Source organism: Camellia sinensis, chromosome 4 (genome assembly GCF_055761805.1).
Source record: "Camellia sinensis isolate YWXY chromosome 4, ASM5576180v1, whole genome shotgun sequence".
Lineage (NCBI taxonomy): Eukaryota > Viridiplantae > Streptophyta > Magnoliopsida > Ericales > Theaceae > Camellia > Camellia sinensis.
The window spans coordinates 200,698,426-200,770,514 of record NC_138964.1 but is presented as its reverse complement, the minus strand read 5'-3'; the positions used below and the strand labels follow the sequence as shown (position 1 = coordinate 200,770,514).

General features: G+C 36.9%; 5 protein-coding genes across 6 annotated transcripts; 3 read left to right on the top strand and 2 right to left on the bottom strand.

Annotated features, from left to right (window-relative positions):
• Positions 1-15,793: 15,793 nt before the first annotated feature.
• Positions 15,794-29,478, bottom strand: LOC114306668 (Phototropic-responsive NPH3 family protein). 2 transcript variants are annotated; one of them, XM_028251947.2, is made up of 4 exons: positions 29,224-29,478; positions 28,980-29,037; positions 25,494-26,021; positions 15,794-16,712 (listed from the first exon to the last, which is right to left on the bottom strand). In XM_028251947.2, the coding sequence occupies exons 1-4, from the start codon at positions 29,364-29,366 to the stop codon at positions 15,963-15,965; spliced, it is 1,479 nt and encodes a 492-aa protein (XP_028107748.2). In that variant the 5' UTR covers positions 29,367-29,478; the 3' UTR covers positions 15,794-15,962. The 2 variants fall into 2 exon arrangements, with proteins under 2 accessions (XP_028107748.2, XP_028107747.2); XM_028251946.2 differs by having other exon boundaries at positions 28,980-29,049; positions 29,224-29,473.
• A 1,623-nt stretch (positions 29,479-31,101) lies between these two features.
• LOC145789821 (uncharacterized) lies at positions 31,102-44,218 on the top strand. Its single transcript, XM_082867308.1, has 3 exons — positions 31,102-31,471; positions 36,274-36,352; positions 42,828-44,218. Exon 3 carries the CDS (start codon positions 42,913-42,915, stop codon positions 43,954-43,956), a length of 1,044 nt encoding a protein of 347 aa, XP_082723434.1. The 5' UTR covers positions 31,102-31,471; positions 36,274-36,352; positions 42,828-42,912; the 3' UTR covers positions 43,957-44,218.
• On the top strand, positions 37,365-39,770 carry LOC145824374 (protein FAR1-RELATED SEQUENCE 5-like). The gene is made up of 2 exons (XM_082924016.1): positions 37,365-39,526; positions 39,614-39,770. Exons 1-2 carry the CDS (start codon positions 37,365-37,367, stop codon positions 39,768-39,770), a joined length of 2,319 nt encoding a protein of 772 aa, XP_082780142.1.
• A 3,477-nt stretch (positions 44,219-47,695) lies between the features above and the next one.
• LOC145823534 (serine/threonine-protein phosphatase 7 long form homolog) lies at positions 47,696-49,489 on the bottom strand. The gene is made up of 4 exons (XM_082923030.1): positions 49,320-49,489; positions 48,937-49,221; positions 48,160-48,765; positions 47,696-48,056 (listed from the first exon to the last, which is right to left on the bottom strand). Exons 2-4 carry the CDS (start codon positions 49,069-49,071, stop codon positions 47,853-47,855), a joined length of 945 nt encoding a protein of 314 aa, XP_082779156.1. The 5' UTR covers positions 49,072-49,221; positions 49,320-49,489; the 3' UTR covers positions 47,696-47,852.
• A 14,862-nt stretch (positions 49,490-64,351) lies between these two features.
• On the top strand, positions 64,352-65,157 carry LOC114306669 (large ribosomal subunit protein uL24z). The gene has a single exon (XM_028251949.2). It carries the CDS (start codon positions 64,491-64,493, stop codon positions 64,929-64,931), a length of 441 nt encoding a protein of 146 aa, XP_028107750.1. The 5' UTR covers positions 64,352-64,490; the 3' UTR covers positions 64,932-65,157.
• Positions 65,158-72,089: the final 6,932 nt, after the last annotated feature.

Genomic DNA, 72,089 nt, shown 5'->3' with positions numbered 1-72,089 from the left:
TTTTAATAAAGCGACTAAGCGCTCGCGCTCCTCTGAAGACAACGTGGACCCGATCTGGACCAGCCGCGGGTCCTTCTCAGTACCAACATTCACAGTAGTGATTTCATCCATTAAAGATTTAACAAATTTTTCCTGCTCTTGATCAATTAATCGTTGCAAAACTGGGGGAATTTCTTCCTCGCTGTTTTCATCAAAATTTTGAAAATCCTGATTTAAGCAATAAATCAAAGGCACAGAAAAATACTCGGAAACCACATCCACATCATTCTCATTAAATATTTCCAAGCCGTCAGATTCCTCTGTTACAACAGACTCAAAAGAAAATGAAAATGACGACCTAGACAGGACTGTGGCATCCGGGTTATCACCCCCAGGAATACCGGACTCAGACTCAGTCGAGCTGGAATCTGATTCCGACGTACAAGATTCGGTAGAATCAGATTCCGGCTCACTACCTGACCCGGAACTGCTAGATAAAAAGCCTTCTTCATATTGCCAGATGAGAGAAGGTGCGATAGATGCATCCAAGATCGGCGCTGGAAAGCCCGCAGCTATTTCATCTCCAATCACAAAAACCGAAGAGTTATCCCCCAAGCACTCTTGGCCGATCGGAGGATCTGATAGTAGACTCGCCAGTGCTACCCCCATTTCAAGCTCTGTGCTCTCAGGATCCACTGCTTCACATTGCTCAACCTCAGTTGGTGGGTCTGTCTGCGCTTCGGCAACGTCATCCCCAGATAATTGTATGTCGAAGAAGATTTCAAAGCCAGGCACGCGTTTCCCCTCCGCGTTTCGCCATGGCTCCGGGAAGCCGCAGAAAGGAAAATCTTCCCCCTCCCGGACGAAGCGTCCGTTTAGGGTACCCCAGATGGGCCTGTGCATTAACTCAAATGGCTTCCCGGCCTTCTTTGCTCTGGCCCTTCCGACCATTTCTTTTCCTTTCCTCACCCAATCTTCCTTAGTGGGCAGATAACCCAGTCCAAAAGCGTGAGGGTTGTGTGGCACTTCGGCCAACACTGAGACGCCCTTCCGGCCGCTTCTCCCTAATCCCATCCCGGGGGTATGTTTTAGCTTGTTCATGAGGTAGATAGATTGTGCACTAACATACATGCCCTCATTCACAACCATGACATTCTGAACCACTTGAGCCTCGGCCAAAGTGAACCCCGACAAAAACACATCCTCCGTGCCGTGCTCAATCTCCAAGACAGGTGTAGACACCTCCGGCGGCGGATGGATTGATGAATTCCCGAAAACTATCGCTACCCCTTTCCCGTGGGGGTACTTTAGCATCTGATGTAGAGTGGAAGAGACTGCTTTGACCTGGTGCAACCATGGTCGCCCCAAAAGTAAGTTAAATGTTGCGGGAACGTCCAAGATATGAAATTCGATGTTGTGTTGTCCTGGACCAACCTTGGTTTGAATTTTAACAGTCCCCATCACTTCTCTGCTGGTATTGTCGTATGCTCTGATCACTTGGGTGGTTGGGACGAAGTCCGCGGGTTTTAACCCGATTGCATATGCCGTTCTGGTCGGGCAGACATTAATCGCAGACCCGGTATCAACAAGTACCACCGGTATCCACTTATCTCTACATTCCACAGAAATATAGAGAGGTTTGTTATGACTTGTGCCCTCAGGCGGTAGCTCCTTGTCCGAAAAGGTTAATGCCGGGGAACCTCCTCCCGGAAAAACCAGCCCAACCAGCTGTTCAGGCGTGGTGTCTATGGAGAGTTTGTACTTGTCCATAGCAGATAGGACAGCTTCTCTGTGTACTCGTGATGCCATTAGCAGTCCCCAGATGGAGATGTCCGCTTGTATTTTCTTTAACTGTTTCAGCACAGCTTCATCTTCAATCTGCTTCTCCTTCTGTCTCTCCGCTTCTCTATCTTTCCCGGATGCCTCGGGTTGGTCCAGGTGTGGGGGTTTGAAGTACCGCCCACTTCTTGTCATATGGTCAACCTCATCGAGGTACCAAGTATCATCCGGCTGGTTATTCCCCCAGTCTTCATCGGTGTGGGCAAGACACAAATCGTCATCTTCCCACCACATTCCGCTGGCAGCCAACAGACACCTGTCTGGCTCCGGTCCACTCGCACTCTCAGTGCTCTCTGTCCATATGCTCGCAGCATTGTCTGTCTTCGTGCACACAGCACTTTCGGTCCCCTCAGGGCCTTTTGCCTTCCTGGCTCTCTCAGTAGCCTCAAACTTTTCTTGTTCCAGCTGCGTCAGTACAACTGTTTGTTCAACAGTTTCCATCTCCATAATGCCCATGTCCCGAGCGGAATTCTTAACACCGGCGCTCTCCGGCGATACAACTTGATTTTCGGCCGTTTCGGCCACAACTGATATTTCCGCCCCTGCCGGGCTCTGTTCTGGTTGGGCTTCCCCCACTGCATCCGGTTGATCTTCGAGCCATCCCGTGGCCTCCTCTGATCCCTCATAATCATACCAGTTAATCGACGCATCCCCCAGTTCCTGGTCCTCGAGAAATTGCAAGTTAGCAAAGTCCTCCTCTACGGCTGTCAGCTCATCTGCCCATAGCCCAGATCCATCCCCCCGGATCATGCATAGTTCTCCTGTCTCTGGCAATTCTGCACTTAGCCCAATTCGGCTCGTTGATAGGATGTACTTGCTTGGATCATAGGCTCCCCCAACAAAATTCTGCCCAGTTTCAGATTCAACAATCTCATTTCCTCCCAAAACCTGCCCTGCTCCGTCTTCGACGGTCACCACCACCGGTTCTGGTTGGGTTTTGGAGATGTCCACCATGCACAAGAAATCAGTGCAATCGGGGAGGAACACCTCCGGCTTGGGTAGGTGGGTGGGCGTAATATAGATGCTAGGATCGTAAGATGCGACCCTAGTCTGGATAAAGTTAATTCTTTTGGGAGGAGGAGCTTGGTTATGTGGTGGGAGAGGGTTGGTTGTGACATTGGGTTTATCAGGAGGTGCGATCACTTGTTTGTCAATAAGATCTTGGATCTCATGACGCAATCTGTAACAACGGTCGGTGTCATGACCGTGTTGTTGGTGATATGCGCAGTACTTTGACGGGTCATATGAGGGGGGGAGTGGATTCGGTAATGGCTTTGGCTCCAGGGGTTTTAAATGATTTTTTCTGATCAATATTCCCAGAACCTTGGTCAGAGGCATATATAGTGGGGTAAAGGTTCTTTGGCCTCGCGGTTGGAATCTGTTGGCTTGTGTGTTGCTTCCGGACGCACCGGAGAAGGGTGTGGCAGTCATGGGCCTTGAAGGGGGAGGGGGAGTGATGGTGACCACACTAACTTCCGAGGCTCTCGTATTTGCAGCGCCACTCGAGCCCGCATTGTTGTTACGGTTGAACGTCCTCCTCGGTTGTTCTCTGTCGTGGTCAAACAGACCTTGTCTCATTGCGTCTTCGATTTGCACCCCCATATCATGTAAATCTGCGAAAGTAGGGAAGGGGACTACAATCATTCTCTGCATCAACTTCGGGTGGAGATTGCGCACAATCATTCGGATTTGATCTTTGTCAGTGGGCCTTAAAGTCATCATTGACGCCTTTGCCCTCCATCGGATCACAAAGTCTGAGAAAGATTCCTTGGGCTCTTGCCTTGTCGTTTCAAGATCACGGGTTGTGATCTCGATCTGAGTGTTGTACGAATATTGCGCGACAAAGGCCTCAGCCATTTCATCCCAATTCTTTTTCACTTCATCTTGTAATCTTGCGTACCAATGGGAGGCCACACCCGACAGGGTCCGGCCGAATAATGAGAGCTTCTGTGGTCGTGTTAGGCCCATTGGCCGCAGGACGTCTGCGAACAGTCGGATATGGACCATGGGGTCGCCGGACCCATCAAAACGGTCGATTTGTGGCATTTTGAACCTATCGGGGAGTGTTACGGCCTCCTCGGTATATCCATCTTCGATATCCGGCATAGCCTTGACCCCTTGGGATTTCTTGAAGAGCTTCTCCAGTTTGCTCAATTTCAGAGCTGTATGATCAACCTCGACCTCGAATGGAGAGTCCGGGTGATTGGGTGTATGGACCTTGGACAGTTGTGGTGGAAGCGGGGGCGGAGCTGGCCCCGTTGGAAGATTTGTGTCTTCTTGCAGATTTTGGATAGTCGGTACAGTATTCTGGGTGTTCGGAGGAGCGTTCTGAACAGCAGGTGCCTGCTCAGGTAATGGGGCTCCTGCCGGAGGAGGAATTTGGTGTGAAGCAGATGCTGTACTCTGTTGTTGCAGTCTGGTAATCAGCTCAGCCTGCTAGGTCATAATCTCAGCTTGTTGCTTAGCGAGTTCATCCCGGTGAACGGCATCCTGTTGCATGGCCCGCATGGTTTCTTGCATTTGGCGCATCATTTCCTCAACTCCTGTTGGTGCCGTCATACTGTTTTGATTTGTCTGAACTACTGGCAGATCTGTCTCAATGGGGATCTCAATCCAATTATCCACTGATGGGGGATACCACTGTTCTGGTGCTCTTTGTTCAGATACACTGCGCTTTTTCTGCTTCCTTCTTGTAACAGGGGGTAGAGAATGGAACACTGGCTGTCCGTCGATTAGATCCTCAGATCGATGGAGTCGACGACCTCGTGTCCAAAGTGCTTGGGGAATGCCTGCTGGGTTGGAAGCAATCGTGCTAAAACTGACCTAGCAAAAGATAAATAAAGCGAAAAGGAAATAAATAAACAGATAAACGGACAACATAACAGCTTAAAATAAAATGCATGACACACAGTCGGGCATAATCAACACACAGTCAATAAGCTGAATAACACACTGTCCTCAAACACTGATTATTATCCCTGTATCACTGTCCCCTAAAACAGAATCTGATACCCGCAGATAGCTGATTCTCAAATACTGGCTGATGCCCGCAGGCCTGATACCCATAATACTGAACGGATGCCCGCAGGCCTGATGCTGACAATACCGAACTGATGCCCGCAGGCTTGATACTGACGATCCTGAACTGATGCCCGCAGGCCTGATACTGACAATACTGAACTGAAGCCCGCAGGCTTGATGCCCAAACTCATATACTGGTACATGCATTCCTGTAGAGACGCACTCTAAAGCACATAACAGATAAGTGAGAGCCAAAACACCCCTATGTTGGGGTAGGGTTTCCCTGTCCTATTGTGTCAGGAGCTAGGGTTTCACTACGCACGCAGCGGTTTCAAACAACCAATAAACGGGTAAGCAACCTGTCCTAATTTGGAATAGTCACTATGGATCCGAATATGCACTAGGTCGAATGGTCAAAAAGGGTGCCCCGGTAAAACCGGGGTTTGTGTTCCCATACTGGCAGAGCCCACAACCGGTCAGCCTTATGGTCATGCCTTGACAAGACAAGCCTCCGGCAAACCGTTCAGGAATAGCAGATGGCAAACACGGTGTCCTAGGCGCACCAATGCAAATGCAATGCAAAGAAACACACAAGTGTAGTCAAAAACAGATATCACGAGTTCAAGTCAAGTTCTCTAAATCCCCAGCAGAGTCGCCAGAAACTGTAGACGTCCCCGAACGCCCCGGGAGGGTTAAGTCCCGTTCTGTTCATTTTGGGGTCACTACAGCTCGGACTCTTGAATGTCACGGTTCCTAATCTGAACCAAAGAGTCGAAATCCGGCAAAACGTTTTGAGAAACTGATTTTTTGAAAAAGTAGTGCCAAACATGGACTGCTTTGCCAGATACAGAGTCGCCACCTAAATATTTTATTTTGGGAAATTTAGGAAACCCTGACTCGGTGCCCAGAGGCCACGTGTCCGTCATCACCAAAGTTGCCTCGGCTCGGGAACTTGGGTACGATTGGGGAAAGTCACTTCGTGAGCACCCCTGCTCGCCCGGTCATAGACCGGCCTCTACTAACCATGATATCAATTTTTGAAAGACATTGTGAGTTCTTATTCCGGTTTATTAGCCTAGGTTACTATGTGATGCGCACAACATACAAATATAGAACGAAACATTTCATGCTTGTTTTTTAAAGTGGTTTGCTACTCGCAGGTAGGCTTTAAAACATTTGATGATTTATTCCAATTCAGATAACCCAACCTTCACCCACAGGCATCCAGGCAGATATATCAGATAAGCACATAGCCTCATGGTAAGCATGCTATCATGGCATTCACTCACACGCATGCAAGGATGCTAAAGCATAAAGCTTACCGAGTACTCCAAGCCAAAATAGAAACTTCATTAGAAATCATGCATGATCCTAACTATACAGAAATGCCTAATGTAACACATGCAAAATGCAATTATAGCAGGCTCGGCTATTCTAAGATGGTATATGAAATGCTACAACTATCATGTATTCAATTTGGAATTGAAGGTACAATGCAGTTAGTATGATGCGCCGAGCCCGGTGCATGCAATACAGATGAATGATGCAAACATGCTGTCATACTGTATGCTAATTTAAACATGCTCTAATCTAACCATCAAAAGCGGATAAATAAAAGGGAGAAAGACGTGGGGTTGGAAGACATACAACACACTCACGCACACTTATTACAGTTGTGCCCTCGCTCGGAGGGTCCGAATAAATAATACAGTCCAAATATTACAATCCCGAATAAAAGAATATTACAGTCCAAAATATTACAAAATCCTAATTAATTAATGAATTAACTAAGAAAGCAAATAAAACTGGCGTGCAAGCCAGGGGCTGCCTTGCTTCTGATGGATGATGCATGTCCGGGTTGTCTTGCGCGGAAATCCACCGGAATGCCCCAATTAGCCTCTGTTTACACCTGTTCTTGAAATGCGTGCCAAGCCCCAAAAGGTTGCCGATTCCTGGTTTTACTGCAACAGAGAGCAGGAAAGGGGCATAGCAATGTATTTGCACAGATATATGCATGTCTCGATCCTCGTGCCACCAATCACGCATACCGAGGCATGATGGTCGAGGAGTCGAAATGCACAACTCAATATAGGATGAATGCACATGAAACTACAGCTAAAACCTAACTCCATCATGGATAATCCGGAGTGTCGGTGACTGGGGAATTGAGACACATTCCGTCACTCGGAGTACGAAATGTACCTCGTTTCCCGTGCCCGAGCTAACTCCTATTCCGGACATGGTGCAATATGCATGATATGCGTGAAATGCAACTAAGATACAATCCTAACATATACAATGCTATGGAAATGAAATGCCTCGAAATGCGTGCACACGGGCACGCAAACCGAGAAAATACATGAATGCAATGAAAATGAGATGCCTCGAAATGCGTGCACACGGGCACGTGAACTGAGGCAATGGTAAATGCAATGAAAATGAGATGCCTCGAAATGCGTGCACATGGGCACGCAAACCGAGACAATGGTAAATGCAATGAAAATGAGATGCCTCGAAATGCGTGCACACGGGCATGCAAACCGAGGCAATGGTAAATGCAATGAAAATGAGATGTCTCGAAATGCGTGCACACGGGCACGCAAACCGAGGCAATGGTAAATGCAATGAAAATGAGATGCCTCGAAATGCGTGCACACGGGCACGCAAACCGAGGCAATGGTAAATGCAATGAAAATGACTAAAATGGCATGGAAAACATAACATGGACTTATACTAACATGAGGGAACCTCAGCCACACTCACATAAGAGGCCGGTTGATGAAAATGAAGTGCCTCGAAATGCGTGCACATGGGCACGCAAACCGAGGCAATGGCATACGCAATGCAAATGACATGGAAACATGATATGGGCTTATACCAACATGAGTGAGCCTCAGCCACACTCACATAGGATGCCGGTGGATGAAAATGAAGTGCCTCGAAATGCGTGCACACGGGCACGCAAACCGAGGCAATGGCATACGCAATGCAAATGACATGGAAACATGATATGGGCTTATACCAACATGGGTGAGCCTCAGCCACACTCACATAGGATGCCGGTGGATGAAAATGAAGTGCCTCGAAATGCGTGCACACGGGCACGCAAACCGAGGCAATGGCATACGCAATGCAAATGACATGGAAACATGATATGGGCTTATACCAACATGGGTGAGCCTCAGCCACACTCACATAGGATGCCGGCGGATGAAAATGAAGTGCCTCGAAATGCGTGCACACGGGCACGCAAACCGAGGCAATGCAAAAATGCGAACTATGGCATGGGAAATGATATGCAAACATGGTAATGGGATTTCAGCACTAAAAAGTGGGGGAAAACAGTCCCGAAATGAGGCGAAATGACATGAAATGCATGGAATTGTCCCGAAATGTGAATTTAGGTACCCGAAGTGACCTATAGCTATGCCAAACATGCACAATATGGATATGCAATGCAAAGACAGAAGCTAGATAGTCCCAAAAAATGCACTTTCACAGTTATAAACATGGCCAAACAGCAAGCATAGGTATGGCAAAAATAGCATGCAAGAATAGGGGCCAAAAGAGGGGTAATGAAGCAAGTGATACAAGAAAAACCCAAACTGAAAAATTTCCTTCTACAACATTGAAGAGGGACCAAAAATATGAATATTTACAGTATATGGCAGACCTCAAATCAGTATAAAAACATGATAGAAATGTGATGCAAAATTAGGCTCAAAAGTGGCTACAACATGAAGTATACAAAATAATCACCAAACAGTCAAAGACCCTTAATAAAACATGTATAATGGACCAAAATAAGCACTTTTCCAGAACTGTAAAATGGCCAAAAACAAAAGCATGGTAGGCTAACTAAACATGCAAGAATGGGGAATAAAAGAGGGATATAACATGAAGTGACCTATGGAAGCCCCAAACCATGAAAGGACCTAAATGAAACATGAAGTATGGACTAAAATAAGAACTTTTTCAGAACTGTAAAATGGCCAAAAACAAAAGCATGGTAGGCTGCCATTGCATGCAAGAATGGAGAAGAAAAGGGGAGTATAAAGGTAGGTACAACATGGAAGTCCCAAATGGTGTTGAGACCTTCTTCAATGTTGAAGAGGGGCTCAAAATAAGCCTAATATCAGTTTACAACATGCTCGAAAATAAATTTCTCATGGGTCAAAAATAGCATGCAAAACTATGACATACAAGAGGATCAATGAAGCAAGTGTATCATGGAGGGCTCAAACAGGGTTGAGCCCTTAATGAAAAGTGAAGATGAGCTCAAAAGAGGGCCCTTTTCAGTTAGGGCCGGAGCTTGAAACAAAAAGCAAGTGGGGCTTAGAAATAGATCAAGAAAAAGGGTCAAAAGGGTAAAAGTATTACTTACCCTTGAAGACTCAAACTTTTGTTGCTTCTTGGATGAATTTGCAGCTTCTTTGGCCTTTGAGAAACCTTCCTTGTTGCTGGAAATGAGGTGGTGGTGGTAGAGCTTGGTGGTGTAGAAGGAATGATGGTTAGGGACTTAGGGTTTTTCAAAGAATTGAGAAGGATGAAGATGGAGTTGTGTATGGAGGGTTGAAGGAGAATTTTTCTAACCCCAAAATACTACAAGGCTTGCTTGCTATATAGGCCAAAGAAGGGGTGTAAAGGTGGGGGAAAAGGAGAGCAAAATTCCCCCACGAAATATCCCCCAGATAAAGATCTTGTCTGGGGGAAACAGCTCCACAGCTGTAAAGTGTACAGTGTAAGGAAGCAGGCCGGCCTGGTACTTTTGTTGCAGGTGGCTGGCCGGCCACACCCCCTAGCCGGCCGGCTAGGGGTCAAAAGGTTCAATCATATTTTCTGGCCGGCCACCAACTGGTGAGGTACTCCTATGTGTGTACAACACAACCATGTGGTTAAAAGTCCAAGAAAGTGGGTCTAAGGGGTTCAACATTAGCTCGGAAGGAGGGGGTCAAAAGGGTCAAGTTGAATTAATGGCCGGCCATGAACTTTTAGGGCCCTCTCATGTGTGTACATCACAAATATGTGGTTCAAAGTTCAAGAAAATGGCCCCAAGGTATTCAACATTAGCCCGGAAGTACGAAAAACGGGCGTCGGAGGGCGTCGGAGGATGTATAACTGGTTGCTGCAACAATTGCTGGCCTCCCACCCTTCAGTGACCTCCCCAGTGATAAAACAGAGGTACCTGCCAAAAATGAACGAAAACCGTTGCAAAACGAATGCTCGGGGACCAAAACACGCAGTTCGGGGTCCCGAAAATGGGCTGTTAAACACCGAAAGTGGTGTTCGGCCACGAAGTGGGTTTCTCAGACCCCAGTGTCCCTCAAAAGGGATTAAATCAGATGTATGCCAAAAACCGGAGCAAAAGGAGATGGTTAAGCGGTCCCGAACCGAGGCACACGGCCAACGGTCCCGAAAACCGGGAACTGGACTCCGAAATGGGCAAAATGGCCTACGGCCACCAAATGTAGCCTACGGACATTGAGAGATGGTCTACGGGACCTCTCCCTCCCCTCAGGAAAAGAAACAGAGAAAACCGAGTCTGATTCGCAAACCGAGACAAGGCACAGAAGAAGGTTCGGAAGTCCGGAGGCAGGGCTCACGGCCGCGACTCTGAAACTTCTGAACGAGCACATTATGCAACATCACCAAGCACTCAATCGGTGACGTCTGAGTCTTAAGGTCGGTCAAAAATGGGGTGTCTACACTTATATCCTTTGAGCTAATACTGTTATTACTTTGATATGAAAAAGATTGATTATGCTTCATATGATTTGTAATGTATACTCTTTGATGATGCTCTTGCCTAAAAATCATGCCTATGCTTAAATGTGTACTATATATTGACATTCATGATTTTTCTTGACATCTGGATTGCTATACCTTGAACATGCTTCATTTTTTTAGAATTACATTAGCTCCATGAGATTATATTGAGTTTAACCTATTATGAGCAATATTTGGTATTTTACATAATGCTTGAGCTATGATTGTTAAATCTTCTAAATTACATATTGGTATCCTTGGTAGATTGCATGTTTGTATCATTTTAGCATCTTTATTGGTAACATTTGGCATCTTATTTGATATTATTGAGGAGAACATTTCAGCTATAAGCTTTCATTTATCATATCTCCTATTAATTTTGCCAAATGCAATAAGAGGAAGAATTTAAACTTGATTATTTTTTTAAAAAAAATAAATCCCCTCAATTTTTATTCTGTTTTTGATATCAAACTTATGAGCTTGCACCTTTACATGTTACTATCTTTTTTTTTTTTTGCCCATTATTGTCAAATGGTATGAGCTTCAATTGTATGATCATTATGTGCTATCATTTTTTTTTTTTGTATCATAGAGCTACCTTGATATGGATGATTATTTGTACTATAATGAGACTTACATTCTTTCATCTTATATGTTGTACCATACTCCCTACTTGTGCTTGATTTGTTAAAAATGTCACTGGGGGAGAAAAAGGAGTTGATTGTTTTGGTATCATGCTCAAATGCTTCACATATACTTATTAACAATTTGGTATCTCCTTGGCTCTTGCTTGAAAATATAATGAAATATCATGAATTCTTCATTGACTCATTGTTGCCATATTTTCTTGCAAAACAAAACAGAATGTGTGCCTCATTCTTGACCTTTTGAACTTCTCCTTATTGCACTCATGACATTTATGTTTTGTGATATCTTTTATGTGTTTTTGATAATGTTACAAGGGGAGAAATTGTGATGTTTTGAGCTTAAATGTTTTGGATTGAGATTATGTTATCAATCATGCTATGATTATACTGTTATATATTGCTAATGTGCTAAACATGTTTATATCTATAAGAAGCAAACGTTCAGGGGGAGCATGACTTGAGGGGGAGTTTTTCTTACTTCCAAACAAATCAAAACATCATGGTGTGCCATCATTAAAATGGGGAGATTGTTAGTCATATTGTGTTTTGATGATTATTTTGATTATGTTTTGATTTTGTTCTTAATAAATTAAATTGATCAATATATTATGTTTTATCCATGTCAATTTAATCTATCTCTTTAGAGGTTCAAATGATCTTAAACATGTGTTAATTTCAGCCTAAAATAGAGTCTAAAATAGTAGAAAATCAGCACAAAAATAACAGCAAAACCTGTAGCAAAAAAAATCTAAAAATAGCCCCAAAACCATCAGCAAAAACAGCTGCAAAACAGCCCAAAAATAGCAGCAAATCAACCCAAAAACATCAGCAAAACAGCAACAAAAACAACAACAAAACAGACCAAAAATTGTAGCAACACAACACAAGCAGCAGCAGCAGAAGAAGAAAAGAGGCTAAAAATACACTAGGTGGACGTTCGGGTGAACGTCTGGCAGACGGGGGGACGATCGGCTAGGCCAAAATCATCTTGTTTCACTCCAGTTCAGTCTAGCTTCGCTCCGGCTGTCAGACCAGCAATATGCTCGATGACCGCGACAGTCATCCTTGTCGGCCGGGACTTCACCGGACATCCAGGTAGGCATCCGGGTGGACGTCCGGGCAGACGTCCCATAAGAACAAAGCTTGGCTTTGGACATCTAGGTGGACGACCACTCTATACTACAACAGCTCTTTTTTTTCAAATTTACTTGTCTTCAATCAGACCCATCTTCAACTCTTTCAAGATCTAATCATGCATGGGGAATGCAAATTGGAGTAAAGTAGAGTTAACCAAAATCTTACTCAATCTTCTCAACACACGCAACAGGCAACGATCAATGTTTTTCTTCTTAATAAATAAAAGTACTCCTGCTGAAGATAGGGATATAGAGACAACAAGCAAAACATTTCTATATCATTCATCACTCACTTATTTCATCTTCTCGGAGTTCCTGGAGTGTTCTTCATTTGAGTTAATCACTCATCCTTCATAAAATCAAACACTGAGCCATAACCTTAAGCCCATCTACCTATGAAAGGTCATCAGAAATTCAAGAGATTTGAGCCAAGAAAAGCTATGTGATTTTATCATCAATTTCATCTCTCTATTTTCTGAAGATCAAATCTTTTGTATTTTCTTTTCCTTTCCTTTAGAAAACACACACAACTTAGCCTTAAGCATATTTACTTTTGAGAGGTTTTTTACACAAAATAAGTGAGCTTCATTTTGTATATCCATCTAGGAGAGATATTTATTGTAAACTTTCTTTGAAAGCAAAAATACCATTTCATCTTGTAAAAATGTTGCAAATACTGTGTTCTTGAAATCTTAAGAGTGATTGTGAATCACCTAAGATTTGCAAGGGTTTGGGCTTGTGAAGTCTGTGTAAAATCTGTGGAGGATTGCTCCATGTTTATGAGGTTGCTAGCACCCTTGTAAAGGTAGAAGGTAGTGGAAAATCTCAAATGAAGCTTAAGAAGTGGATGTAGGCTTAGTTGAAGTCGAACCACTATAAATCTGTTTGCCTCCTGTTCCCTAATCTCTTTATTTTCCTACTACTGCTATAACTATTTGATATTCATGTGTTAATCATTTGATTTACCTTGTATGTTAGCTATACTTCATTGTTATTTTGCTTGATCATATATTGCTAAGTTCATCATTGTGCTTGTTAATAATTTGTTGTACTAATAGTTAATTTTATTAGGGTATTATTAATTTTAATTTATAGAAACCTAATTCACCTCCCTCTTAGGTTGCTTTTTGGATAACAAGTTTCTTGTATGTTTTTGTTTCCATTATTGTTGGGTTTCTTATAGATGAAATATGGGTGGGCAATTTGAGGATATAGGTAAAAATGTATATATATTTTAATTTTATTTGTATATATATCATGCTTCAAATTGGTGTTGTTGATGATGATGAAACATAAAATAGATTTTTTTTTTTTGTTCTTGTGTTGAACAAAATTCAAAAAAGAGAAGAAAAAAAAAAGTCGGGGATATTTCGGGGTCAAGCAAACCCGATACCTGTTAGGGGGCGGAGGCGAGGGGTAATGGTTTCCCCGCCGGGGATTGGGCTGGAGACGGAGATTTTTTGCCTTCAGGGATCAGGGACGGGGAGTGTAATCCCCAGCCCCGGCCCCGGTCCTGGCCTAGCCCGGCCCACTCATTGGGACAATTGGCCCACGCATCCCAATATAGCCCCTATTTAGATAACTCACATAATTACTATACTACTGCGAGAGAGAAAAAATAAATAAATAAACAAAATTTTTCAAAATTAACGGGTGAAAAGTGTATTTCTTGAGTCATATATCATTTAATTAAAATTTTAGATAGCGTTTGGTAGAGTTTTTTAAATATGATTTGAGAATAGAATTGTATTTTGAGTTTGTGAGTTTTAGAATTATGATTTGAATGTGAAAAATTTGTTTAGTTATGAGTTTTGAAAAGAGTTTTAAATTGAGTTTGAAATAAATGATGTGACATAGGATATTTAATTCAAAAACTTACAACTAATAACCAAACACATAATCCAAAATCCTAATCAAAACTCATAAATTTTTTTTAAAAATTCTGAAAATATTTTTTTATTTAAAATATAAAAATAGCAGGTGCTAAAAAAAAAATTGAATACTGTTCCAGTCAACTGGCCGGACGTCCGGGCGGATGTCCAGGAAGACGACCAGGTTAGCTAAATTTTTCCGCCTGGAAATGAGTTTTCAAAAGTGGATATGGAATTATAATTTGAAAACTCAAAACAAATACCACACTGAAATCAATGAGTGGAAATGTGTTTGGAGAGCTTCTCTAAACACAAAATTTTCTTAGTGATAAAAACATTCGTTGAAAAAGCATCAGAAAAGTTATTAATGCCAAAAATTCGAAAAAGTCGCTAGTATATTCAACAGCAACAACCGTACGTGACAATGAGTTAGACATATAAATGATATTAAATAGATAAATGAATAGATATAAAATACGTGTATACATTTAAATAGATAATTAGACATCTGAACAAATAGGTCATATAAGAGTACGTCTAGAGTACTATGGGATAAACAAGTACCCATTACACTAAAAGGAAAATTCTATAAAATGGCTATTAGACCAGCGATATTGTATGGATTGAGCAACTAAGAAACAACATGTGGAGAATATGAGTGTTGTTGAGATGATGATACTAAGGTGAATGTGTGACAAGACTAAAAAAGACAGAGTTAGGAATGAGTATATTCGAGAATAGGTAAGAATAACACCGATACAAGATAAGTTGAGAGAGAATAGATTAAGATGATTTGGTCATTTACAACGGAGACCAACAAAGACGGTAGTAAAGAGATGCGATACAGTGTCGCTAGATGGTAATGTTAAGGGAAGGGGTAGACCTAAATTGACGTGAACTAGTGTGGTAAATATAGATATGAATCTTTTAATTTGACTAAAGAAATGACCTTGAATAGAATCGAGTGGAGAAGAATGATTCATGTAACCAGCCTTATTTGATGAGACTTAATGCTTAATTTGGTTTGGTTTGGTTTAGTTTAGGTCATAACAAATAGATACGTTTGAACAAATAGATATAAAATTAAACTTTTAAACAGATAATTAAGCTTTCGGCCCAAAAAAATTTAACAGTTTTAGAAATGAATTTCCAATTTAAAAACTAAGTTATGATTTTGAAACGTAATTCCACACCTTAATTTGAATGTTGTGTTTGGTTAGAATTTTCAAAAATCGATTCCACACCCACTTTTGAAAATATGTTTACCCGGTCATCCTCTCGAATGTCTCCCCGCACGTCCGGCCGGTTGACCAAAACAGTTTTTTTTTTTTTTTTGACACATGTTATTTTTATATTTTAAATAAAAAATAGTTTCAGAATTTTTTAAAAAATTATTTATGAATTTTGAATAGAATTTTGAGTTATGTGTTTGATTATGAATTGTAAGTTTTTAAATCAAATATCATATGTTACATCAAAAATTTCAAACTCAATTCAAAACTTATAATCAAATAAAATTTTCACACTTAAATCATAATTTCAAAACTCACAAATTCAAAATATAACTCTATTCTCAAATCATAATTCTAAAATTATATCAAACACTAGCTAACTGTATCAACCACATATTGCCAGGAAAATGGAGAGCAAATAAAAAAAATTAAAAAAAATAAAATAAATAAGAATAAGAAGAAAAAAAAGCATCAACCTAAAGAGCGAGAACGCTGGTGAAAAGGTGCATCTTTTTTAATCACAGTAACATCCCCATTCCCAAACTCTTCTCCTCCATCTCCAACCACTTTAACCACTTTGCTCGGAGCTCCGCTTTCCGAATTCTTTTTCGACGAACGAAACGCATTCTTCAATCTACTAATCAATTTTCGCCCAAATTTCTTCTCAACCCTCTCACTAATTCCATCACCCGACCCGCCCGACGAAGACGATGCTCCTCCGATTCTCTCTCTCCTCGGAAAAGTGCGAAACCCGCCAAAAGAAACAGACCCTTTGTCATCTCTCTCGATCTTATTCTCGGAGCTGAATCGAAAGCTCGCAGATCGGTCGGATTGCAAATCGATTCCCGCATTCGCAGACTCGTGGAGGAGCTTCTTCATTCCGTCCAGCTCTTTCTCTAAAGTTTGGATGCGGGAGGTGGTGGCGTCCATCGACGCCTTGAGTTGCGCCGCCTCGCGGAGCGCGGCGTCGCGTTGGAGAATTGCGCCTAAAGTGGTGGTGGTGGTGGTGCGGTGGCGGTGGCGAGGGCGGTGGTGGTCGGAGGCGGGGATGAGGGAGTGACGAGTGTTGAGCTGATCGATGAACATGGCTTGGACGACGAATCGGAGAGGCATGGTAGGGTTTTGGACAGCGTGCATGAGGAGATGAGAGGAGAGCTTGGTGCAGTCTATGGAATTGCATATTCGGGTTTTCTGTTCGTTTGTCAGCTCCCCACCATGTTCCTGTACAATCATTACAAGAAAAATATTTTACTAACAAAACTCGCTAATTTTTTGTTTAATTCTTTGACATGAATTTTTCTTTTTAAAATTGTCAATACCACATAAAAGGGGATGAATTTTATAATTAAAGAAAAAAATTGTACAATTTTATATTTTTTAAGTTGTAATTTAAAAAATTAGGATAAATTATATATACATCTCCTGAGTTTGTTTAAAATACAAATTGTTTTTGTGATTTGAAAAGTTATAAATATTCATTTGTTAAAATTTTTTATTTAATAAAATTAACTAAAAAAAATTCATAATTACTTTTCTATACAATAATAAAATTATTTAAATTATTAATTAAAATATATTTCCAATATAATTAAAAAAATGTTAATAAAATGGACGATATGTTATGAAATTATAAATCTTAGGGGATGAAATGTAATTTTCAAAATTATAGGGGGCAATTAGGGTGTAAATTTGGGCCGGCTCAACCCACCTGGGCACGAGCTTTGGCCAGCCCATGTCGGGCCTTGCGAGTTCCCGCCAAAATTTGGGGTCGTGCCGACTGGGCCCATTGGCCAGAAAATTAGGACTAGGCCCAGGGTTATTCGGGTCTTGGGCGGGCCAACCCGATGGGCCTGGGCTCAGGCTTGGATAGGGTTTGAACATTTTTTTCAAAAAAAATTTTTTTTTTCACCAAAATTTTATGTTTTTTCAACAAAAAATGATACTGGATCTCAGTAGGGGTGTAAATTTGGCCTAACCCAGCCAATGTCAAGTAAGAATGTAAAAATGGCCTACGGCCTGTGGGTGGTCCGAGATAGGCCAGGCTCGTTTAGGCCCGCTTGGGCCCAGGCTTGAGCCATCATTTTGAAGCTCGGCCCTACCCATGGGCCCAACCCGTTTAGCCCGGCTCGTGTCCCAGCCCATCGGCCCGCTTAAGGCCTACTTACGGCCCAGCCCGCCCGCCCGAGACCTAGTGTATTTTTTAATGAAAACTAATAAAATTTTGGTATAAAAAATTTAAAAAAACAAAAAAAAATGGTCAGGCCCGTCCAAACTCAGCCTAAGTCCTAGGCCAGGCCCAAGCCCATTGAGCCGGCCTGAGGCCCGGCCCACCAGTTTGTCCAAGGTCAGAATACCTCTAAGCTTGGGCTTGGGCTTGGGCTTGAGCCTGGGTTTAATTTTTTGGCCCGTGGGTCGGCCTGGACTGACTCGAATTTTGGTGGGAGCTCGGAGGCCCGACATAGGCCAAGCTGAGCCAGATTTACACCCCTAAGGGTAGGCATTGCGGGCTCCTGCCAAAATTCGGGTTGGTCCAGGCTGGCCTGCAAGCCAGAAAACTAGGTCCAAACCAGAGGATATTCGGGCCTTGGGCAAGCTAGTGGGCCTAGGCTCGGGCTTTGGCAAGCTTGAACAAATTTTTTGTTTTTCCTTATTTTTTCAACCAAATGTTTATTAATTTTCACTAAAAAAGATACTGGGCGTCAGGCAGGCCAAGACTCGGGTCGGACCTTGAGTGGGCCTTAAGCGGACCGATGGGCCGGGTCAAGAGTCGGGGCTTCAAAATAATAGTCCAGGCCTAGGGTCTCGGGTTGAACTCAAGCCAAAGCCCAAACGGGTCACGAGCCATCTTTACACTCCTAGGCCTCGGGCCAGGCCTTAAGTGAATCTTAAGTGAGCCGATGGGCCAAACGAATCAAAACTAAGATGTTGAGTTTAAGAAAAAAATTTCTTACTACTTAAATAATAAATGTATTATGATATTAATTTATTTATTATTTATTTTTACATATTAAAATTGTATCCCTATTATTTTGCCGATAGAACCTTAAAAGATAGGTAAGCAATTAAATATTATAATTAAAAATAATAATATATCACATCAAGTTACCCAGCAAATGCTATGTGGGTGGTTGGGAATTGGGTTTTTATGTAGATTTTTTTAATTGTAAGATATTATTGGATAAAAAATTTTTAGTGTTTGGGAAGATAGTTGAGTTTTTTTGTGGTTGGATGTGATGTTTGTGAGAGAAAAAGTGAAATGATTATGGGGTTGAATGTTATACTCCCTCCGTCCCAAAATAATGGTCTTTTTTGGGGAATCCAACTTTTTTTGGTAGTACAATTATTGCATTTGAAAAAAGTTATTTTTCCAAAATTATCCTTTTGATAGTACATTTTTTAGAAATATCAATGTCATAATTGTACTTTTTGTATTGTTTATTAATTTAAAACAAGGGCAAAATAGGAAATTTATATTATTTTTGTATTTGATTTTTGAAGAGGGACTAATATTTTGGGACAATGAAAAATGGAATAAGGGACTAATATTTTGGGACGGAGGGAGCATTTTGTTTGGATTTGTTTTTTTTTTGGCTTTGCAAAACTTTTGTCTTTTAGTGAAAAAAATGAGAAAAAATTTGTGAACCAAGTTCCCAAACACCACCATATTTATTAAATGCTCAATATGTCACATGAATATTTAATATTTTAATAATGTTTATGTGAGGTTATTATTCTTGGCAATCTCGTTTGACAAAACTCCTTTCAGTTGTGATTTTATTCGTTCTTGTATTTCAGTGAGGATATGAGTTTGCGAATCCAATCCGAATTGTGCCTTACAGAGAAGTTTGTGATGTTAATACTTTCAAGATTGCCACTTCGCTGATTATAACGGGGATCGAGCTGCCCGGTTAGCTCGTGGGGGTCCAGGGGGCAGCGCCCCTTGGTGGGTCCGGGGCAACGCCCAGGCGGGCTCCCAAAGCAAAATGCAAAATTGCATTCAAAGTTGCCTATCCGCCCTTGCTCGCTCGAGCAAAGGAGTTCTCGCTCGAGCGAAGGCTGCGTCTGTGTAAAAACCTAAAAGAGATGAATGCACGCTCGACCGAAGGGTGCGTGGCTCGAGCGAAACCACTTATGGAAAACACGCGTTTTTGGTTCCTAGCTCGAGCGAGAGAAGCTTCGCTCGAGCGAGCCTCGCAGTTTCAAATTTCTATAAATATGGGTTTCTGTCAGAATTTAGGATTGCTTCTCTAGATTTTCTTTTTGGATATTAAGGTTTATATCTGGGGATATTTTACTAGTTTTCTTTGATGTTTAATTGAGTATTCAACTCATGGGTTAAGTAGAATACATCAAAGGTTTGTTTGTTCATTCTATACAAAAGAGAGAGTTGTTCTTCGGTGGATTCTGAAGAATTTGAGCCTAAAGCTTTGGTGAATTCTGGAGTGGCTCGTCGTCAAGACAATTCCGAGGTGAAGACGGGGTTGGAAGAGGCATATAGGGGTTGGTTCAATTCGGGCGTGGATTCGCTAGGTAATTGAGAGTATACCTGTGTAATTCCTTTATGTCTTTTTAGTGGATTGTTTTGTGGCTTTTGCCTGTGATTTTTTTTATCACAATTGGAGGTGTCCAATTGTGGTTTTTTCACGTAAAATCATTGTGTCGATTTGTCTTGTTTGTTTTATTGGGATTGTTATATATTGCTTAAAATTGATACATATTAACAAATCAACATCTAGGGGATTTCTAGATTTTTCAATTGGTATCAGAGCCGGTAGTTCTATTTTTTTAAAAAAAAAAACATTCTTTTAGAACGAGATCTTATTTGATTTGTGATAATGGATTCAATACGTGAGGGAAATTCTATGGTTCGACCACCCCTACTTGACGGATCCAATTATTCGTTTTGAAAAGCTCGGATGAGATCGTTTTTAAAATCTATTAATGAAAAATTTTGGCAATCTGTCATGTATGGGTGGACTGAACCAACGATTACCGTTGATGGAATAACTTTCCCTAAACTAATTAATAAGTGGGACACAATCGATTACCAAAATAGTAGCTGGAATAGTAAAGCTATCAATTCTCTCTTTTGCGCTGTCACACCTGAAGAGTTTAGTCGTATTTGCAATTGTGAAGTCGCAAAAGAGGCTTGAGATATCTTACAAACTATTCATGAGGGCACTCCTTTTGTTAAACGCTCAAAACTTCAAAGGCTCATGTCTAGTTTCGAAAACCTTTCAATGAAAGATAGTGAGATCTTTGATGAATTTTATGCGAAGTTGAGTGACATTGTAAATTCCAGCTTTAATTAGGTGAAAAAATACCAGAATCCAAAGTTGTGGGAAAAATTTTGAGATCCTTGCCCGATCGGTTCCAACCAAAAGTTACGGCTATTGAGGCAGCTCAAGATGTTGATAACCTCAAGTTAGATCATTTGGTTGGAAATCTCCAAACTTATGAAGCACATAGAAATTTCAAAAAGAAACAAAAAGATACTATTGCTTATAGTAGTGCTTGTAGAGTTGGAGAAGATTCTGATGAGGACTGTGAGATAGATTCCAAAATTACAGATGCTTTTGTAAAACAATTTAAAAAATCTTTTTTGAAAAAGAATCCTAATCTTTTGGACTCTACTCATACTCATAAATTCAAAGGCAAAGATAAACTTAAAATTAATTCTATAGCCAAGAAGGAGAAAGAAAAGATACAAGGGAACTCTGAAAGAGTCTAATGCTATGAATGCCAAGGATTTGGCCACTTTGCTTCAGAATGCCCCACTCGTTTGAAGAAGAAGAAAGCCCTCACCATCACTTGGGATGATGCATCAGAATCTGATGAAGATGAAAGTGACAATGAAGATCAAGGCGAAGAGGGACATAAACAATTCATTGTTTTCATGGCGGTTTTCGAAACTAAATGATGAATAGAGTATCCGAAGAGCCCGGCTGAGAATGCCACTGATGATGAATCCTCGGGAAGTAATAATGAAGAGCTTGAGCAAGCTTATGAAAAGTTGTATAAGGAATCTCTTAAGTTATCCAAATTAAATGACAAACTCACTATGAAACTCAAAGCATGTGAAAGTGAGAATGTCAAACTAAAGGAGGAGATTTCCGAGGCTAGGATTGATGCCGTCAAGATAGCTAATGATCGATAAGCTCTTTGTGCAAAACTCTTGACTTGTGAGACAGAGAGGAATGAGCTACAGCAAATCTATGCAACATATGAAGAAAAAATTGAAACTCTCGAGATGTCTCAAGTTGTTTTAAAAGAACTAATAATCAAGAAAGAGGAAGAACTCAAGTGTGCTATGGCTACCATTGGTCTTTGGAACAGAGGATCAAAGACTTTGGACAATATCATTGGGTCTCAACAAATTTGTTTTCACAAGAGTGGCATTGGCTTTGGTGATAACAAAGAGCAAAAACAGAATGCATCTACATCTCATGATACAAGAACTCAAGGAAAGGGAGAACAAAAAATTCAACATAAGGATGGACTTCTCAAACTTCCTAGAGTTGGTAAGGTAAAAGAAAAGAAGGTACACCCTGTTTTTATTTGTCATCATTGTGGTATGCATGGTCATATTCGCCCTTATTGTTATAAGTTGCATGTGAGAGTGTCTCAAAGAGATGGAAGAAATTCTAACATCTCGTGGGGTAAGAGACACTTCATTGGTGGTAATAAGGTTGAGAGTCATATTAGACCTCGTTATTTTGATTTGCTTAAGACCAAATGTGAACAGAGGTTTTGTTTGTCTAAAGCTAGGAATAGGAAGTTGGACACCAAGTCTAGACGGGTTCCCATTGAAGGGAAAGGGAACCGTAACGTCAAGACACCATCAAAGAACCGCAATTTGCATAACTTTCTTCATACTAAAGCGGTTTGGGTACAAAAACTTGACTTGTGTTAATTTGTTTATTTGTTTTTGTTTTAGGGTCTCTGTGTGTTTTTTTTTTAATGAAAAAAATTGTGTGCTTGTTTGTTTTCTGACATGTTTTGTTTTAAAAAAAAATGTGTGCATGTTCGTTTTATGTATTGTTTTGTTTAGAAAAAAAAATGAAAAAAAAAATCCAAAAAGATTTTTTTGATATGGTTTTGCAAGCTTGAAATTTTTGAGTGGTCCTTGGTGCATATTGGAATTGATGAGAATATCCATTACATGTTAATATGTATGTGCTTTCTGTGGTCATTACTCATTTTGGAGTGTGTGTTTTTTGATTAGTATATCTCATTCTGTACACACTCTTGGATTAGCAAATATCGGAGTCTTCCGCCTTAGTGATCTTTTTTCTTTATGGACTTCTGGCATGGTATCTTTTGTTTTTCTAGAGGAATTGACCTATACTAGCATATCATAGGTGATGTTGAGTCGCTTAACCAGCTTCCATCTTTTTGCTTCTCCACGGCTTTCCTTTCTATTCTTTGTAGTCTAGGCATGAGGAAAAGGCTACCTTAGAGTCACCAAGCAGGCCATCCTTATTATATCCATGCTTCTCTGGTTCGGTTTCTATACTCTTGAGCGTGTCAGCCGCCAATGAGTGTGCAAAAGAAAGAAACAAAAAAAAAAATGTACAAAAGAAAGAAAAGAAAAAGATGTGAAAAAAAAAATAAAGGAAAAAAATAAAGGATTCATTGATTGAGGGGGAGCCTCCGCCTTTACTCACCAAATACCCCTTGATTCCTAGTGGTTTGACTTTCCTATAGTTGTGCTTAGATTCTCTTGTCGGAGGTCCAGTTTTTAGATTACTGCTAGGATTTAAATCTTGTGTTTGTCGAACTCTAAGAGTCACACACACACTTTTATCATGGGATCTATGCTTTTCACATAATGCATCACTTTCTTTCATGAGGAATCTGTTATAGACTGTGCACATTGTGTTTTTAAGTAATTGTGTTTTTTGAGTAATCTTGTGTGTTCTAAGGTACATATCTGAGATTTCTTACTTGCTCCACCATATTATTTTTATCAGTTTCTTCTTGTTCATTGTTTTCTGTACAGTGTTTGTGGTTGCTTTGAGTGAAAGGGAGATTGGCTTTAGTTGGTTTGCATGTTGCTATGCACTGCTTCTTTATTATTTCCTTCTTGTATGCTTTTGATATTTACATAATCTTATCATTGCTTGTGTGGTTTCTGATCTTGTTTTAGTTGTTTGAGCCTCCTTTGTCAATTTGTGCCAAAAGGGGGAGTAATGTTGTCGGGTGCATATGTCTTAGTTTTCAGGTTTTCATGCTACATGTTTTTAAAATCTCCAAGTTGCATCTATTCATGTTTTCAATCTCATGCTTCAAGATAATCTAGCTATATGTTTATTGTTTTTTTTTTCATATACTCTTGTGGGACTAATAGTTGTTTTGGAAATTGTGGCATTAATAGTTGTTTTGCAGATCCTGACCGTCAGAAAGAAATTTGTTTTTGTTGGCTGTAATGAGTTGGGGTGTTTAGATTTTCTTTGTTAGAGGTGTTTTGTCACGGCATTGCCAAAAGGGGAGATTGTTAGGTTTTTATTCTTGGCAATCCCATTTGACAAAACTCCTTTCAGTTGTGATTTTATTCGCTCTTGTATTTCAGTGAGGAAATGAGTTTTAGATGCGAATCCAACCCGAATTGTGCCTTGCAGAGAAATTTGTGATGTTAATACTTTCAAGATTGCCACTTCGTTGATTATGACAGAGATTGAGCTGCCCGGTCAGCTCGCGGAAGTCCAGGGGCAGCACCCCTTGGCGGGTCCAGGGCAGTGCCCAGGCGGGGTCGAGAGGCAGCGCCCCCGAAGCAAAATGCAAAATTCTATTCAAAGTTGCCTGTCCACCCTTGCTCGCTCGAGCAAAGGAGTTCTTGCTCAAGCGAAGGCTGCGTCTGTATAAAAACCTGAAAGAGATGAATGTACGCTCAAGCGAAGCCACTAATGGAAAACACGCGTTTTTGGTTCCTCGCTCGAGCGAGAGAAGCTTCGCTCGAGCGAGCCTCGCAATTCCAAATTTCTATAAGTATGGGTTTCTGTCAGAATTTAGGATTACTTCTCCAGATATTCTTTTTGGATATTAAGGTTTATATCGAACATGCGTTTTTGGATATTAAGGTTTGCCTGAGTATTCAACACACGTTTTTGGTTCCTCGCTCGAGCGAGAGAAGCTTCGCTCGAGCGAGCCTCGCAGTTCCAGATTTCTATAAGTACGTGTTTCTATCAGAATTTAGGATTACTTTTCCAGATCTTCTTTTTGGATATTAAAGTTTATATTTGGGGATATTTTGCTAGTTTTTTTTTATGTTTAATTGAGTATTCAACTCATGGGTTAAGAAGAATACATCAAAGGTTTGTTTGTTCATTCTATACAAAAGAGAGAGTTGTTCTTTGGTGAATTCTGAAGAATTTGAGCCTGAAGCTTTGGTGGATTCTGGAGTGGCTCATCGTCAAGACAATTCCGAGGTGATGACGAGGTTGGAAGAGGCACATAGGGGTTGGTTCAATTCGGACGTGGATTCGCTAGGTAATTGAGAGTATACATGTGTAATACCTTTTATGTCTTTTTAGTGGATTGTTTTGTGGCTTTTGCCCGTGATTTTTTTATCACAATTGGAGGTGTCCAATTGTGATTTTTTCACGTAAAATCGTTATGTCGATTTGTCTTGTTTGTTTGATTGGGATTGTTATATATTACTTAAAATTGATACATAATTACAAATCAACATCTTGGGAATGTCTAGATTTTTCAATTTATTAGCTCTCTAATGTTTTTTAATGGTATGTTTAGATCAGTAATGTAAAAAATTTATGAAAGAAAAAAATGGAACGAGAAAGTTGAAAAAAAAAAAAAAAAATTCATCCATTTCTTTTTCTTTTCATAAATTTTTTTTCAAATTTTTTTATCCAAAAGCAATTTAAAAATAATATCTTCATGAATTTAGGCCAACATTTTCACATTTAACACATAAAATGCGAATACGAAACTCGAAGTATATTTATCCAAAAATACAAAAAATAATGAAAAAATAATTCTTACCTTGACATAAAGGTCAACGATTCTGTAAAGGAGGTCGTGATTTGCAGTCAACCGACAATGCATGGACTCGATGACTATTTGAAAATCCTCAGCTCGCACCCTTTTCAAATCTTCGGTACAACTCATAACGCTGTCACCGTCATCCAACAAACTCAACGCTTCAACACATCTGCTGGCGAGAGCCGCCGTCGTCTCCGCCTCCGGCAGCAGCGACAGGCACGATCGGAACACGATCAAAACGTACTCACGGCTGAGCGCCACCGCCCAACAAAAGTACTCCTCCGTCTTCTGCCTCAAGTTCTCGCCGTCGGCGGCGGCGCAGCCTTTAGTCTCCGTCATTTCGAGCAACTCCGCCGCTACTCTGAGAGCAGCGACGTTAAAGGGCGTTATGACGACGTGGAGACCGTAACAGAAGTCGGCTACGAGAGTGAATGTTTCGGCCGTTATGTTTAACAGCGGAGATAGGGTTATTTCGGACAATTTGTCGAGTTGCCGTTTGAGGTAGCCACTCCTCGCTGCTAGAGGATCCTGAATATATATATATATATATATAAATGGCCACTATTTTATATTAATTACAGAAGTTTATCAGTGACCAAACTTTATTTTCATCTTATTCCCTCTGATTTTAGGTTTAAAAAAGCAAATTTGATTACAATAAATCCAATTTATATTGAGATACCTTTATGCTGTGTTTGGTTGGGGGATTTGGGGAGAGATTTGGAAAGGGAAAGAGAAAAGGTGTGTGAAATTAGGTAAAATGTAAGTATATTTTATTCACATTTCACCTAATTTTTCCATTTCCCTTTCTAATTTCCTCCTCAAATCCCCTAACCAAACACAGCGTTAGTGAACAATAAGTACTAAAATGAATATTGAAATATAAATATTTTGTATGTAAGATCATATAGAATTTAATTACTCTTACATTACATAAGTTTTACAAAAATATTTTCCTGATTTTATTGTGCATATTAGCCTATTGTAATAAGAATAGGGAGTTTTTTTTTTTTTATGAACTAGTTAGATAATTAAGCATATATAGTTTGTAAATAATTTTCACATAATATGACACAGAAGTGAGACAAATGATGAATCTCACATATGATGTCTGTGATTATGTTCATGAAATTATTGTATAACCAATTGCATTATTAGGTAACTATATATGTAAACCTAATGAAATTACATCCAAATCCTTGCCCCATTTACTAGAAAAATGTTTTACTCATTGGTCAAAAACATTGTACTATTCATAAGTCATATTACAACTTCTAAAAAACATATTACATGAAATTCTAAGTGATTACGGAGCACTACTCTCTATTGTGTGAACTTGTGAATTCAACTCCTTAAAAAAGAAAAAGAAAAAAAGAAGTTGATGCCCTTTGTTATTTTCATTTTCCAACTAACATCTAAATTCTATTTAACTCCCATGGATGTATACAAAAAATAAAATAAAGTGAAAATAGTTGAGAAATTTTATATTTTTATTTTTAAACGTTGGAGGTTGTAGCTTACTTGTGGCAAAACTTCAGGATATATTTGAATAGTAGGAATCAAAATGAATATCTTATTACTGGGAATCTCATTCCTAATAATTTGATAGTTGATAATCTCATTGAAGTGTTTAGATAATTTAAGTATCTTATATGGGGAAAAAAATTATATCATTTAAATGTTTATTTTAACATTTTCAAAATTAAAATCTGAATGTGAGATTACTTAGGAAAGTAGGGTTGAGGGAAATAATTCCTTGGATTGATAAATTAGGAATTACATTCTCAAAAATTTAGCCAAAATCATTCTATTGAACTCTTGTTTGGTGAAAATGGAACTTGATTTATTTTGCGTCATAAATCTCTTAAGGAGAAAACACATAATTGAACAAAGACAAAATAAAATATATATTTTTTTCCTTAGACAATATTGTCAAAGTAACATATTACTGTCAAACAGAATAACTGTCAAACAAAGTAACATGTTACTATGAGATAGAATAACATGCTACTATTACTATTTACATCAATTTCAACTGTAATATATATATATATATATATATATATAAGAATTTCATAATTACCATGGATTTTATTTGATAGATCTTGATGAGAGGATTTTAAAACTACTACTTTTATTAAAAATCGACATTTACATCAAAAGTTATATTGTTTTAAAATTTAATATTTTGATAATAGTAATATGTGTTGCACTTTTCAAAGAAAATTTTTATACTTGTCATTCATACATTAAAATTTTATGAGTAATGCTAGGTTTCCCACACATTCTACCAAATATTCTACCAAACCTCTCATATGGGGTGAGACTCACACAAGTCCACATGTGTGTAGGTCTCACATCTATGTGAGAGATTTGGTAAAATATTTGGAATTCCTAACATAACTCAAATTTTATTATGAGAGGTTTTTGAAATCTCCCATACATTTTCATTTCAACCGCATTTTAACAACTGAATCACAGAATTGAGAACCACATTCCCATTAACATAACCTTAAATATTTGATTTTCTAGTAAGTACTATAATCAAAATGAAAAGTTTTTTTTTTTTTTTTAATATTAAAAACTTTCATTTGATATGCATATGCATACCTTTTTTTCTGTCAAATTTTGACCCTCAATTTATATTTATAGAAAAGCAAGTCATTTTGATAATTGCTATCTCCCTAGCATAACTCAAATTTTATTATGAGATGTTTTTGACTAAATCTCCCATACATTTTCATTTCAACCGCATTTTAACAACTGAATCACAGAATTGAGAATCACATTCCCATTCTCTCAAAATTATTGTTTTTCAATCATAACCTTAAATATTTGATTTTATAGTAAGTTACTATAATCAAAATGAAAAGTTTTTTTTTTTTATATTAAAAACTTTCATTTGATATGCATATGCATACCTTTGATCTGTCTAATTTTGACCCTCAATTTATATTTATAGAAAAGCAAGTCATTTTGATAATTGTTATCTCAGGCATAAAAAGAGTTATAAAACCAGCAATTTGCTCACAAATTAATTTTTGTACCCATTAATGAAAAAGATAATTTTTAAATTAAAAAAAAAAACTAAAACTATTTTTTTTTTTTAGTTAAACAAAATTTAATTGTACCTCGGGATTAATATTCATTGATTAAGGAAAAAATATGCGAGTAAAAAAAAATCTGTAACCTACATAGTTGCCCCTAACCAACAATGTTACCATCTCAGAATGAAAAACTCAGAAAAGACCTTGAATTTCACATCAATGGTCTGGATTCACCTAAAGTGTAACTTTCAATATACACATTGATAAACAATTTATGATAATTTTCTGGACATTTTTATGGGGTCACAGCTTTTCTGATAAATAAGCAGCAGGGGAGGAATAAAAAAATATAAATCTAGAGACAAATGTTTTTATAATCAATTCAACCAATTTAAGATTTAATTTTACAGGAAACCCAACAAAAATTTAGATCACTTACCTTGTGAAGGTAGAAACTTGAGCCGTCAATGTGTATCAAGACATCAGTTTCACATCCCCTGGCCAGCGACCTTATGTCACATTTTTTATAAATAAAAAATATAAAAAATACAAAAAAAAAAAAATAAATAAATAAATAAATAAAGAAGAAGAAAAGAAAATCAATAGACATAGACTGATATGCAAATAAATAAATAAAATAAAACAAAAAGAAGAGAAGAGAGAGAGATTGGGAAAAAAATTACCATGCTCGTACAGTAGAATGGAGGGGAGTGGGAGGGATAGAGAGGGGAGGAGAGAGAGAAGGGGAGGCGGAGAAGTCCTCAAGATCTTCCTCATAGATGGTGTCCACCACTCCTAAATCTTTCCAACCCCTCAATTTTTCCATGGAATTCTGATTCTGTTTCCCCTGAGAGAACTAGGGTTTTGGAATTGGGTTGAGAAATTCTCTGACTGCTGCTGCTACTGTTAAGCTTTGGTTAATTGTTATTTGTGATTTTAGGTTGGGGTGCATTAATTGCTTGATTGTCAGGAATCATAAATGCTCTTTTCCCTTAAATATCTTTGGAAACCTTTTTGTTGTTAATTTGATAACTGTTATGCAATATATTGAATATGATTTCTTACCCTACTATCCCTTGGATTATTTGGAAAATCTGGTTTAGGATTCTGTCCCTCAAATCAAATTATGGTTTATTAGATTGTATTAAACCCAAATGCTTCGGAGTTCGAGGGTGGAGGCAATTAGATAGCAATTGTTCTTATATCCATTAGAGTGAAGTGTAGACAGGTTACAAAATTAGAGATTCATCGGCACTCTCTTAAGATGAGTTAAAAACCGTTCTAAGTTCTAGTGGCACGGGAACGAGTGACTCATAACTAATGAGAATGAGTTTTGCGATCGTTAGTGCAACTTGAACGATTGATACTTAGTGTGCAAACATTTTCTTAAAACTAACGTATATTGTATGTCAAAGAATTTTAAGAGTGCATAAGATAGTTTCTCTTCATAATAATTGTGCGTAGATTAGAGATAGAAAGTAGTTAATCGATAGATGAAAATAATTGATTTGTTACGTGATTGTTCGATTGTAATAAGGAAGGGTCGTTATTGCCCAATATATCTTGATCAAATTTCGGTCCATAAAGTAGTGCTCTTAATATTGGTGTTAAAGCAAAAAGGCATATTTTGTCTTATCGATAAAAGACTTTCCTTATTTCTACTGGCATAAAATATATAGTAAGTAAATTGACACGCTTTAAAAATTCCAAAATAGCAAAAAAAATGCCCTCTCTCTATCTCAAAATATGTGAACCACGTATTCCAAGGATCTTGGTGTCAGATAAGTACTTGCCTTTGCCCGTGCTACAGTGGAGTATGATGAAAATTATTTGAGGGCTCAAAATCGTTGATTCGAAACCCAAAACGACGTCGTTTTTTTTTTTTTTTTTTCTCTTTTTCTTCCTTTTCTTGCTTTTTTTTCTTCTTGTTTTTGAACACAGACAGACAGAGGCGAGAGAGAGAAAGGAGAGAAGAGAAGAGAAGAGGAAGAGAGAAGAAGGAGAAAAGATGGGGAGAATGAGGAGGAAGAGAAGAAGACGGTGATGGCGGAGAAGGAAGATCGACGGTGATGGTGGTGATAAGAGATTCGGATCTGAATATATATATATATATATATATATTTTTTTTTGGTGATGATGATGTGTTGATAATGATGATGATGAAGAAGATGTTGTTGATATATATATATATTTTTTTTAGTGTATCTGATTTGAAGATGTTGATGATGTGTTGATGATGTTGATGAAAATGTTGGCTGTTGATGAAAATGTTGATGTTCTTCTTCTTCTTCCTCTTCTCTTTTCTTCTACTTCTACTTCTGCTTCCTCTTCTCTTTTCATCTTCAAAACAATGAGAAAGAAAAAAAAGAAGAGAAAAAAAAAAATCCAAAATGACGTCGTTTTGGATTCTGAGCAAATTCGAACTTGAAAATTTCGGGCCCTGTAACAGCTTTGGAAGTATGATTTGGTACTAGCCTAACCCGTGCTACAGTAGAGAATGACTTGGTACTAACCGATATTTAATATTAGGTATTTGATATTGTTGGCTATTTCTTTTTGGGAGCTGTTAAGATGTGCACCTCAATAAGATGTGCACATCATATACACATATATTTTAAGCCATTAGATTTTCACAAATAAATCTCAGCCAATGAAGAATTTGATTTGGAATATTGGCAACCCCTTCAACCGGTTACTTTTTTTTTCAAATTGTTTCAGTTTTTTCCCCAAACCCCTCTGTTTTGGAGACAGCACGCAGACCCTCCGTCTTCGCCCTCGAAGACCATCACTCGAAGGCCATCCCTGCGAAGACGACCCACCATCGACTTCGCCTGAAGGGAGACAGCACGCAGACCCTCCCTCTTCGCCCTCGAAGACCATCACTCGAAGGCCATCCCTGCGAAGACGACCCACCATCGACTTCGCCTGAAGGTATGTCTCTCTCTCTCTCTCTCTCTCTGTAATTTTTTTCTCTCCCCCTTTCTCCATGTCCATTGTATGAAACCCTAGACCGCCGCAATCCCTTTCTTTGAAACTGTGAGTCCACGTTTGTGAACTCACTGGGTTTGTTTATAAAAATAGGAAAATATTAGGTTTAGGTTTTTTATGTTTGTTTGCTTTGATAGTTGTTTTGATTCCCTTCTTCGAAATCCCCTTTTGTTAACCCCCATTTCCTGTATCGATTGTTGCTGACACAACCTTATCAGTATTTTGGAGAGGTTAGCTAAAAGGTTAAATATATTGTTATTTGATTTTCTATAACTTTTTATTTATTTATTATGTATTATGAATCGTTTGTCATAATACATTATTTTTGAAAAATTTGATTTTATGTCAATCAGGCTTGACTTTGAACTTTGCATTTAGGGCCTAGGAGGTATTTGTGCTTAAGTGTGCCTCACACTTTTACTAACATTGATTTGAACTCGTAGTAGATTCACTAGTAGCCTTGCTCCTCAAATTAATTATGTCTTGTTACTCATGCAACAAATCATAAAAAGTTGGTGAACTCTCTCAATTTCCCTTGCATCATTGTCTCCAATCAAAATAGAACTCCAATACACTAATTTTTTTACCTTGAATCAAGTACAACAACATTTCTTGTAATATCATGTATATTGCCCGATATTTTTTTGACCACCATTTTTTATGCCATTGATTTAACTGGCTCAATAGAACAAGAGAGCCATTGAGACAATTCCATCCTAATCTCATATATATTTGGAAAACAAACATTGGTTATGGGTTTTTTATGTTTGTTTGCTTTGATAGTTGTTTTGATTCCCTTCTTCGAAATCCCCTTTTGTTAACCCCCATTTCCTGTATCGATTCTTGCTTCCCATTCTTCAAAGTGCCCCTTTCACGTTTGTATATATAGTAGAAGGATTGCGAAGCTCATATCGTGAGAAGGATTAGCTATGGTTTTTGCTGCAAAGAGAGAACCTGAAGAACATAGACAACATGACCACAATATGAAGAGAGATTGAACACAAAATACTTAAAACCTTTGAGCCAAGAAAGGTGAAGTGTTGTAAGAGTTATCCAATTTTGGGTATTTATAAGATTTATGAGAATGTTGTATTGGTTCAAGGAATCTTCATAGTCAGATTACTTGGTATGACAACTATGAATGATTATGTGAAAATCATTTATGCACTTGGATTTACTTTTTGATATCCTTAAAAGCTAGGAATGTTCGTGGAAAAGTCTACTTTTAGAGAGATTTTGTATATTTCATGACAAGAATAACATGCGCGACAATGAAATTTTTGAAAATTTAAGCCTTAAATAGAAGCCCACAACACAAATTAGGCTAAGGACATAGTAGCAGTCCTTGAATTCAAAAAACTATGGATGTATTCAAAGTTGTTGTCTTCTCATTTATTTATTTATTTACTTTCCTTTTGTATGTAACTTAGCCTCTTTTTCTTTTTCTTTTTTAATTGTTTTCTAGTGGTAATCTGCTTTGCAAGTTGTCAAAAAGGTAGACCTACTTGGATTTTTCAGAGGAATGACACATTGACTTCTTGAGAATTTAGTTTAACCATAAAATGAACATACATGAACCTTTTATCTCAAGTTGGTGATAAGTATCTTATTCAAAAGTAGTACTATAACTGTTTCTAGAAACATAATTTAACACTTCAAATACTTTCTACCCACAATTGTGCCCTCCATTTAACATCGCATGTTTGTGTTTGCTTTTTGATTATTTGTATCGATTGTCAATGTAAAGAGTGTTTTTTTAGTTGTTTGCACATATTATATGCATAGTAGAGCCAAAGGCGACATTAATTTTCATGATGATGATCACATCATAATGAAAATTTTATGTTAGCTATGAAATTTGGATTTATCAAGGAAAGGGAAATATTGAAACAAATAAATATTTTTGACTTTATTTTCGTCTTTTCCTTTTCTTTTCCTTTGTTGGCCTCCACATATAATCAATGATCCGAACATAATCTTAAAGTTTTCGTATTTGTATTTGCATATCCTGCATTAAACTGTTTTAGGAAGTAAACTTGTTTTTGCCTGAGAAGATGGTTATACTTGTATATTTTTTTTACATCTTCTTGAATATACAAGTTATGAAATTCTTAAGTTCTATTTACAATAAAGTACCCAAAACAGTGTGTCAAATCTGTTACAGAAAAAAAAAACACCAGATTAAGAAGGGCCTGCCATTATTTTATTTTATAGTAGGTAGAAGGGCCTACTGCTAATATACATATAATTTACAAATATGTGTTTTGTGTCTAGATGCATCACCATATTTGTTGCAAATTAGTTTTCTTTCTTCATGTGTTAGTTCAGCATTGGTTCACTGTTAAGTTATTAAGATTAGGACTCTAAACCAACCGAGTTGACCTAATAGTTGACTTGAGAACCTAACGAATTTTAAATTGTATTTAATTTAATAAGTTGGTCACAACCCATTGTGATATTCAGTTATAACCCAATGTGGTGTTCATCACGATTCATTATAGTGACTTTCTTTTTAATAAAAATGGTATTTGGAGGATTTTGACCATTGTGATATTTATTTTTTCATGCACATTCACAATTATTGACCAGTACCACATGTTGTTAATTCTTTGAAGGATCTCATCATGCTTCATCCTTAGACAACATAACTCCTCCTGCAAGAGTTTTGCTGAGGTTCTTGATTTGGCATTTGAAAAACAAGACAAAAGAGAATTAGGAGATGAAGAAAATAATAATGCTGCACTATGAGAAGGAAACTCATAAGTTTGCCATAATTCACAAGGAAATTCACTGTGCTCCCTTAAAATTTTAATTCATATAAAATTTTGTCTCATTTTTCATCTCTTTTACACTAAATATAAAATTTAGCATTGATAATCGATATGTCTATACAGTATCTATCAGCTCCGATTGCTTTCGCCTTAATAAAAAGGATGTCAAAATATGAATTGAATCGGTTTAGGTTTTTGATGTTTGTTTGCTTTGGTAGTTGTTTTGATTTCATATATATATACATATATACACTTCAAATTTGGCTTAAGTGTGTGAAATCTGATTTGTGGGTGATTGAATTTTGTACTCATGTAACTGATATGAGACTGTAATTTTTTATTTGTTTATTGAAATCTGTTATGTTTGTAACAATTACTCTTGTGCTGGCTTGTTTTTCCTATTAGAAAGAAAATTACAGTGGTTTGGGATGTATTACCTTTAGCAATTGTTTGGGAATTGTGGAAAGTGAGAAACGAATGGATTTTTTGATGTTATTGTGACTTAGTTGAATATCCATTTAGTTATTTTTGTTTTTTTTTTCATCAAAAGCGTTAAAAAATTATCTGAAATTATTTCATTAAATCTCATGAAGGGAGAGTTATTTCTTTTAGCAAATTGAGAACCAATACAGTAAATCAAAATTTCATGGGAAAAAAAAAAAGAAGAAGCATTGGAGATGGGCCTGATCAAATTTGATGAAAAGGGGAATTTTGGATAAGAGGAAGGTGTTTAAAAAGATTTTACTGAAAGGATTTGAGTAGTTCATATAAAATCAAGTTTTTTTTACTCAAATTTGAAATCAAATTAGTTGAAAGAATTGGTGAAAGGTTGGAGATGCTCTAAAATGGTTTATGAGTTACCTTGGAGGCGATGAAATGCCAAAATTTGATAGGACTAAGGCCTACATTAGAAAATCTACAAGGTATTAACAATATAATAAAAGTTATGAAATGATGAGATTTTTAACAGTGTATGAGGACACCAATGTCTTACAACTATTTTTGGGATTCTATGTTTGAGGAGCAAATTATTTGTGCAAAGTTCATAGAAATTTAATTTAGCTACCAAGTTGTTATGATTTGAACTTGTAATTGACCGTGCAAAAGTAAAAATAGGGATATCTATAACTAGTGGTGTGATTTGTAGAACGTGTGTATCTTAATGTGTTGAAATAAAGTAGCAAGACGGATAGTTAAAAAGTAAGTTTGTGATGATCGGTATAGGTTGCTTGCATTAGGCTAGGTAGACAAGCATGCATTGTAGGCATAAGATCAGTCTAAGTGTGATGCTTGTCTTTTATACGAGCCTTGCTTCTTGGGCTCGAGCCTTTGTTTTTTTAAGCTGCAAGGTTTTCTTGTAAGCTGCATTCCTTGATCTTCGAAGTGAGTCTTAATCCATAAGCCTCAACAGCCTTTTAAATTGATTGTGACATTGTTTGAAAATAGGAAAATATGTATTAACAGTGAACATGGAGGTAATGCATCTTTTGATGATATGGCTAGCAAGGTAGGCAATAGAAAGCGCGCTTGCCTAGTAACATCATAATCATATGAGCATTTTTTTTATGGGATCATCCACTTCTTTGTTCCACCATTTAGTGTTGTAAAAAAATGGCATGAATTAAAAATTGTCTAATTTCGTCTATTTTCGTTTCTATTCACAATTCCTATTCAAATTCAATATTCAAGCATAACCTATCAGTACTTATTGTTTAATTGACTCGCATTACATGGTGTACTAAACTATTAAATTTTGTCATTTTTCCCTTGTTTTTCCTTTTTGCCCATAAATGCAAGATTCAAATACAATCTAAAGGTATTTTTGTTTAATTGACTCACATGGCATGGGGTTCTAAAATCTGTTAAATATTTTTCGTATATAGATTCTTTCTTTTCTCGCCATAATCATTACTTTCCTTAACTATTGTCTTCTTTACTAACTCAATTTCGATGTTTTGTTTTTGTTTGTCATAGGTCCTCAATTACTCCATCTTAACGTCAAAATAAACCTATACCTCCGACATCCCTTCCTTCGTAGCGGTTGGATTAGCAGGTATGCTTTTTAATTTATTTGGTTTTAATTAATAGCAGGGCACTGGCGGGTGTGCTATTTTATTTATTTGCTTTTAATGAATAGCAGGGCACTGGCGGGTGTGCTATTTTATTTATTTGCTTTTAATGAATAGCAGGGCACTGGCGGGTGTGCTATTTTATTTATTTGTTTCATTTTAATTGATATTAGGGTACTTGATTCTGTGTTTTTGAAATTTTTTGCTTTGAATTGGTAGCAGGGCACTGGCTGGTGTGCTTATTTATTTGTTTGTTTTAATGAATAGCAGGGCACTGGCAGGTGTGCTATTATATTTATTTGTTTCATTCTAATTGATTGTAGGGTACTTGATTCTGTGTTTTTGAATTTATAGCAGGGCACTGGCTGGTGTGCTTATTTACTTCTTTGATTTTAATGAATAGCAGGGCACTGGCGGGTGTGCTACTTTAGTTATTTGTTTCATTTTAATTAATAGTAGGGTAATTGCTTTTGTGTTTTTTAATTTATTTGTTTTGAATTGATAGCAGTGCACTGGCTGGTGTGCTTATTTATTTATTTGATTTTAACGAATAGCAGGGCACGGGCGGGTGTGCTATTTTATTTATTTGTTTGATTTTAATTTATAACAGAACACTGGCAGGTGTGTTTGTAATTAATTAATTTTATTTTAATTTATAGTAGGGTACTTACAGGTGCTTTTTTATTATTGGCATATAATTGATAGCATAGCACGGACTGGTGTGCTTATTTGTTCATTTTCTATAAAGAAGTAATAATTGGTAGCACAATATTGGCGGGTGTGGTTTTTTTGGTTTTTTGTTTGGTTTTAGTTGTTAGTAGGGTGCTTGCAGACATGTTTGAATTTTTTTTTAAATTGATTGCAAGGCACTGGCAGGTGTGCTATTATATTTATTTGTCCTGGAGATGTAAATTATAGCAGCGCAATGGCATGTGTGTTTTTTAGTTGACTTGTTTCGTTTTAATTGCTAATAGGGTACTTAGAAGTGTATATACAATGGATGAACCTGAAAGTAGTAGGCCTGAAGAGGTCAATACTGAAATTGATGATCAATTTGCTCTAGATGGCAAGGATGATGTTGTTGATGTGAAAGAAGGGTTAGCTTCCCAAACCTATGATAGTTTACGAATGCTTACTAAGGAAGATGTGTTGCAAATGAAATTCAATTCAGAGGATGATGCTTATACTTTCTACAATGCATACGCTAAGGTCATCGGTTTTAGCGTACGAAGAAGTAGAAAAAGAATTACTGGAGACAACAAATTTGTAGAGAGTAGGAAATGGGTTTGTTCAAGGGAAGGTGTAAGAGAAAAGAAATACTTGCAACGTGTGGAACGGGTAAGAACTCCTAGGGCAGAAACTAGACTTTTTTGTAATGCCACATTTCGTGTGCGTTATGACAAGACAGCTAGGAAATATGTTGTGACCCACTTTGTAGGGGAACACAACCATCCGTTGGCAGCACCACACTGCGTCCCTTTTCTTTGGTCGCATAGGTTTGTAACAAGTGCAGACCAAGCTCAAGCAAAGGCCATGCGCAATGTGGGTATGAAAACGAGTCAGATCATGGATTTTATGGTCCATCAGTCAGGGGGTTATGAGAAGGTGGGCTTCATTCATAGAGATTTGCACAATCAATTCCAAGCTGAGCGCAAAGTACAACTCGCAGAAGGGGATGCAGAGGGTGCGTTAGGATACTTGTCAGCTAAATTAGATGCAGATCCATTATTTTTTTTCAAATACAACGTCGATAAGGACAACCGGTTGGACAAGATTTTCTGGGCAGATTGTAGGTCTCGAATGGATTATGCTGCATTTGGTGATGTATTGGTATTTGATACAACTTATCGTACAAATGCATATAAGAAGCCATTTGTAATTCTAGCTGGCGTGAGTAACCATTTCATGACAACTATATTCGGATGTGCTTTGTTGCCTGATGAGACAATGGAGACATACACGTGGGTGCTGGAAATGTTAATGGAGGCCATGGATGGTAAAAGACCCATCTCCGTTGTAACAGATGGTGATAGGGCAATGCGTCAGGCAATCAAAAGAGTTATTCCAAACTGCAGACATCGTTTATGTTCTTGGCATCTGGAGAAAAATGCCTCAACAAATGTCCACATACCAGAATTTACAACTGATTTTGCACAGTTGATGTTGAAGAAATGTAAAATTGAAGAGTTTGACAATGCCTGGGCTGCTATGGTGAAACAGTACAAGTTGGAGAACAATAACTGGGTGTCGGATATTCATCTGAAGCGTGATAATTGGGCTGAGGCATATCTCCGTGGTCACATGTTTGCTGGAATGAGGAGCACTCAATGTGTCGAGGGTATAAATGCATATTTCAATATATTCCTAAACCAAAAGGTTAGGCTGTATGAATTTGTAGCGCAGTATGATAGGGCTCTTGCTAGAATGCGTGTTAATGAGGCAGAAACAGAATCTAAAACAGAGAATAGTTTCCCGGTTTTGACTACGCCATTGAGGAGTTTGGAGAAACATGCAGCTGAACTCTTTACTCGGAAGATTTTCTCATTGTTTCAACATGAAATCAGGAAAGAGGGTAAATTGTTTGTGATGGAAAGAGTTCAGCTTGAGGATCATCGCACCTACCGTTTTGGTGAGTACAAGTCACCAACATGCACGTGGACGGTTGAGTATTTTCCAGCTAATATCACAATGAAATGTTGTTGCTTGAAGTTTGAGTCGTTTGGCATCCCTTGCTGCCACATGATTGCTGTTATGAAATCTGAACAATTAATGTGTATTCCACCGAGTTGTGTCTTGCAGAGATGGACAAGACGTGGTAGGTCAAAGTGTCAACAACCAAGTCTTACCCAAATTTGTAGCACCCTAACACAGACAGCTCGGTTTGGTATACTCAGCTCCTGTTTTAGTGAAATGTCATATTATGCCTCACACGCGGACAAAGATTTTGAAGAGGCAAGGGAAATAGCTTTCCAGCTGACATCGCAGATGAAAAAACGTTGGGCAATGAGAAAAGAATGTAACGCCGAGGCTGGGGACAAAAATATTGCACCCAAACTATATGGCGTTGGTGATCCGAATGTAGTGAAGACCAAAGGGAACCCCGGAGGGACATCTTCTATGGGTAAACCTCCAAAACCAAGGCGGTGTGGGTATTGTAGGTATGGTACTTTCATTGTATGACCTTTTAATATCCTGTTACATGCATATGATTATTAAAATCGTTTATGCATTATTTGCTACTGTAGGAGCATCGGACACACGAAGCGGACGTGTAAAAAATTGGCTTCAAGTAGCCACAGAGAGGGTAGCAACTCAGACAGTGAACCATTCATGAACACAAAGTTGGATCCCCACACGGATGATATCGATGAATTGCCAATTTATCCAAATGATCCAGTGTAGTTGACTTTCATGATGAGGCTTACAGTGATCGAAACATTGTTTTTACAAGGAGACATTAGTGGCTAGTAGTTATGTTTTGTTAATGTCTTAGTTGTTTTAATCTTAGGCATTCTTAATAAATTTCGTAGTTTGGAGAATAATTTTGAAAATAAAGGTGAAAACATTCAAAATTTGTTTGATTGCTGATAAAATAGGGAGTTGCTCATGCCATTACTTTACAAACAATCACTGTTAATAATACCGAACTGTCTCTATTTCTCTTTTGTAGATTTTTTTAATTGTCTGTTTGCTTGGTAAGCAATGGTGGACATTGCTGTTAGGTGACACATAACTATGCTTATAGTGGAATGGTATGGTATCGATGTATAGGTATAATAAGAGATGATGGAGATGTGCATTGTCAAAATATAAACAACTTCATCACCCAACAAAAAATTTAGTAACATGAACCCAACTTGTCATTCAAACAATAGCGTACCATTAAACCAACTTTGCAAATGTACTTCCTTAAAACTAAAAGCATCTAAGAAAATTTTGGACTTGAGGCTGTTGATGCAGTCAAATTAGGACTTGAGCTTATTTGGCTATTTGCTCACACAAGAGATCCGAATCATGGAATAATCTTCATTTTAAAATTTTATTTATATTTTATTTAATTTCATTATTTAAATTTAATATATATATTATTTAATTTCATTGTTTGATTATTATTATTTTTAAAAACAAATTTATTTAAAATTTTAATTAAAAAAATAATGTATATTTCTATTGATATTTTATTTATTTAATTTCTTAAAAATAAATTTATTTAATTGTGTAAAAAATAAAATAAAATAAATTTTTATTTAATCTAATTAAAAATAATTAAAATATTAAAGATATATTTAATATTGCTATTACTTAGTAAATAATTAAAAAAAAATAAAATAGTGTTTTATTTATTTATTCTATCCATTCCATCTAACCAAACGTTAAATTTACTAAAAAAAATTATTTTCAAATATGTAATCTCATAAAAAAATAAATGCAAGATATATATTCAACGCAACCAAATAATCTGGAGATTCACTCAAGTCCTATGATTCTAATACCTGTATCTCTTGCTGCCATTGGTGGCACTACCTCAGTCTGCCATCCTCCCACCGGTGTCGCCCTACTCCGACGCCGTCATCGTCCCACTGACGATCATTCGAGTAGAAGGTGCAGCAAATCCCGATCAGAGCTATATGAGGGTCTCTCTCTCTCTCTCCCCCCTCTCTATTTATGAAAAGCTCATACTTTCTACTTGTCTTGGCAATGCCAAGAGATGATGAGAGACTTCCTAGTTTATGCTTGAAAATTTCAACTTTTCTAGAGTAGACTTGATCAATCTGTCTATATCTCAAATGTAAACTGAGAATATATTATATTTAAACTTTCTGAGAACAATAACTCTTGCCTATTCACTTTCTGAGAAAATATCTCTTGCCTATTCCATAAGTCTGATATAGACCTATAAAATGGTTACCCACATCAACCAATTGTACGCAACACATGGCGTGAGACTTGTCTGGTTACCAGTACTTCTAGTGCTCATTCTATGTGCAGCTACTTATGTGGCACTTCTAAATTTCTCTGTGACATTATATCACAAAATTCTCGGATTTTCATGTAGTCGTCTTTTCATGTTTTTGGTGTTTCATGCTATATGCGTCGTTATTGTCAAAAGTTACAGCCCATCATCTACTGATGTACTTGATCCATTCTTGCCTGTCCTCCACTTTCGTTATGGAGTAGAGGAAGAGCACACCGAATACACAGACAGTACCTATGAGGAGCAGAGCAGCCAACACGGCAGCAAGTACAACGACAATTACAATGATGACGATGACAAAAATATATAAGCCATTTATCATGGTTCGGATGGTTACGATGAAGAAAATGATGACAATGGTAGCGATGGTGTTGTTGGTTAGGATGATGATAAAGACGAATTTAACAATGATTTGGAGAGCAGAATTGAGGGATTCATCGACAAGGTCATAAAAGGATGGAAGGAAGAATTGTTAAGAGAGAATCTTCACAACGGTTATGGGATTAACAGATTTGGAATGAAATACTGTACATTAATGTTCTATAGTATAGCAAGTTTCACTTTTGTGTTTTGTAACTGGTTTTCTATACCTATTTCATTTCTTCTTTTCAAATCTAAACTTCACCTTTTTTGGTTGGGAATTTAGGGTCTACAATTGTTATCTTTTTCATTTTCCTAGATGTGTTCACTTTTAGGGACGATTAAACGTGCACCATTGCTTTGCACCACACAAAAGAACTGTTGTAATTTTTTGTTTTCTAATAAATATATAATAGTTTCTTGTGTTACTTGACCCATCTTAAAGAGTAAATTTTCTGTAAATAAAACGCTCGCCAAACCAGAAACAATCTTTTCAGTTGTTGATAATGTTCCAGCTGAAGTTTCTATTTTTCCCCAAATATGGACGAAAAATGTCCTAACAGTACAGTTAAAGTGACTATATAAGGCATGTGAACACTCCTAAAGTGACTCAGTTCCTTCTGCTGCTTCTGAGGTATGTGAACACAAAATGGCATTATATTTGTTTTTTATATAGGTGTCTTCTAAGAAGTTTCTATATAAGGGTGCAATTGAGGTTAGTAGTTGAACACACAAACTTAGAAGCTCTTAATTGTATTGGAACACTATTGGATTAAATTTAAATTTGATTGTACTATTGTATGGTATCAATCCACTCCTAGCCGTTAGTGCAATTTGAATGAGATGAACTCTCTTTCAATTTCTGACTGTGCTTTTGAATGAGATGAACTCTCTTTCAATTTCTGACTGTGCTTTTATTACGCATTAATAAAAAGAACTTAATTTCAGAAATAGGAGCCAGCTGGTATTGTTGTTCTGCCAATTTTTTTTTCCCCTGAAGCATGTGCTCTTTCTTGTTAGTTCTTATAGCAAGTTCCCATGTTAGATTTTTTGTTTTACTTTCTTATATCTTGTAGTTAGTTTTTGCACAATAACTATTGCTTATCTACTATTTTTTGTGTTAGGCTTCTACTCGGGAATCTGTGGAAGTTGTCCGTGATTATTGGGTAATATTCCTTGATTCAGAGCAGCAACTAATCAAACTTGAAGATGCCACGGAAAAAGACAACAAAAAAACCGAGTAAAGGAAAAGCGGAAGCTCCTCACGTTGACCTTGGTATTTTTGCTAAACGGGCTATTACGGTAGAGCGGGCTGTCAAGTTGAAGGAGTTAACTCATACTGATATTCCAGCAATTGTGGGCCACCTGCATATCCAAAACCTAATCGAACGGGAAGGGAAGGCTAATGTCAACCTGGTACGGGAATTCTTTGGTAGCATACAAAAGCCAACTGATACAGAGAACTTGATTCTGAAAACAAAACTGAGGGGGAAAGATGTGGTGTTTTCTGCGGATTGCATATCAAAATTCTTAGACATTCAGCGACCAACACATGATGACAAAACACAATATCCATACCTTCCTGGTGTTGACCTTCCTAATGAAGCCCAAATTGTTGATGATTTGTACATTGAAGGAGTCATACCACAAGACAAGTATCATGTAAAGTTCCTGAAGCCTGACGTTGCCGTTCTTCATCTTATCTTGTGGTACAATCTTGACCCAAGGGGGGTGAAATCCACTTTTGACCATGAACGAGCACTCATGTTGTATGCTGTCCATAATTTCAGCCCTCTAGATGTTCCGAAGATAATTTGGCAAGTTGTGGATTCTGTCGCAAAAGCTAACAATCCACATGCAGCATTACCATTCGGCCTCCTTGTGACTGATATGCTACTTGGGCTTTGTGTACTGACTCGACCAGATGATGAATGGAAGGGGCAGATGAGCCACATAGGTCGTGGAACGTATGGGAAAACACAAGGGCAAAGTCGAAAGCACCGTGAAAGACAAGATCCTACTTCATTGGAGAGCATATCAACTCGTTTGTACGAGGCTGTGTCCATGTTGAACCGGATGGAGTTGCAGCACAAGAAAGACATGAGGAAGGTCAAGTTAGAGCTAAAAAAAATGCGGAAAGCCTTTTGTGGTGAAGATTTTGAGAATTCAACTAGTTCTAATGATAGTGAGCAGGAATCTAATGGGTCCAACCATGATGACAGCCAACAAATGGACACAGACAATGATGGTTGAACAAAGTTTGCAAGGCCAATGATTTAGCTGACACTGTTACTTTTTTTTGCAAACAGTGTTACTTTTTGTCCCATACTTTTGCGAACAGTGTTACTTTTTGTCCCATACTTTTGCGAACAGTGTTACTTTTTGTCCCATGTATTTTGAAAAAAAAATTGAAACAATGTTAGGATTCATGGATGGCTTATGTGATGGACAACATTTGGATGGTTTATGTCAACAATATTATTTAGTATGATGCTTCGACATTTTTGATAGACATGTCCAATTATAAATTTTTTTTTTTGGTTCAAATCCAACGATGTATGTATAGCTTGCTGAAATTTATGGATACCAATTGACTACACAGTTGATACATCGATTCCAAAACTTAGTATGATATTTATGCACGGAATGTGATTAACAACTATAATTCCTTAGATTTCTTAGACGTTCTTTCTTTCTAAGTCGTTGAAGGGTACATTAGGTGTTGCTTACTAGCAAGAAAATGCAGGTCCTCTGTTGCTTTTTTGTAGCAAATACTGTCATTGTTCTTGGTGTTTTTAAAATTTGCAAAGAACTACCTTTGCGCGCCTTCTAAGTGGGGAGATGAAATGAATTATCACTTTCTCTGTATTAACAATATATTTTTTATTTAATTTTTTTTTGTATTGTTCATTTTATGTGTTTTCTTAAACGTAAAATTTAGAAAATTTATTAGTTATTTTGTTACTCTGCCAAGGACTAGTCCTATTACACTCTTGTCATTTGAAATGTGTACATGATAGTATTCACTAATGGCACAATTTTAGTTGGACATGAACTGATTAAGCAACAAAAATTATTTTGTACTATATATGTAGCAATGCATGGACTCGTTCTCCAGTTTTTAAAACAGTTTCCCCACTAACATTTGGTACATGTGTGTAATTTTTGATGGATTGTAAATGTAACAACCAAGATTAATGTGGTACAGTTAAATATCACAAATAGTGTCATCACCCCAATCTTGAGCAACAATATAAATTCCATACAAATTGAAACCCAAAAAATAATATGTTTTTTCAATCGTCCACAAAATACTACCAAACTGGGTTACTTTAGTCATCCATGTTTCTTCAACCATCTAATATGTTCATAATTGTGAATAAGCATAGTGGCAAAAGTACGGTAAGGCGAATCAATCTCTTTCAAACAGCCATGTTTACAATCAAACTTTTTTTTTCGTTGTAACCTTCCGGAGCCTAGAGTACCTGTTACAAAAGAAATTGCATTCAGTAAGTAATCAGCTGAGTTTATGAAGGGCATAAGTTGTTCATGGTTTGGGGACGCACCTCTCTTTGTATTGTTCAAGCCTATTCATAACCTCAATGTAAATACGGTTGGACGAATCGTTCACTAGGTCAACTAGTAGCCTAAACCTTTCCAGTTTATCAAACTAAGGAAACAAAACAAAAAAATTTCCATCAACAATACCATCATATGACATTGTAATTGCAATAGTGTAATTATGTGGTTAACATTGAACAGTCACCTTGTGTACGCCGGTCGGCATAACAACACCTTGCATGTACTTCATGACAAACATACCACAGTCGTAGCTTCATGACAACATACATATGAATGTCAAACTTGTGTGTAATGTTAATAAGAAAGCCAAAAATGAATAGCGAATGAAAAAATTTTAGAATACCTATCGGTTTTATGTTGGAGACAAGCGTCTTTCAACCTCTCTAATTCGAACTCCTTCACATTTGCAACATAAAGGTCTCCAAAATATTGTTGCAATAACAAATGCATTGTTTGAACCTATGCATGAATGTTGTAAGATAGATGCAGCTGATTGTTTTTTTTCTTTAAAAAAATAAAATAAAATAAACGACTTACCAATTTCCTTGCCATTAATTCACGACGTTTGTCATTTGTGAGGCTGGGACTCGAGTCAAATATATAAGCCATGCGATGTGCCATATCTATGTTGACACAAAACCAATGTTCTTCATGGTCGTTCACCGGAATATATATCTGAGTGACAATAATAAAAAAAGGGTCATGCAACGTTGCCCAACCAGTTTAGAAAATTTATAAAAAAAAAATAGTGACGACGTTGATACCCTAAAAAACTTAATAAATAATAAAAATATTAGTAAAATGGAGGGGATATTTAAAATAATCCTGTAAAATGGAAGAATGCTTGACACATTACTTCTTGACAGGCATGAAGCTTCCCAGTGTATCGAGACTCCCCAAAAAATTCGTCACATAGCTTTGCATGGTCCGCCCCATTGATAATATGTTGCTACAATTGATAATGCACAAGTATACATCAATAAGTATACATGAATAACCAAACATAAACATGACACACTAGACTACTCACCGATACATATGTGGGAAAGTACCACGTCCTATGACACTTATCGGGGAAGAGCCTCCTTTGTGCGTTTGTCAATTGTGCTACAACTAAATTAATAATCTGAAATACATGCATCAAATAATAATTTGAAACCTATATCCTTAAAAATGACTTCACATAGCAATATTGATGCATGAAATGAACACTTACGGAACCACAAATCCATGTTTTTGGTTGTAATGAGCACAAATCGAATCGGGTGGCAAATTCAACCGGCGTGTAAAACAACTCCATGACCACAATATCCTCACTGCATCATGTACAATTGAAGAGTTTCACTTATTGGTGATAGAGAGGAACATACAAACGCAATAAAATTACCTGCTTTCCAAATCCTTATCGAAACAATAAGCCTTAACAATTTGCTCCTCAGCAGATAAAGGACATGGCCTCACAATTTGTGTAGTCGATGACTTGTGAATTTAACCGAACACATAAACAATAAATTGTCATACTTCTTGCAGTGCATTAAAATAAGGGGATTGGAGATCAAGAACAATAATGAAATTAGTAATAACCTCAATGGCAGTAGCAGATGCTTCAAAATTGAGGCCAAGTAGTTTTCCAAGTAAGTTCAAACTCTAAAACAAATTACAACGAACAATAAATAATAAATAATGAAAAATCCTAAAATATATTTATAGGAATAGCAACATTGTATAACACATATATTATGTACATGACTTACTTGATCAAACTTATCCTCCTTTGTATCGAGAGATGAATCTGATTCATCTAAATGAAGCTTTGTCTTGGTTGGTACTTTCTGAGTGGCTTTCCTTTTCTTACCAGCAATGGCTGTAAAAGGTGAATGTATGTCCACCCGCGCATCCGAATGTTGAGTGCAAGGTCCGCCATATGGACCAATGGATGAACTAGATTCATCAATAAGTTGGAGTTTTGGGATTTTCTTTCTTCGATTGTTGTTCAATCTTACCTTGATTTTGTTCTTCGCTTGTTTGGTTTGCTCATGAAGATGGGCATCCAATTGCAAGTTGGATGGTGTGAGCGGGATTCTATTTTCCTCCATGTTCTCTAATGCTACCACAACATTAGGTTTTGGCGGGAGTGTATTGTTCTCATGTTCAACTGTAGGTACAACCGTAGATTCAACCACAACATTAGGTTTTGGCACGAGTATAGGGCTGACATGTTCCACTATAGGTACAACTGTAGATTCTACCACAACTCCAGGTGCAACTATGCCAGGTTCACATTTACAATGGCTGTGCCCCGCTTCCTGTTGTTTTGACATTTGCAGTGGCTCACATTTTTCCATGACCTTTGGAATGGAAGAATTAGTTATTCCACTTTTAACAATAACAACTAGTTCTTCCAAAACACTTTTCATGTCACAAACAGTCGTCTCAATTTTTGAAATCCGAATATCATTCATATTTTTCATTTCCTCACTTTGTACAAATGGTTGCATTGGCTCGTCAACAACAAAATTAACATCAACCTATTTATAGACACATCGTAAACAATTTAGTTTTCCATTTCAACATGAAAAATAACAAACAAAAACCAAACATAAAAGAAGGGCTACGCTAAGGATGACCTCCTCATTCTGGTAACCTCCTGATTTTTGGAATAGTTTCAGTGTCGCCTTTATTTCTGCATCACCCCAATAAGCCAAGGAGGGGATCGAACGAGCACGACCAGCATCACAACCACTAGGAGCAACACGATCAAAGTAAAACAACTGCATCAAAAAAATGTATTAATTTAACATGTACTATGTAATGAAAAAGGCATTGAAGTCAAGTATTTCTAACAAAACAATTTGTAATTGGTTAGGAGCATACCATTATAAGAAATAAGCATCCATTTGGTTGTGAGTGACTTTTCGAATTGTACTTGCATAAACCACGAACAAAGAATTGAAGAGTGAACTTTGACCAATTATAATCCTTCATGCCATCCACATTCTGAATGAGGTGAATGAATGATTGTTTAACAACATCCTTTGTGGTTGGGCATAAGAAGGCACCTAACATGTATAGGGCAAATATCCTCATAAATTCCTCTCCAGCTCCCTCTGTTTTGGTCAAATACTCTCTCAAAGCATTCAGTTTGATAGGTCCTTGGACAACTCCAAGTTCTTTAAATAGCTTGGGAAATGCTTGTGAGGAATTTTTTAGTTCTATTGTTTTGCCTTCGGCAGGAATGCCCAATAACTTGTGAACGTCTAGTTCAGTAAGGAGGAGTCGGCGCCCATGAACATTCAACGAACAAGTTTTCGGATCAAATTTCTGAACCAACCATTCGCAGAGGTCATGATCAAGCTTGGTACATCTGAGATTCAAGAGCCCTCCTAACCCACTACTAGTAACTGCTTCACGTTGTTCCATGCTCAATCTTCTTATTATTTTAACAATTGATCTCAAGGCAATTCGTGTTTGGAAATGCCACTGACAAAGAATATAGTGGGTATTAGAATAATTTAAGAAAGACACTTTAAATAACTTCATAATAGTGTGTGAATCAATTTCTGTGAGAAATATGAAAATACAAACATGTTATTACAATGTGTGAAATATGTCATAATAAAACAATAAATTGTTGTTCTCTTTGTATTTCACCTTTCTTGGTTTTGTGGGAAGGGGACCTTCGCACTTGGCTTGCTTATCAACAGTCCACATGTCCATCTCTTTGTACTCCTTGTCTTGCTTCTGCCGGGTTCTCCATTCATGTCCTATGTCCTTCTTCATATACATTGCCTCAAAAGTAAATATAAGTGATGCAAGTAGAACATAAAAGACAAAGATAATATAAAATATGTAAACAGTATGTGGTAGGTAGGCAATGTGCAAACCGTGTCGGTAACTGTTATTTGTGCTTCTTGCATGCTTTTGTTTTCATCTTTGCTACAGGTTCAACCAAATGTATAATAAGGGCTAATATTTAAACCGAACATAAAACATGTATTTAAAATCATACATTGAATAGTGTGAAGAAATAATACTTGTAGAAGAAGAAAGCTGGTGTAAATCGTTTGTGTATGCAAGGTTTGTTGCTTCCTTCGCTCATTGTGTATTGTTATATATTATCTACATAAGCAAAGGTGAAATAATCATATGAGACAAAATCAAGTTAGTAAATGCAAGAAAAGTATACACACCAAAAGACAAATAATAATAAACACAACCCCTTCCTTTTTTGAGAGATATATACTATGAATACAAGAAAAGCAATGTACTGATTAGTTGTATTTAGTTGACGCAATAATACAAGCACACACTAGTTGTAGCTGATGACTTGATGGGGACTGTTACTACCGTCTCATGTTTTCTCTAATTTCATGTATTGAAGAACATCTAGTCCTTAAAATGTAGCAGACTGATGACTTAATAACAGTAAATCCAAGCACAAGCACACTGAGAGTTAAAATGTTGCACGTCATGTTCTGTGGCACCAAATGCCAAAATTCTATATTCTATTTTCTATTTCATCTCAAAAAGGGAAAGAGAAGGATGAGGAGGAAAGAGAGAGAAAAGAATAGGATTTTAAATTCCATTCTCCAAGTACAACATTTTGGAATGCATCTTCAAAGTGATCTTTCCCATCCCTCTCCATTTTTTAAGGGAAAATTAGTGAAAATCCCATGGCATTAACTTGTTCCCATGACTTCTTTGTTAATCTGTAAAGTCCCATTTTACAAATCGTTTGGAAGCTTAAATAGGTCCCATTTTATAAATTTCTGGAAGTTAGAATCACTTTATTTGTTTGTTAGGTATAACAAATTCATCATGGTACAATTGGACACCCAGAAAAAATAACAAAAAAAAAAAATTTGTTAAAGATTGGACTATTTACATCATCACATGGCGACCAACGAGGGACGCAGTGGATACCCTTTTTGCCTTGCTGACTTCGGTGAGTTGATTATGGTGAGAGTGGCATTTTGGATCAATGCTCATTTTAAGGGGTGTTCTTATTCAGTCCAGGATCTGCAACTTGCAGCAAATCAGGTCAAATAATGTTTAAAGTACAGGTGGTGTTGCTGCTGGTTCAAGTTGCTGTGGCTAGATGCTGCTGTTGCTTCTCTGTTTTGGGCCATTTTGCTGCTGCTAGTTGATACCAATTATATGTAGCTTAGGGGATTGTTGTGGGTACCTTAGGGGACTGCTACGGCTGAGTTGTTTTGAGTCTCGGATGGGTATATTTAGCTTATTTAGGTCCTCTGTTGCGCTCATTTTTTAACTCCAAATCATTCTCTTCCAAGGATTGTACAAATTAATGACTATCATAAATAAAATTTTAAAAATAACTATTCCAGTGACAATGAGGTCTCAATTTCTGGTTTTGTTGTGCTATAAACTAGTCTCTCCCTTTGTACTTTTTTTTTGGTTTTTGTGGTTTCACTATTTCTTGAGTTGAGAGTTTGTAGTTATACTATGATAGATTTGACAATATGGGGTAACACTATAATCAATGAATATCCTAGCAGAAATTAGGCTTAGTTTGATTCCTCTGTTTTCCCCTGTTTTTTTACTGCACAATCTGAAATTCCTTTCACTTTTCAATGACAAAGAAATTTAAAACTCTAACCTACCTATTATGGAGAAAAGTAAGAAAGGGATAGTAGAAGATTTTGAAGTTCAGAATTTTCTTATTCGAATGGGTATTGTATATGCAATATGAACAAAAACATGAGTATTTCATCATATATAACTCATCAAAAACAACTAAGTCTCCAAAAAACACAGCAAACCCTGGACTTAAACAATATCAACAATAAAAAAAAAGAACATACCGTAGGTCTCCACAGCATGAAGGTGTTGGCTAATAGTTGTGGTGGCAGCAGCAACAACTCTATTGTGGGATCAAACAGTGGCTGATACAGACAATATCAGACTGGCGGGTTGAGGGAAATTGAGACCACCAACGTGAGAGAGAAGAATGATATGCCAAAACCCCAAAACATATGTTTCTGTGGGAGCTTTTGGGTGGCCAAATTAAGCATGTTTTGATTTTGTAGGAAGTTTCAATTTGTTTTTTTTGGAAACACGCACAGACTGTGTGGACTTTTAAGAAGTCTTCTATTATTTTTTTGGAAACAAAATATAACTATTTTAATGGAGGTGGAGTGCCTACAGTCCACAATCTGGACTGGACCGTATTGTTTGGACTTTTTGAGGCCCAATTCATCCCGTTTTGATAATCAGAAATAAATAATTTAGGTGTATTTTAATTTTTTAAAAAAAATTAGGTCCCTAAAATGATCATAATCTTTTCAAATTATCGCAAATGTCATTACAAAAAGTGATGATTTAATTTTAAATACACCAAGTTTATACATTTTTTTAGTGACCACCACGGATTGCTCTATGTTTTTGTGTTAATGAAATACACAAAATTAATGGTTTGGATTCAAATTTAGAAACCGTGATGGGCCTCACGGGCCCAAACAGTACCCTCAGATCCAAATTATGGGGGGTTGAGGTAATCAACCTTTTTAAATTTGGTGAGGTCAAATAATTATGCAAATTTATTAATATTTTTTTATTTTCTATTTTCCACGGACTATTTTTTTTACAATTTCTTTTTTTATTGAAATTTCACTTTTACAAAATATCATTTTTCTCTCAAACTATAACTCAAATAAAATATTACTCCACCATCAATTACAGTCTATAATAAAATAAAGGGAAAATTGGTCTACGGTCCCTCGCCCACTTTTCGTAATGGAAGAGATCCACGATATTATTTTTTGATGTCTAAGGTCCCTCCCATCTATCACAGAGAAATTCAGCCCCCTTCATTTTCTCTACTCTCACTCATCACCACGATCAAATACGCACACACACAGAGTTCACTGTTCGTGATTGGAAACGCAATCATCATCACTCTGTTTCTGAAATACAGATCGATCATGGAGAGCTGAGATGATCATCGGAACCCGGCCTGCCTTTCCTTCTTCAATGGCGCACTCTAGCAACCACCCCTGCGACGAAGACGGCATTTGCATGATCTGCAAGAAGAAGTCGGCGGAGGACGAGACCATCACCGAGAGAGTGAGGGAGCTTGTGTGTTGCTGTGTGTGTATCTCTTTTTTTTTTTTTTTTTTTACACCAACAACCAGCAGCACAATCTTGAACCCCGAAAGATGTGAAGAAGAGAGAAGATGCGCACTCTAATGCTGCTTCGTTTTCTTCTTGCTTGGCTCACTCTCGTTTCATCTAGCTCTAGCTCTGGTAATTAAATTCTCAGCTTTCTGCATTGTTTGGTTGTTAGAGTCAAAGGTATATATTATGGAAGGCAACATCTCTGGGTTCAACTCTCTGGGTTGATCCAGAGAATTTCTCTGGTTTCAAGCATGGATCTTTTGGCATGTTTAACATTAAAGAAATTTTCCTTAGGTTCCACACATCCAGTAACATTAACGAAATCTTTTGGCAGAATTGAAGAATTTGTAATTCATAATCATATAACCAGGATGCTGCTAGAAAATTCAGTCCAACCCAGACAAATTCTGGGAATTTCCCAGAGAAATTCTTTGCCCAGAGAAATTTTCCGGAGAAATCCTTCAGAGAATTTCTCTGTCAATTTCCCAGAGAAATTCTGGGTTCAAACCAGAGAGAATTGAAATTTCTCTGAGTACCAAAGAAATCCAGAGAAAATCCAGTCTGAGGAAACTAGAGAATGAATCTGAATCCAGTGTGAGCTATGAAACTTATGTATAGTTGGTATAGATCTTTGATAATTGCAAGCTCATCACTGCCTGGTAAGCCCATACAACTTTGTTGTCTTCAATTTTTAGTCTTAGTCCATACAACCTCCTCTTCTTCTTCTTGCTCAATTCTCTATCTCTTATACAAATCCACAGAAGTATATAGAAAGCAGCTAGCACACCAATAGAGATACCTTTGACCCCAATCTATGTGCTTGCAGTGCTATACTGGGTATATAACTTACAAATTGATCCAACCAAAATTAGCTAACATGGAGATTACCAAATATACTAAAATGCTTAGAAAGTCAACCCCGATCTTCCTCTTGGTAGAAAATATACATTCTATAATGACGTCTTTAATTTTACATTGTTTACAAAATAACAGAGAATACCTTACCGAAGCAGTTATTGGCAATAGAGAGATTTTCTCTGCTTAAAGATAATAGATCAATCATCGGGGGATAACCCTCAAGCAGACAAGAATCAACTTAAGAGTATAGTTGGCTTATTAAATAGAACTACAAATAGTAGGTTAGTCTCTCTACTTCACTATAAAAGTGGATTTGACCTTAATGTTTGAGGGAGATGCTGATTTTAGTGACTCACATTGGCAGCAAATTGTGTAGAGAAAATTTGTGTAGTTTTGTGTGGTTTTATCAAAGAAGATTATGCTAGAGAAAATTTGTGTGGCTTTGTGTGACTCTATTCAGAGAAAATTGTGTTAGAGAAAATTTGTGTGACTTTGTGTGGCTCTATCCAAAGAAAATTGTGTAGAGAAAATTTGTGTGGTCTTATGTGGCTCTATCTAGAGAAAATTGTATAGAGAAAATTTGTGGTTTTGATCAAACCAGACAAAATTGATCAAAAGACAAAAAAAAAAAAAAAAAAAAAAAAAAAACAGATATGAAGCTATGTAGAGAAATTTGTGTGGCTCTATCCAGTAACTTCACCAAAAGTCACCAACCAAAAGTCTTTATGTATAAAAGTCCAAAGACCAAACAATTGCAGATATAGACTTTTGGCAGAATTAACAATAACGAAATCTTTTGGCAGAATTGAAGAATTTGTAATTCATAATCATATAACCAGGATGCTGCTAGTAGAGGATCAAACCCACGGCAGATAAATTTGAATTTTCTCTGAAGTCCATGAAAGGCTAAGGAAATTTCTCTGGCAGTGTCCATGAAAGGCTAAGGAGGTCAGAGAAATTCAAAATTTCTCTGGACCAATTTTCTCTGACTTGAATTTTCTCTAACTTGAATTTTCTCTGGACCAATTTTCTCTGGATTGTTGTTGAGGGACCTTAGACATCATGCAAATATTTGATGTTCTTTATACTATAAAATCATAATATCAGGGACCTTAAAAAAAATACCCGTAAAATAAAAGTTGCTCATGTGGCACCCAAAATATCAATTAGTTCTCTGAATAAAATGAAGTTTGGAGGTCTAATTGATATTTTATAGATAGTTTGGACAGTAAAATGAAATTTCAAATGTTATTTCCATGTCAGTAACTTTCATTGGATTACAAACATAACCTAACAGCGGGGGTAAAATTAATCCAAAATTAAATAAACTAAGTGTACAATTAATTTTACTAAAATAATACAGGTTAACTTAATTTTCAGCGATAGTATGAGAGGCGAAATGATATTTTTTTTTTTACCTTTATTGAAATTATTAAATCTTCATATTAAATTATGTTAGCATATTTTGTAATAATAAATATTAATTATTATGATATTAATTACATCAACAATTTCTTCACAGATTAAGTCATGGTTTACATTTTGTAAAATGGTAAATTACACCGTCACCTTGCTTACCTATGAATACTTTCTCACTTTGGACTTCAAGCTATTATATTCTTTTCACTTTGGTCCAAATTGTAAGAGATGTTATACTTTTGTGACGGAAAATGCGGCATGGGTAAAGTTGACCTACATTTGTTTTTGAAATGACCAAACTATTATATTCTTTTCAGTTTGGTCCAAATTGTAACACATGTTATACTTTGGTGACGGAAAATGCGGGATGGGTCAAGTTGACCTTCATTTGTACGAAGACCTCCGCTGTAGACCACCTGAACATGCAATCCTCCATCGTACAACACTTCCATTTACCGTTTGCCATGACCTATCTATTTTGAAGTGGGAGAACAAAGTTTTCCAAGTTCTAAGAATGCTTAAGAACATTACCGTGGTCATATCAATAATTAAGATTACTCTATCATAGTCCAAGAGTAATGACTACTTAGAATTCATTGATACCATGAGAATAAGAACCAATGACTTTCTTCTATTGAAATTGAAAATTTGATGATTGGTTAATAAAGTTTATGAATGTTTCGAGTTTGAATTGTTCTTGTGACAATTGACCCGGGATCCTTGACGGGAATGCGAATATTGTATGTGTGTTTTGTCAAAGTGAGGTTAAAACAGTGGAACATATTCTTCTTTCTTGCCCTTTTGTTTGGAGGCCTTGGTCTATCATTGTAAAATGGTGGGGTCTTCAGTGGGTTATTCCTGGTTCCGTCAATGGAGTGCTACAGTGGTGGTCTGGGTGTAGAATGAAAACGTTGGAAAAGAAAATTTGGACAGTTATTCCTCTACCCATTCTCTGGTCCATCTGGACACACAGAAATGAGAGTGTGTTCCAGGGCATCCAACCGAATTCGGACGAGTTGTGTGATATTGTGAAGGTGAGAGTAGCAATGTGGATAAAGTCTTCTGAAATGGCTGTGGTGTTCTGTGTTACTGATCTTGTGTATAATATGCAACAAATGCAGTACTGCATCAGGAATGGAGGCTGAATCTGCTACTATCTGTGCTCTGCTGTTAGACTGCAATGTTGTGCTACTGCTGGTCTGGTTTAGCTACTGCTGGTCTGGTTGTGCTACTGCAATGGTGATCTGTGTCAAGTACTGGCTGCAAGTGGGCTGTGTAAGATAGAATCTGGCTGCAACCACTGGGCTGGGCTGGTGGTTTGCTAAGGTGAGCTTGCTGGTAGGCTACAAGTCAAGTCCTGTGTGTCATCTGATCCAATCTGCTGTGGTTCTGCCTGTGGGGTGTTTTGTGTGTTTGAATCTGTTGGTCTGATGGTGGATGGCTGGTGATCTGCTGGGTAGATGATCTGTTACAATGCGAAGGTAGAATCTGGCTGCAAGTTCTGGGCTGGGATGCTGGTATGATAAGGTGAGCTTGCTGTTAGGCTGCAAGTCCAGTCCTGTGTGTGATCTGATCCAATCTGCTGGGGTTCTGCTGGTATGGTTGTGTTAAGATTGTGGGTGCAATTGGTGCTTTGATGTCTGTTATGCTGCTTCCAGTTATGCTTAGGCTAATCTGCTAGTCTGATGGTGGATGGCTGGTGGTCTGCTGGGCAGAATCTGGCTGCAAGTTCTGGGATTGGGATGCTACTATGGTAAGGTGAGCTTGCTGTTAGGCTGTTAGTCAAGTCCTGTGGGTGATTGAATCTGTTGGTCTGATGGTGAAGGGCTGGTGGACTGCTGGGTAAAATCTGGCTGCAAGTTTCTGGGTTGGGCTGCCAGTTTTGCTAAGGTGAGCTTGCTGCTAGGCTGCCAGTATGGGTAGAATCTGTTAGTACTGCTTCTGGCTGAGACCCAGATGAAGCTGGTATGGCCGTGTATTGATGATCTGCTCTGTCTTGCTGATCAAGGCCACAACTGATCTGTTCTGTCTGGCTGAGAAGCTCTGAAAAGGGCTTTTTGGAAAAGTAAGAGAGAGAAAAGATCTTGCAGTGGACAATTGTGACCCAGGTACAAATTCCTCAGCATTTTTTGTGTATAATTTGTTCAGCAGTATTAATTGACAAAGAAATATGTTTTTTTGAAATAATGAAGTTGATTAACTAGTTTTGTTCCCAAATATTAAGGAAAGCTTTAATATGCAAATTAAACAGGACCCATATTTTTCATATAAAGTACAACTTATTCATCATCCAGTCTGAAAGTGGAGTATCCAAAATCTTGGTTCATAGCTACCCACCCCAAGTGTCCCTAGCTAAACTAACTGCTTTGGTAACAAATTAATCTAAATTTTCACTTCAATAAATAGTGAATCCTTGCAATAGCTTTCCAAGGAGGAGGTGGAAGCCAAAGATAATTGCTCCTCAAAACTATATCTTTCATGCAAGTCTAGTGAAATAACAAAACCAAAACACATGAAAAGTAAATTCTTGTTTTTATCTAGTTTAACTGCTTGTTTATTTGCAAAGGAAAAAGTTGCTGTTTTGGGGGAAACTTTCCACTTGTGACCTGCTGATGCCTGTTGAAGTGCATTACTTCCAAATCCAGAAGTCTATTAGTTGATTTATTCAGCCTTTTATAATTTTTTTATGCATTAGAAGATATTTTGTTGCCATTATATGGAGATCTAGACGGCGTAGATGAGCAAATAGTTGTGTTCTCTAATTTATCAAAAAAAAAAAAAAGTTGTGTTCTCTAGCTGTCTTTCCCACTTTGTTTTTTACATCGTGTTCAACTCTAGGTACTATAATTAAGTTAATATCTTATGCATCTCTACAAGCTGTCTTCTCTTTTTCTATTTCTTCTTCTTCCTCTTTAACTAGAATCTAACCTAGCTATCCTATAGTAGTGTGAAAACTTTTATTATTCAAGTTTTAATGGTATTGCATTTTTGAGCTTTTGGTGTTGCTGTCCCAAATCACCAAGAAATACAGATTTGGATCATTGTTATTCTTTAACCTGACTATGTATCCCATTGCTTTTTAGTTTTTATGGTGTTGTGAAGTCAAGTTACAGCCTAAGCAGTCTAAGCATTCACCTTCGGCCCTATAATTTTGCCCATAGGTGTATTAAAGCAAGAGGACCATTACTGGATGGTAAAATTTCTAAATGACTGCTGATCCTAAAACTGTAACCCCTGGTGAAAAGTTTTACGTATGCTTAATCATGTGGTCATGATGAAGAGTATGCAACTTATCAGGGTGAAACATATAAAGAATATGCCAAACTGATTTGCTGATGGGTTCAGCACAGTTTTTCTATAGATGTCATTGGCTAGGAAAAGAACTCAATTGTTACTAAAGAAAATATCAAACAAGAAACTATACCTCAATTCTAGGCCCTCTTGATGGTAGAAGTTGCAGTTGATTCTAAGTCAGATGCTTCAGAACCAGTCATATGCTTGAAACTGTCATTTACACTGCCAGCAGATGATACAAAAATCTATGATGCTTGAAACTGTCATGTTGGGCATTGGGGTGATTGCTGTTGCAATGATTTGGGACTGATTTGGGACACTTGATCAAAGCAGAGTGAAAACAGAAAACAAAAAAGGGAAAACAAAACAAAAACAGAGTGATTAAATATAGCAGTGAATGTTGAGCAGAGCAGTATATAGAACACATTAGGAGATCAATATTGCTATGGATGATCATTGTATGTAAATGTTTCCTTCATTGACTGCCCAATTTTTGTTATGAAATAGTTGTAGAACACATTTGTGATTTTATTGCCTTGCTCTTGATCCCTCTATTCTTGTATTAGTTTCCTAGAAAAATTTATTGAAGGTTATTATGGCTCTCTAAAGAACATGAAGTTCTGCTTTGTGAATAATTATGATGAAAAACTCTAATTTAAGACCTCCAATACACCTTTACTGACATGGACAGAGCCACTTGAATGTCACCCTCTCGCGACGACAATGAATAATTTATCGATGATGTGATGTTTTGTTGACAATTACATTAATTTCCTTGGCAATTTTGTGACTGGAACCCAAGTATCTTATCAATTTTTATCATTCTTTCTAGTATCTTCTAACTTGATATTGATATTTGGATGAGTAGGTCATAGTTCGAGAAGCCCAACACTCATGCATGGTATTGATTGGAACCCAAGTGGTGGCATTTTACATATTGTGCCTAATGAGTTGAACCAACTGGTTGACGGGTATACACCCTTGGCTTCTCGTTTGGGAGTTGTAGCATTGCCAATTATTCATTTACTTCTAAGTTTTAGTGATTTGAAACTGTCATTTTCTTATTTTACTTCTAAGTTTTAGTGATTTGAATCTATGAACTGCGCTTTTAGGAAATGCAAAATCAGCTTCTTTTATAATATCAATGTAACATGGTACATGGCCAAAATAAGAAAGAATAGGAACTGATCTGTGGAACTTGTAGTGAAGTAGGGAATTGTTCTGTGATACGTTTGTTTAATGCAAATGTTCGGTAAATGGGTTTAAAGTTCTTGGACTTGTCTCCAACATGAGCATCTGTGGTTTGATACTGAAGAGTGGTGTTAGCATTGCCAATTATTCATTTATTTACTTTTTCTTCATTGATGCAGGCTTATATCACGAGCTTGGGAGATAGCTGGCACACGATATGAGGCACATGGACACCCGAGCTAAAAGACATCTCAATACCCCTTTTAGGACAACAGCACTACAACACTAAGATCGAGACCAAATGCACTTGGTGTTTGTGTGGGTCAAAATCACCTAATGAGAGTCCTCCTGATGAGGCACTTCTTGATTGTCCTTTGGGAGTCAATTACTAAGTAACACTGGGATAGTCCTTTGTGGCTACAGCTAGGTTCTGTGAGGTACTTCACCCCCTTGCAGCTTTCATAAGCAAGGGGGAGATTTATCCATCTTATTCTTGAAATTTTGATCATTTGGGTTGCAAGGCATGTTTTCACCAAGGGGAGCACATTGGATCCTAATGATCTCTTAAGATTGTGTAGACGCCATCACATTGCTCCCCCATCACAAACAAGAACAGAGCTCTAAATCATTCTATGCCTCTCTTTCTCTTAGGCTACCTTGTCTCTCACTTAGCCTGCTCCAAAACTCCTGCATGCCATTTCACAAGTTTTACCACCTTCCATTTGAACTCACCCACACTGAACAAAGGGCATACCCCAATTTGTTAATGTAATAAAAGCAGATTTGTAAACTCCAAAGGATATGATACAAAAATCTTTGATAAGTGGATGGAACAAAGAATAAAATTAAGGCATGGGTTGACCTATACTATGTTATTGCCCTCAAATAAGAATTACTTATTCTTATCTCAAATTAGTGTTTGATATGCATGCTTCATGTTGTTGATCACTTTCTTCACGTTGTATGCATCATCTGATTCATATCCTGTATCTTAGTAGTTCCCATTCACCTATACATTGATTGATGGATTGACTGATTTAAATTTGAGATTACTAGAAGTATTTTGTAGTTCTTTCTTTAATATCTTTGTTATGATTAACATCTTAGAACTTCTTGAAATTTTGTGACATTTGAATATTTGTAAACTAGGGCCAATTCCTATTGCTTGGATAAATTTCTTCAAGAAGGTGAACTCTCTCTCTCTCTGTCTCTCTCTCTCTCTCTCTCATAAGGACCTTTTTTGAGCCATAGTTACTATCTTTTCATTCATTTGAGTTTTCTTTTTCTTTTTTTTTCTTCTTCTCTTCTTTCTAATCATTGAGCAACGAACTTAGGGTCATTGTTTCTTTTTATTCTCGTATATGTCAAGCTATATTTCATGTCAAGGATGGGATGACATATGGACGACTCATTGGTATTTTTTTTTACTTCAAATATATATTTTGCTCTACTGCCCAAGACTCAAAAAATCTTTACAACAGTCTATACTAAACTGCTAGAATTTAGCTGCTTTTTTAGTGTTGATATTATTGGATTGATCCATGATGTGGATCAAATAGTGATGTCCATGGCAGCTAAATAGGTCTTCTAGCACTTTCAATCGGACTTTCATTTACTCATACATAAAATGGGCATACTTTCTTCTAGCTTTCATTTTCCCTTAGTGGAGTTCCATTTTTGTAATGTTGTAGTAGCTGAATAGATCATGCAGAGCATAAATGCTAGCTGATGGTACTGGTTAAACAATTTGTTCCAAGTTGTTGTTTTATGATTTTTCAACTTTTGCCCCAGTACATACATATTTTAATCGAGAAAAAAAAATGCTGTCGTGCGCATGTACTCATTGTCATGTTTTTTTTTACTCCTTTTGATTGTTCTTATGCTAAATGATTTTTCTTCTGCATTTTACACTTTATTTGCTTATGACTTAATTTATGGGTAATCATTGGTTTTTGTAACAAACACTTGAAACATGTCAGGTAGAATTTGGATACATGTTGCATACAAATAAAAGATTGTTACATTAGCTTTATATTAGTAATGACAGATTTAGTAATGATTGTTCTGCATTTAACAATGTTCCTTATAACAAAAGACTTTAGAAAGACTGATAATTGATTCATCATGGAAGGTTGCTTCTTTGATATGTTATTTGTAACTTGTTCCCAAATTCATTGATGAAGTTGGGCATTTTTGGGTCCAATTCTAACATTTTTTTGTTTTTTTTGTTTTTTGTAGATGACTTTGTTGCGTGGACTTTCAGAGTAATATTTTGGTGTATGGAGAAGAAATTTCACTTTTGTATAGAACTAATGTAATACTTTTGTTATCCCCGGCGTTTGTGCAGTTCACTATTACTGATACAAAAAACTTTTGGCAGCCAACAGATAATTACAGGCATGGTACATGGATCACCTTTTGTCATCGTACATATATATGATTTTTTGTCGTGGTACATAGATGTACTTTTGTCTTGGTACATACATCACCTTTTGTCGTGGTACAGATTACGTTGTAATTTGTACCATGCCAAATAGTCATTTCACATGGTACTAAATATATTTTTTGTATATGGAAGGCTTTACTTTTTGTATGATTCTATATTTTGTATGACATTATTATTTTAACTTGGACAATAGTTGGTTTGTGTGTACTTTGACAGTTAAAGTTATTTATTTTTTGTATACAAAAATTGACTTTTGGCGACTAAAAATTTAGTCGCCAAAAGTGAAAATTCTTGTAGTGTGTGTCAAAGTCATTTATACCTGACGTCATCATTTGGACATAATGACAACATGACACTAGTAGTGGCAACAATGCTATTATAATGGGCTAAGTCGATGATGATGGTTGTGTTTCAGTGGATCAAAGGGCATGATTAATTGAAGTTGGTAACAATAACATTGCTGTTTAATTCACTAATAATGACAACGAAAGAAAGAGTGAGAGTGAGAGAGAGAGAATTAAAAACGAGAAACGTAGTTGGAGTGTCATGCGTTTTTGTTAGTGATAATGTTTGAGGTAATGAAAACACAACAACAAAATTACATATAAATGGCAACCGATAAACCGATCAATTACTATTCGAATATTGACTAAATTGATATTAATGATTAGGCTTTTACTAATTCATTGGGAACTATGAATAAGTTGGGAATTAATTGGTTTAGTGCGGTTTATGAAAACTAATTGATTATTGAATCAATTAGGTTTATTATATTAAGGATCCCTACAATCAATTGTCCAATCAATTGTCATATTTCAATCTCCCTTATATTCTAATGGATTGTACAATCAATTGTGAAAGTTCAAAACTCTAGCCACTAATCGATTGTATAATCAATTGTGGTCTTTCAATCCAATCGATTTTGCAATCAATTATGATTTTCCATTCACTCCAATATGCTATACCAATTGATTACACAATCAATTGTGTTTGAAAATTTAAAAGTTATGATGTTTTGTTGATGTTGTTACGATTTTTGGGACAAAATTATAATCAACATGCCATGTTATGATTCATTGATAAAAGTTATGATAGTTTGTTAATGTCGTTATGATTGTGTAAAAAAAAGTTATACTCAATGTGTTATGTTATGAATCGTCACTAAAAGTTATGATTTGTACCACAAAAAGTTATGATTTGCCATGGTGAATCATAATAAAAAATGTTACGATTCAAATGTTATGATAATTAATTACAAATAACTATATTTGTTATGAGTTGTTATCATATTGTTATGATTTATAGTGTCTTTGTTATGACACTTTGGTGAATATTATGACATTGTTATGATTCATTATAATATTGTTATGATATTACAATGAATGTTATGATTCTTTCTGTAACCTGTTACATGACCGGTTTAGCAGGTCATTGTTTATGATGTGGCACGATATGGGCCATACAATAAGTGCATATCATATACCTTTTTATAAGGTGCACATTGTAGACTTTTCCTTTCTTTTTTTATGTTTTCCGTTGATTATTCTTGTTGGTGCTTCCTTCTTTGTTCTTTTTCTTTTCTTAATAATGAGTACAAAATAAAAGATATTTGTTTTTTGCTTTTAGGGTTTATTATTTATCCTAAATTTAAATTCTGAGTGCGGTTTCAAATTCATTTTGATGCAAGTGAAAATTTATTTTGTTGCTTTGTAGTTATGATTTGTGATTGCTTTTACCTCCACTATTATTATTTAGCTTCACATTTGAATGCATTGTAAATTAAGGTATAAAAAATATAACTATAATTTATATTATTAGTCTAAATTACTATGCATAATTAAAAATCATTCTTGTCATCCAAATAAAAAAGGATAAATTACACTTTGCTCTATTTATGTTTGGCCATTTTTTTAATTTTGGCCTTTTGGAAGTATTCTTATTCAAAATTAGATACAAAATATCATGTTAACTGTCACATGATAGAAAAAATATATTATTATATTAGAATTTGAATTTGTGTCATAGGAATGAGTTATATATAATAAAGTATTATTATATTACGTGGTTGTTAAAGTGTTAATTTCTATCTAATTTTGAATATAAGTTAGTTTCAGGAGTAAATTGAAAAAAAAAAAACATAAAACATGAATAAAAATGTTAGAGATCTCAAAAGATTTATCAAAATTTATACCAAATACCTCATACACAATTTACTGCAAAAGCTAACGTATAAAAGGCCAAAGTAAGGGAAAAAATTAAAGAGTTAAAGTGAGAAAATAACTAAACATAAAGAGTAAGGAAAAAAATTAAAGAGTTAAAGTAAGAAAATAACTAAACATAAAGAGAGTAAAGTATAATTTGTCCAATAAAAAAATACAATTGCCAACCTGTCACTATTAATTAGTAATACTACAAACTTACCCTTATCAACTCAGAAATTATTCAGAATTTTCATCTTGTGATTCAAATTTATTTTAGACATAAATTTCACACTACACAAATTAATCTCCACCACACAATTACCCACCCTAAATTTTCCGAGTAGATTATTGACTGACTATTAAATCCTGTAATTGGGCCCACTTTTGATTTGTGTGTTGTCAAGTCCAACTAATGTGGCCCAAAAATAGCATGTGGGCCGAAACCAATGTGAACTCCTATCATGTTGGGCCAAGACCAACACACAGAAACCCTAGGCAACATAGTTTGTTGAGACGATGCCGTTTGTTGGGAATCCACACTGAAACCAAAAAAAAAAAAAAAAAACCACTATAAATACTCCCCAAAAAACCCTAGCTTCGTCCCCTTCCTTCGCTTGCCGTCATCTGAGTTGCAGAGACAGAGAGAGAAGAGAGAGAAGATGAAGTACAATCCTAGGGTTTCGAGCTCCCGCCGCAAGAACAGGAAGGCGCACTTCACAGCCCCGTCGAGCGTCCGCCGCGTCCTGATGAGCTCACCTCTGGCGGCCGATCTCCGATCCAAGTACAACGTCCGATCGATGCCGGTTCGCAAGGACGACGAAGTTCAGGTGGTCAGAGGAACCTACAAGGGCCGCGAAGGCAAGGTCGTGCAGGTCTACCGTAAGAAATGGGTGATTCACATCGAACGCATCACTCGCGAGAAGGTCAATGGATCCACCGTCAACGTTGGAGTCAACCCCTCCAAGGTGGTTATCACCAAGCTCCGCCTCGACAAGGATCGCAAGTCGCTGCTCGATCGCAAGGCCAAGGGCCGCGCCGCCGCCGATAAGGACAAGGGCACCAAGTTCACCGCCGAGGATATCATGCAGAGCGTCGATTGATTTGGATATCTATTTGGTATTTGCTTTTATTGGGTTCGAGTTTCATTATAGATGTCTAGATGATTTTGTTGGAAGTTCGCTATGTTTTGAGTATTTGGATTTCTGAGACTTTGGTTTTTTTTTTTTTGCTCGGCGTTAATGTCGATAGTTATGGAATTGATTTCATACTTAAATCTTGATGCTTTATATTTAAATTCGATATCTATGTCATGTGATTTTGATATTATTATTGTTTTTGCTAAATTTCAGTGAATCTTTATATAGGATTGATAGATGGAAATGCCCTTGTGTTCATGAGCTCAGATTTATGATTATAATCTGTAGTTATGAGAGCAAGACATATGATTTCTGAACATTACTCTGATGGTAGTAGTGATTCCATGACCATGTATGGTTTCTGATATGAAGACTCTGTTATACTTATACATAGAGAAACTATTTCAAGATCCCTTTATGACAGTTTGAATATCAGAAATGGTTGTAGTAGTTCTTATTGAGGTGTTTTGGAAATGGTTGAAGTAGATAAATAAGAGGTTACTATGACTATAGCCCTTGGTAAACTTACCAAGAGGAAAATGATTTATTTGATATTATGGATGACTTGGTTATGGAGTGACCGGTTCATCTTCCTAGGTTAGTATGGTTTAGTGCTCTTTTGTTGTGCCTATTTCGCTCTGTTGGTTTACATGTACGACCTTTATAGGGGGCTGACCGGTTCCTATTTTGAAGTATTCAATTGCTTAACGGCATTGTAGTTGTGAGAAGAGTCTTAAGATTCCTAAGTAATAACTCCATTTATTGCAAGCTAAATTTTTTTACTAGGATGAGTTAGCGTTTTTAAGTTTTGAGATTATTGTTTCATGGTTATTGGCTCTAGTCTTAAAGGGCCTTATTATTAGCTCAAGTTAGGTTTTGATTCATATTTCAACTCCTCGTGTTGCAATTGTTGGGTTTTGATTTTGATGTTCTTGAGTTTTCTGCAGAATTTGTATTGTTTTATATCAAATTTTTGGTATTAACTTCTTTTGTTATTTTCATCCTTTTGTTTGTAGTTTGTGAGTGTTTCAGTCCTGATTTTTTTTTGTCATCATCTCCAAACGAGCCCATTTTTGGCACCCCAAAGTCTGAATTCTCCACCACGCCCCTAGTGGGGGTTGAATCCCTGCCCTGCCATGGGAGAGACCGGGTGATGGCAGCTGCCCAAACAGGTGGTGTGGTTGTCTTGAATTTGAGTGAGATTGTGTGGTAGATGAAATTTCTCTTTTAGGTTATATCCTGCTGCATAAATTGCATGTGCGAGTGATTGCCTTATGGTTGTTCCGTAATTGTTATCACTAAGCAGAGCTGATTTGTGTCTTGTCTAGGTTTTCTTTGAGGCTTACCATTGCTGTTAGACTGTTTTCCCCTTCTGATAATGCTATATGGATTCAGATTCTGATGATACATGTACCATCTTCTATCATGTTTTAATTTGACATGTAGCTCAGGAGCTGATTTGTGTATTGTTATTATTTTCTAGGAACAAGTATATGAATCATTTTTGTCAAAACTGTGTTCTCTCAAAATAAATTGGATGTTGCAGTTCTCTATTCTCTACCTTGGCACCCAATGAATCTCCATCATGGGAAGAGGAAGTGTCAGTTTCTTATATTTTGATGGAGATGTGCTGTAGCAGTTCATATGTTATTGTTAGCATGATCAGCGTACGGTTTTATTTTAATCATATGATCCGATTGTGTTATATATATATATATATTGTGTTTTCAAATTATATTTTTTGACTCAATCTATTAAAAAAATAATAATAATAAAATAAAATGTTATATTTTTGGGTACTTCACTTCATTAATTTAATTTAAAATTATATTAAATAAATAACATAATCATGGGGAAGGAGGAATGAAAACATATAATAACTAGAATTTGTTGAATGCCTCAGTTATCTAGCATAAATCTTATTTTTCTTTGATTTGTAATAAGTTTCTGATCATAAAGTTCACTACATAATTACATCATTTTCTCTCTCTCCTTCGTTTGAGTAAATTACATTTTCCCCCTTTTATGTGTGGTCATTTTTCTATTTTGGTCTTTAAAATTTATTTATTTTTATTTTGACCTTTTAAGTTTTTTCAATTTATTTTTGTTCAAAATTATATAGAAAATGTTACGATAGTTGTCACATAATATAATAAAATATATTATTATATTAAGATTTGAGTGTGTTAAAGATGTGAGTTATATATATAATGAAATATTTTTATATCATGTGACTTTTTTTTTTTTTTTTTTTTTTAAATTTTTGTATAAAACACTATTAAATTCCAAAATTAGATCTTTTAAACTATGTAGTCTTGTCTTTTTTTTTTTTTTTTTTAATAGACTCAAAAGTCCCATTTCAATGGTAATGACCTTGAAGTCCATGAATTCAGTGCGTGGCTGGCATTTGTTAGGGGATAAATGTGGGTTTTAGGTGATGTTGTATTTACCAAATTAACCAAAAGCGTACTATAGTCTTTTTTGGTTTCCTTCAACGCGATCAAAATGGACGAGTCAAAGACGGAAAGTTCTCAATTTGCAATGCTACAATGATGATCCTCACTTCATTTCTTTGCATAGTCGGATTTAGCAATGTTAAATCTTCAATCAATCTTTTGTAATTAACATTTGACATCCCCTTAAATCCTAAAAAAGCGAAAACCCCCTTCCGGTTATACATTGTCATTGTCGATTCGGGCACTGAGTCATTTTGTCCTGCGATTGACGGTAAAGATGTGTCGCCGACGATAGCACATCATCCGTTCGTTCGCGTCGGTGTTCGTGTTGTTGTCCTATGGCGTTAGGTACGTGGGTTTTGATGTTATTATGTATATATGTTTACATTGGAAAAATATTTGGTTAATCCTAATGATTGTTTGATTAACATTATATTTCTCTACGTAATTGGCTTTGATTGTATTATTCGTAATGGTGAAATCTCAATTTCATATTGTTAAGTGTTCGTGGGTTCGAATTTTTCTGAGGGTATGGTCGTGTAGTGTCCATTTTTGTGTGATGTTAGTCTTGTTGCCACCGGAGGTGTCGAGGTGCGTCATCCATTTAAGATACTCTATATTTGGGGTGGTATTGACAAGGATATTTGTGGTGTTTGTCATGATGTTGGTAAGTTTGTGGCAGGGTTTCAAGGTTATTGTGCTTTATTGACATGGTCGTGCCGTTGTGTTGTAATGTGGTTTGGGGTCCCTAGATTTTGAGTGTATTTTGGGTGGTTTTCATTTTCAATGTTAGTGAGATTTGTGGTAGTTAATGTGTGCTGCTGAATAACGTACACATTAAGTAATGTTACCCTAATGTTATGCACACGGTCGGACATTGTTTGTGGTGATTGTTCATATGGTGGTGTGTGTTTGGCATTCCATGCAATGTTGTTAATAGATAATGAGTTTGCTGTGTCGGTGTGATGTAATGTGCTTGTGCTCCCCTTAATTTTTGGGTGTGTGTAGGTTGGGGTAGGTACGTGTGATGTTAATGACAGTAATGTTAGGTGATATGTAATGATTGTGACATCCATGTTTGCAAGTGGTCGACGTAATGGTATGTCGAATGTCTTGGCGTAATTTCTTGAACTATGGTACGTGTGTTTCACTACGGGCGGGGAAGGGGGGGGGGGGGAGTGCATGCGTGTTTACGAATTGTGGGTTGCGCACCTCATAGTGGTGTTAGCGTCTAATTTCGTAATTCCCCGAATGTGACATGTTTATTTTTGGGTAAAGTGTTCTTTCGTTATGATTTGATCATGAATGGTTGACGAATAAACCTCTCGAACACCACGTCTACATGGGAATGTTGGCTTGACATACCATACATGTTTTGGAATTTGTGTCATTTACATACTTATTTATGGTTATATGTGGCACATTGTTGAGTAAATGTTACGAGTTCTATCTCTTTACGATGTTGATACTAGTTGTCATGTATCTATGGTTTTGTATATGGGTGGGAGAAGTGTACTAGTTTTGTATTTAGGATGCTGATTGTGACTAATGTTGTTGTCGTTCAAAATTGGAACACATACATAGCGTGTTATTGTATTAAGGGTGTTTGTGTGCTGTTATACTTGTTTTTTTTTTGTTGGTTGATAAGTGTCTTTGTGGACGTGTGTTTTATATTCCCTGTATCTTAACATGACTAATGTGGTCTAAATGTAGGTCTAGTGGAAGAACACCACGCTCGCAATTATCCGTACAAACGTCCACTAGATTGGCCATGAGAAAAAATGAAAAAATATTTATACGCTTCCACACCCCAAGGACAATAAAATAACATCACTATCACAACCCAAACCTGCCCTTGTAGGTTTAGCGTCGTAACCGGCCAGTAATCCTTGAATTACCCAAGGCCTTTGAATAAAATGACATATGTTAGGGGCTGCGGAAGCAAATATACAAAAATATACATAGTCCATCGAGTTGTGCAGACATATATGGGACAGATAATCTTACATTATACGCATACATATGATGTTATAAAGGTATAGTAGTCATACATCATCCCATGTATATATAAACAGACTTTTTGTTCGTGAGCCAAAAGAAACAAAGTCTTAAATATTTACAAAACATAACCACAAGACTTGACCAATCCGGAACCTTCTCGGAAGATGCAATAGGTGGCTAACAAACACAAAATTCTTCAGGTATTACTTAAGCCTGATCACGAGCCTGCTCACCTACATACATAATAAATAAATAATGAGCGAAAGCCTAGTGAATAATAACAGAGTAAAGGGTTACATGAATGATGTCCCAAAACTAATTCAGAAACCAAAGTTCATATTGAAGACAAATTCGCATTTGTGTTCTTGTTCATAGCATATATAGAAATCAGGGTTTATGCTTAATTGTCCTTAGTACATCCGTTAGTGTTAATAGATCATTTACAGAGCATCATAGATCATACTTGTCAGTTCCATAGAGGAACCTCTAGTTGGGTACGGATAACTTGTCAGTTCCATAAAGGAATCTCCGGACTGAGAACGGATAACTTGTTAGTTCCATAAAGGAACCTCCGAACTGAGAACAGATAACTTTTCAGTTCCATAAAGGAACTTTCGGACTAGGAACGGATAACTTGTCAGTTCCATAAATGAATCTCCAGCCGGGTACAGATAACTTGTCAATTCTATAAGAAAACCTCCAATCCGGGAACAGATAGCATACTTGAATCATAGCATAAATGCTACAAACATTTGTCAGAGTTGGACAATCATTCATAGTATAAAACATGGCATTTCATAGAATAGATCTTATTCCATATACAGAAAATAATTTAACTTGAACATAACTCTATTAAGTTATTACTCACAAATAACAGATGGCTCCAAGTAGACGAACAAAGTAGACAATTCAAATATCTTGTGGTGCGTGACCTTAGGTGCTCCATTATGGCCTAGATATGTAGATGTTTTGAGTTCCCAAGTCAAATGCTCTAAGTTCTTCCTAATCCAAACTCCCTTTCTCTTGAGCTCAAGCTTTTTACACTTAACTCTCTCTCTCTCTCTCTCTCTCTCTCTCTCTCTCTCCTATGTTTGATGGCAAAAGATGATGGAGTGTGTGTGTATAGTGGTGGTATGAGGCAACATATGGCTTATATAGGTACCATTAGTGAGATTAATTAGTTTTTGATTAAAGTAAACTATTACACTAATTTTATTCTAATTATTTGGTTTTGAATCGAATTTCAAATAAATCTATCATAAAAATCTAAAAATCTCAAATAATACATAAATCAAGTTAATTTCTGAATCAGATGCGGATAAGGCCTTCAATTCGCAAACCGAAACGGAAACATGAAAAGATCTTTCTACGTTAAACAGATATAAGCACAAATAAGGCAACATATGATGGAAAATTTCACTTTAATTACTTATTAGGCATAATTAAACATGGATTAATGTTAATCATGGGCCGGGATTGTTACAGTCTTTCTCCCTTAAAGAGTTTGGTCCTCCAAACTCGAGTTACCTTCATTTTGAAAGAATACTGGATTTAAAGGAAACAATTCAGGGTATTTTCTCATCATGTCTTCCTCCGTTTCCCAAGTTGCATAGGCCCCTCTGTGGTTTTGCCAATCAACTTTACCAACGGTACTTCCTTGTTCCTTAGCTTTTTAATTCGGCGGTTTATAATCCGTATTGGCCTTTCTTTGTACGTGTAGTCATCCTTTAAAAGCACATGTGTCGGCTCGATAACATGGTGTGGATCTTGTAAGTAATCCCATAACATTGAGACATGAAAGACATTATGTATATGCTTCATAACTGACGGTAAGGCTACCCGATACGTCACTAGGTTGATTTTCTCCAGAACCTCATATGGCCCAACGTATCTCAGTGCTAACTTGCCCTTAACACCAAACCGCGTTTGTCCTTTCATTGGAGTCATCTTGAGAAACACGTGATCCCCGACTTCATACTCCCTATCTCTTCTTCGGACATCTGCATAATTCTTTTGGCGACTTTGTGCAGTTTTCAAGCGTTGTTGGATCAATTTCACATTTTCCGTTGTTTCTTGCACAAGTTCTGATCCCAACAATGGTCTATCACCTACTTCAGCCCAACAGATAGGAGAATGGCATTTTCTTCCATACAAAGCTTCATAAGGAGCCATCCCAACTTAAATGATAGCTGTTATTGTACACAAACTCGGCTAAAAGAAGGTAAGTCTCCCAATTCCCTTGGAAGTCCAACACACACATCCGTAGCATATCTTCCAAAGTCTTATTAGTTCTTTCGGATTAACCGTCTGTCTGTGGATGGTAAGCACTACTCATCCCCAGTTCAGTTCCCAAAGCCTGTTGCAATCTTTGCCAAAACCTTGACGTAAACTTTGAATCTCTGTTAGATACAATGGATACTGGCATACCATGTAATCTCATAATCTCATTCACATAAATGTTAGCTAACTTATCCGCATTATAGAAAGTTTTGATAGGCAGAAAATGGGCAGACTTAGTTAAACGATCAATAATGACCCAAATAGAATCCATACCTCGAGGGGAGCGAGGCAACCCCAAATGAAGTCCATAGTAATATGTTTCCACTTCCATTCTAGTATTGGAAGCGACTGTAGCAAACCAGCGAGTTATTGATGTTCGGCTTTA

Excerpts from the sequence above, each read along its gene's own strand:
- LOC114306668 (XM_028251946.2), bottom strand. The coding sequence starts at position 29,366 with ATGGAAAAATTGAGGGGTTGGAAAGATTTAGGAGTGGTGGACACCATC. Across the intron at positions 26,022-28,979 it reads CAAGTTTCTACCTTCACAAG|GATCCTCTAGCAGCGAGGAG; the intron begins GTAAGTGATCTA and ends ATATATATTCAG. Across the intron at positions 16,713-25,493 it reads TCGTTGACCTTTATGTCAAG|GAACATGGTGGGGAGCTGAC; the intron begins GTAAGAATTATT and ends ATGATTGTACAG.
- LOC145824374 (XM_082924016.1), top strand. The coding sequence starts at position 37,365 with ATGGATGAACCTGAAAGTAGTAGGCCTGAAGAGGTCAATACTGAAATT. Across the intron at positions 39,527-39,613 it reads AGGCGGTGTGGGTATTGTAG|GAGCATCGGACACACGAAGC; the intron begins GTATGGTACTTT and ends TTGCTACTGTAG.
- LOC145789821 (XM_082867308.1), top strand. The coding sequence starts at position 42,913 with ATGCCACGGAAAAAGACAACAAAAAAACCGAGTAAAGGAAAAGCGGAA.
- LOC145823534 (XM_082923030.1), bottom strand. The coding sequence starts at position 49,071 with ATGTATATGAAGAAGGACATAGGACATGAATGGAGAACCCGGCAGAAG. Across the intron at positions 48,766-48,936 it reads TTCCCACAAAACCAAGAAAG|TGGCATTTCCAAACACGAAT; the intron begins GTGAAATACAAA and ends ATTCTTTGTCAG. Across the intron at positions 48,057-48,159 it reads GATGCTTATTTCTTATAATG|TTGTTTTACTTTGATCGTGT; the intron begins GTATGCTCCTAA and ends TTTTTGATGCAG.
- LOC114306669 (XM_028251949.2), top strand. The coding sequence starts at position 64,491 with ATGAAGTACAATCCTAGGGTTTCGAGCTCCCGCCGCAAGAACAGGAAG.